Here is a 72,089-nt window from a genome sequence, read left to right as displayed (position 1 = left end):
CTTCTAAATTCTGTAAGTTGCAGTGGCCTGTGGGTACACATCCCATCATTCCCAGCACAAGTCTGAGAAATGGTGGGTTCTGGGAGATTTTGAAAGGCTACTGTTGTACAGTTGTAATTATTGGTAGGGCTCCTTGATCCATTTCAGGCAGTCCTGTCCACAGTCATTCTAAAATGATCCGGACTGAAATGGTTGGGACCACACAGTATTTACCTCTGTTGGAAGGAAGCCTATTACCAACAGTGTTTGACATAAATGAAAATCATTGGGATGACTTTAGTAAGTGGACATGAGGTGTGTATCTAGTGAGCTAGGAAAACCATAGTGTTCTTGGCATGGTATATTTCTCTAACGGGGACAAAGTGGAACTGACTGTGTCATCAAGAACAGGAGTACTTGTGGCACCTTAGAGACTAACAAATTTATTAGAGCATAAGCTTTCGTGGGCTACAGCCCACTTCATCGGACGCATATAGAATGGAACATATATTGAGGAGATATATATAGACACATACAGAGAGCATGAACAGGTGGGAGTTGTCTTACCAACTCTGAGAGGCCAATTAAGTAAGAGAAAAAAAAAACGTTTGAAGTGATAATCAAGATAGCCCAGTACAGACAGTTTGATAAGAAGTATGAGAATACTTATAAGGGGAGATAGATTCAATGTTTGAAATGGCTCAGCCATTCCCAGTCCTTATTCTATCCTAAATTGATTGTATCTAGTTTGCATATCAATTCCAGCTCAGCAGTCTCTCGTTGGAGTCTGTTTTTGAAGCTTTTCTGTTGTAAAATAGCGACCCGCAGGTCTGTCATTGAATGACCAGACAGGTTAAAGTGTTCTCCCACTGGTTTTTGGTATTATGATTCCTGATGTCAGATTTGTGTCCACTAATTCTTTTGCGTAGAGACTGTCCAGTTTGGCCAATGTACATGGCAGAGGGGCATTGCTGGCACATAGCAATGAATAAGGACTGGGAATGGCTGAGCCATTACAAACATTGAATCTATCTCCCCTTGTAAGTATTCTCACACTTCTTATCAAACTGTCTGTACTGGGCTATCTTGATTATCACTACAAATGTTTTTTTTCTCTTACTTAATTGGCCTCTCAGAGTTGGTAAGACAACTCCCACCTGTTCATGTTCTCTGTATGTGTGTATGTGTATCTCCTGAATATATGTTCCATTCTATATGCATCTGATGAAGTGGGCTGTAGCCCACGAAAGCTTATGCACTAATAAATTTGTTAGTCTCTAAGGTGCCACAAGTACTCCTGTTCTTTTTGCGGATACAGACTAACACGGCTGCTACTCTGAAACCTGACTGTGTCATGAGGCACAAGGATAGCTTGACCCCGAGTACAGTGTACTGGAGTTGAGGTGGTGAAGTGATGGAGAATCACTTTTGACCATGCCCAGTCCATGGAATATGATACAAAGGTGGGATCACATCTTCCAATTGTGCACTCTGTGTAACATCATCTTTAATTATCCAATGATGTCAATGAGAACTTCTACCCTGTGACTACAACAGCTCACAGCAGGGTTTCTCCGTTGCTCTCATCTTGTTCATGATGCACTTGTCGGTTTGCTTACTCATTTGAGAAGCTGAGGGGGCGAGTGGGTGGGACAGGTGGTTTTGCCTTTGCTGTTTTGGCCCCAAAGACATGGATATTGAATCCACACGATATCCATTTCAGTCCATTCCACATCCTTTTAAAAAACACCTTCAAACTATTTTCCCCAAAAGGAATATTTAGTCTGATCAACGTTATCCTCATATCTGAATTTATTCAGCATGGCTTTTATTCTGTGATTGAATTAAATGCAATAAAGTAAAAAGAAATCATAAAAGGTGGCAACTAAATCAGATTTTTTTTCAATTTTCAACCATTTATTGAAAAACAACTATTTTAATCAGATAATGGTTTAATTACCATTTTACAATAAATTATCACTGAACTGGAAAAAGGAAAAAGAGAGCAGCTTGGCCTGTTGGGAGGGCTCTGACAGGCTGTGGGTATCCAAAAAACATGTGGTTTATCAGATTTATTTTTGTTATGAGAGGCCAATCCCAGCTCCTTTTGACACAGACTCATGAACAACGTATGATCTCAGCAAAGCATATTATAACTTTACAATTTAAACACAGCCTTTGAAGAGGAAAAGATGACAGAGTTAGTATTTATTGGGGGATATTTGTCGCTGGGTTTGGGATGCCCAGATTTTATGATTTCCATGATCTATCTTCTCCAGATACATCAGACTGTGGCACAAGAACTGGCAGCTGACAAATGTAGCGCTTTGTATCTTTGCAGTCATCAGAGAAGAGTTCTCTGCCTCTGACGACTGCACAGTCACCATCAACATATCCTTTATTTACTGCAAACCTATGACAGAAAAAATGTTATTTCCAGCCGTTGTAGTTATATCTATGTCACTACCTTATTTTTTCAAGGGCAAAAATGTCTAATCTGAACACTGTGGTAGATAGCATCAACAAATAATTTTAATAATAATGAAACAATTGTGTAGAAGCAGATTATTAAATTTGGCATTTATGAATGCAATGAATAACTGCATTGAATAGAGTCAGGAGTAGTGCATCACATGCTGTGCAAATGTTTCACTTAACTGCCAGTGCACTTCAGTCATGACACACAACCTCTTTTCTACATCTTTTATTTTTATTTATTTATTTTTTTGAGTCCTACTCCACTCAGGTGTTCCAACGCACTTTATTCTTTACCTGCAGCTCCCCCTTCCCTTCAACTTTTGGTGCTTCATCACCTATGGAGTTTGGTCAATACATCTCAACTTCACTGGCAACATCTTCTGCTGACTTGGACCTTCAGTATTCTAAAAATATATTCCAGTGATGACATGTTGCTCCTTACTATTTCATTCTCGGTTTCTCTCCCTTATAGCACTGTAAATGCACTTCTTGGAAATTAGAAGTTTCTAGTTGTGTCTGGAACTTACTGGTCAGTGGAGAAAGCTGTGCCATTCCCCCACACCCAGAGTCTGTCAGTCTTGTCACGTAATAATCCTATCCAGTGAGAAGTTGCCAGGGGATTTATGAAATCCTGTAGAAGGACCAAGCCAATTCATGCAATTACATTCCTTTCCCTGCTCATTTCATGGTTTTATGCATATCAGATATCTGCTCATTTCATTAGTGTATGGATATCAGGTACAGTGATGTGGTTAACAGGTCCCTAGATGAAGAGGCAGCCTCATGGTTGAGCAACTGTACTCGCCAGACTGATCACATTCCTCATCATCTCCAAGAATGTAGGCTATAGATTTTCTAGAAATGGTGAAAGAATTCTCTGTGGATTAATCTATTGACTCTCTTGTGTGGAGGACAATACCTCCCCTAGATCGCCTGGAGCAATTTATGGTTGTTTTTTTTACCACAGGAATAGCTGTACTTTGAATAGGAGAAGTACAGGGGACATTGAGGTTTTGCCTTTCAACGGGGGCATTTTAAATTTAATTTAGGGTTCAGATATGGCTCTAATGCTGGGGAGAGAAGAGGAGGAGCAAGGTAATTAGCCGTCAAGAAAAAAAAATCTTAAAATGCCAAACGAAGCCTAATCTAATTTTCTGCAATCTTCTTTTCACGGACAAATCTTTATTGGGAGTTCTGCCTATGCCACTCTCCAAAAGAGGAAGATACTCTACCAGCTCTTGTTTGCTTTCTATCTGAAGGAGTGTGGAGCCATGAGAAGAGCAGGCCTTTAGACTCTCCAGCCATGGTTTGTATTCAGTAGAAAAGAGGTAGCATTTCTTTCCATGTTGAAACCAATGTTCTGGGCAAAGAGACTTCCATCCTTAAAAAGAAAATACAATTTATGTTTCCTCTATCGCTGTTACCCTTGTCTTCCCTCCCCAATTCCCTCTGCTTGACTGTTTAATCCACTTATTGTGTTTTGCCTGTATTAAGTTTGTCATCTCTCTCATGTAAGAACTGTCTCTTATGTTGTGCTTGTACAACATCTAATATAACGAAGGCCCATATCTGATTGAGGCCTCTAGATGTCCCTTTATTAGAAGTATTAAGTTAAAATTGTAATAATAGATTTTCTGTTGTAGTTTGATTTCGAGTCAAGTGCTTCACAAACCATCTGGAGACTCACAAGCACTGACACAGTTGCTGGCATTCTGAAGCTGGCATGAGGATTCTTGTGCCATAGCAAATAGACTAATTGTTATTGTACCTGTATCACTTTCCTTTTATACACAAATCATGTTTGTTTGTTTTTCCCCAGGGGAATGTTTTGGATTCTATACATCAAGTCCGTCTGCTATTGTAATTAATTGGCTGTTTCTTTGTCAGTAATGATTGAGCAGAATTCTTGCACAATGGATAAAATTCAGTGATGATGTGCAAGTGAGGCTTAGACTCCATTTATCAATCAGTTACTGATGTGCAAGTGTCAGGAAATCTAGGATGGTTTAACCTACATGCTGAGAAGTACCAGAGATGGAAAATGTTAAAGTGGGAGGTTGACTAGTTTATCTTACAGCTTCTTAACAGATGACTACAGTGGCAACAGAGGAGGAAGAAAAACCAGCTGGTCTGCAGAGAGAAGACTTGCTGTTGGCCACCTCAGGCAGTAGATAGTGCTCAGCCCCCCAGCCAGGTCCCCCATCCATCATGGTCAAGAACCGGTATGAGGTACTGCCAAGAGGAGGTGAGGAGCAGACCCCAATGGCTTAGGAAGAAAAAACACCTGCCCTCAAGGCTGAGAAACTCATGGCCAACACATGCAAGAGGAGGAGGCATTGGATGGTGGTGACCAGGGACTCTCGTCTCATGGGAACAGAGGCATGTATCTGCTGATCTGACATGATGTCCTGGGAAATGTTCTGCCTTCCTGGAGCTCATGTCCAAGATGTTACAGAAAGGTTGCCAAGGCTCATCGATCTTTCTGATCACTTCCCCATGCTGTTTCATCCACATGGGCACTAATGATACTGACAGGTATGGCCCTGAGCAGATCAGCAGTGACTACAGGGCTCTGGGAGAAAGGGTGAAGGAGTGAGGGGTGCAGGTTATGTTCTTGTCCATCCTCCCTGTTGAGGGTAAGGGGACAGGCAGGGATGCATGCATCCTGGAGATAAATGAATGGCTGTGAATGTCAATGGGAAGGCTTTGACTTCCTTGACCATGGGATGTTGTTCCACAGAAAATGTCTCCTGGGAAGAGATGGGGTCCACCTGACCAAGAAGGGGAAGAGCATCTTTGTACAGGGACTAGCCAACAAAGTCAGGAGGGCTTCAAACTAGGTTCAAAGGAGGCAGGTGACAAAAGCCCACAGGTAGGTATAAAAAAGGGTGACCTTAACATAAGGCTAAATATTTGGATGGGGAGGGCTGGAAAGTTACTATAGTATCATCATAGGAGCAATAAAATGTATAACAATGGGAGAATCGAATCAAAAGTTTAGATATCTGTATACAAATGTACAAGAATGGATGGGCGAGGTTCTGTGGCCTGCAATGTGCAGGAGGTCAGACTAGATGATCACGATGGTCCCTTCTGACCTTAAAGTCTGTGTGTCTATAAATGTAAGGAGTATGGGGAATAACCAATGAGAATGGGAAGTATTAGTATGTATTAGTTTTATACCTAAATTGGCATCACAGAGACTTAGTGGGATAAATCTCATGACTAGAATATTGGTATAGAGGGTAACAGGTTGTTCAGGAAAGACAGGCAGGGAGAAAAAAGGAAAGAGTTGTCTCATTATAAATCAAGAGTATATACACTTGTTCTGAGATCCAGAAGAAGGTGAGAGGTAGATAAGTTGAAAGTCTCCGGGTGAACATAAAAGAGGAAAAAAACACAAGAATCTCACAGGAGGGGGTCTACTATAGACCACCAACTAAGGAAGAGGAATTTAATAATGGAGATATCCTATCTCCTAGAACTGGAAGGGACCTTGAAAGGTCATTGAGTCCAGCCCCCTGCCTTCACTACCAGGACCAAGTACTGATTTCACCCCAGATCCCTAGAGTGGCCCCCTCAAGGATTGAACTCACAACCCTGGGTTCAACAGGTTAATGCTCAAACCACTGAGCTATCCCTCCCCCGAGAAGGCATTTCTAGAACAAGTAACAGAAATATCCAAAACAAGTAACCTGGTGGTAATGGGGAACTTTAACTACCCAAACATCCACTGGAAAAGTAATATGGCAAAACACAGACTATGCTTGGAATGTATTAGAGATAACTTTTTATTTCAGAAGGTGGAGGCAGCAACTGGGTGGCAGCCATTTTATATTTGATTCTGACTAACAGGGAGGAACAGGTTGCGAAAAAGGGTAATATTCTTGGGTGTATTAACAGGAGTGTTGTATATAAGTCACAGGAAGTAACTGTGCTGCTTTCCTTAGCACTGGTCAGCCCTCAACTGGAGTCCTGAGTCCATTTCTGGCTGCCACACTTTAAAAAGGATGTGGACATATTTAAGAGAGTCCAGAGGAGAGCAAGAAAAATGATCAAAGGTTTAGAAAAGATTGAAAAGACTGGGCATGTTTAACATAGAGATAGGAAGACTGAGTGGGGACCTGATAACAGTCTTCAGATATGCTAAGGGCTGTTATAAAAAGGGTGGTGATCAACTGATTTTCATGTTCACTGAAGATAGGGCAAGAACTCATCAATTTAGTCTGCACTAAGGGAAATTTAGGTTGGATATTAGGAAATACTTGCCAACTCTAAGGATAACTCTGGAATATGCTTCCAAGGGAGGTTGTGGAATCCCTGTCTTTGGAGGTTCTTAAGAGCAGGTTGGACAAACGCTTGTCAGGGGGATGGGCTACATTTATTTGATCCTGCCTCAGTGCAGGTGGCTGGACTAAATGACTTCTCAAAAGTCCCTTCCAGCTCTACATTTCTGATTCTATTATTATTATTATTGTTCCCTCATGTTAACTATTTTTTCTTGCTATACTCCTTTCCGGTTGCCTTTAAGCATGTGAGTTAAACCAACTGAGCTTCCTTTACATTTCCTCAAGACTCACTTCTGACTTTTGCAGTGAGTGCAAATTTTTGGTAAATAAGAATAAAAAGAATTGGAATCTAGTTAACCCAAAATGTCATAATCTGCTATTCATCAGTGAAGCAACAATGTTGGGGATTTAATTTGAAATGATTTTAGTCTAAAGTTACAGCACATACAAGAAAAAATGTTGCCCTTTTGAAGGCAATCCTTCCTGTTCAAAACCTTTGGCAGGTTTCCATTCTTACCTGGGATAATTTCCTGAAACTGGTTCAGGTTTTCCTGCTGTTTACATGGTATTTGGGAGATCTGAAAAACTTAAAGCCAAAATAATATAAACAATATGATGTACCACTTAAAAGTAAATTGCAGCCCAGTTTTACAGATCAATATATTATGCCTTATAGGGACAAAAAGGGCCAAGTTCTACCTGCAGTTATGCCATCAGGCATAATGTCTATGATATTTGTGGCAAAGTACCTTCTTCTCCTCAGCAGGCTCAGTCCTTTTTAGCCTTGGAGACACAGGCTTGGGCAAGGCAAATCCTTGCAGGTAGCACAGGGTTTGGCTATTCCTTTTCTCAGTCAGCCCCTTGTGCTTGTTTATCTTCCCTTCTGGGGACAGAGTGCAGCCTTCCTTGCAGGAAAGGTTCAGAGCCTTGCTGCTCCTAACTTCCTGGCAGCTTCCCTGGTTTTCTCTCTCTCACTCACTCACTCTCACACACACACTCTCTCTCTCCCCCCTCCCACGCCGGGGAGGGTTTAAAAAGGTCCCAAGCAGTTGGAGCCAGCTGAACCTAATTAGTTCCCTAGTAACCCCTTGCCCAGCTGAACCTTATTTCCCCATGGTTCTCTCTCTTCAGTGGCTTGGGAGAGGCCTTTTTAACCCCCTGGGACTGATTACTACCCCCTTTGTAGCTGTTTGCCCTGGGTTTGCCACATATTGTAATAACAGCAAATTATAATGTTACATGTAACATGACAGGTATTTTTTCCTTGTTAAAAGTAATCTTAAAAATAAAGATTTTGAACTTAGTAGCACCCTCAAAAACTGTGTGGCTAAAAATCTTGACTTTGTAAGGATTCACAGAAAAGAGCAATTGAAAACATCCCGATTTCCAACATCTATGTTGAACACAGGTTTGAAGTGACCTCTAAGCAGAAAAATGCCGCTATGCCCCTTCTGGCTTTTGGGTCATGTGGCTAATAGGAGCTGTTTTTTCTAGGCGGTCGTCAGTTGCAGTTGTCCCTGGAAACCCTGCAAAGAGAGTGGTTCCAGAGCACAGAGGACAAGCCAGTGGAAGTGCTGCTATCACCATGGATTTGGGAGTGTGGGGGAGAAAATATGAAATAACCCAGCTGGTGCCCCTGCCCTGCCCCCTAAAGCCATAATTAGGCATCTAAATAAGTGGCCTGATTTTCAGAAGAGCTAATCATTTGCAGCTCTTCACTGACTTACACCCCAGGAGATTTACTCTCCAGCAGTTACACAAGGAGTACACCAGTACAGAGCCTGTCTCTCAATATCTATTTTGCATGTGCTTACCATTGGCAGCCAAGACACCCACTGCTATCAGCAAAGCCAAGCAGAAAATCCCCAAAATCCCTGCTATGACCACCCATGCAGAAGCTGGAGCAGAAGAATCTGAGAGAGAGAAAAGGGAGAAGTACAGAATTATGTGGGGAGGAGGGAGAGGAACGTTTTTAAGCCCTAAACCAGGCATAAGCCCTAGAGATATTTTTTATTACTATTGCAACAATGCTTTTTTTCTGTCTCTGCTCTTATTCTAACGTGCTATGGAATTTAAGAATGAAGATAATAATTAAGTTGTATAGAATCTGAGAAGGGTTTATAAAAACAATACTTTATACGTCTATAGAATTTAACAGAGAATGAGATCTTCACTAAAAGATTTTAGCCATCTTATAGCAACAATACAATTCTCTACCAATTACATTCTGTAGAATGGTTTAAAAAAACCCGAACAGCATAAATGTTCTAATTTTCTCTTAAATTGTTTCAGATTTATCCACAAGAGTGGCCTGTTTTGCTTTCCAGTCCTATTCTCTGTGTTAATGAAATGCAGCTTGACCACACACATGTATCCATTCACCTCCCCCTACCCTCACCCCTATTCAGCTGAGTCAGAACAGGTCATCAGAACTCTCAAACTATGGAATGAAAACTCTTTCCATGCTCAAGGTTATACGGGTCAGGATGCCTGGATAGCAGGATCTAGCTCTAGAGAGGCCATAGTAAGGAGGCAGACTGTATTACATGGGACCTGATGACAACAGAACAGTCCTGGACTCCTGGCAGAACACCATTAAAGTATATTTCTTCCACCTTAGCACTTATATGGAGCTTTTCAACCGTAGTACTTAAAAAAGGTGGGAAAGTTTTATCCTCCTTTTACAGATGGAGAAATTGAAACAGAGAGGTGAAATGTTTTTCCCAGATTTACCAAGGGAGTGAATACAACCCAATGATCCTGGCTGTCAGTTTGAAGCCCTGTGCAGTGTACCAAACTGCATCTATCAGCAATTTGTGAAAGAGGGGAAGCATTATATTGAACTCACAATCCTGGATTTAGCAGGCCAACGCCTGGGGGAAGGGATAGCTCAGTGGTTTGAGCATTGGCCTGCTAAACCTAGGGTTGTAAATTCAATCCTTGAGGGGGGAACTGGGATAAAAATCTGTCTGGGGATTGCTCCTGCTTTGAGCAGGGGGTTGGATTAGATGACCTCCTGAGGTCCCTTCCAACCCTGATATTCTATGATGATATTCATTCACTGCTAGTATCATGTACATTCATGAAGGTGGGGTAAGGAAAAGGAGGCTCAGAACAAAGAGTTCTAGGAAGAACAAAAAGGGCTCCCCCTTCCCTCTTGGAAGTTCCACCATCAAGGGCACCTTAAAACAGCATTAAGGGCTCAGCTGTGCCTTTTAGGAACTGCCTTGTGTTGGGCCAGTATGGAAACTCCTGCTGGGTGGGGATTGTGTCTCCTGGGGAACAGTCCCTCCCCAAACTCTCAAGTGTGCAAGGGGAGAGCACACACTACAGCATCTTATAGGATAGTGTAGCTGCTCTCCTGAATTACATAGTACAGGAGGAGGCTAGATAAGGCCACAGCTGTATCTCCCTCACCATGGGGTGGCCGAAGCCTCAGTGCATTCTACGAGGGAGCAATCCCTGCACCTGGGAAGAAAATGCCTGGCCACTGTGGTTGGGGGTAGAAGGCACTCCTGGCACCCACCGCTCTCCTCCCCTCAAACATTCATATAGTGGCTGAGAACCATCTGGCCCCAATTCTCCCATATTACATACATTCAGAATTACCTTTATATCTTAATATGAAGAATGTGCAAGGAGGCCAGGTGGATAATGCCTGTGGGCATCTCAGCCATTGAATGTCTTGATGTTGGATATTTAAGTCTTGAATCATTATGCAGAGTTTTGCTTTTAATGTTCTCATACAGTTTAAGGTAACGTTAGACAGATAAACAGCAGTAAATATGGAGTCAGCAGCAAGTAGCATATAGTACCTTTGCTCTGGGAGTTCATAGTCCTTTCTCTCCTCTCCTGCGCAGAAGCATTGTGGCATTTCAGCCCCGTATAGGTCACAACCTCTTCGTTTCCTTCTAGTGAATTATGGCATAGAAATAGTGAATTCCATTCAATGCACTGACAAGGTAGATGGATCTTATTAAAATCCAATGGAGCTATGAGACTACCACTGCAGTACATAAGGCATGGCAGGACTTTTGTATGAAAAGGTTTTGTCCCACAGTACAATGGTCTGCAGTAGCCTGTCAATGTACTGGGATCAACCAACATCTGTGAATTCAGCACATGCATCTTATCACCTTTTTTCCAATATCAGACTCCTCTTTATAGTCCTACCCAAACTGTTAACTTACACTGAAAGTTGTTCAAGTGACTAATATAACGCTTTGTACATACAATAAATAAATCGCAAAAATTAGAGTTAAAAAAGCTAAGCATTAAAAGTTATGGAAATCTCCAGCTAAGATAACATATCTACTCGATTACCCTTGTGACTCATGCATTCTGCTAATGAAAAACTTGAAATGTAAAATTTCACTTTAAATACTTCAAAACAAATTGAACTGTGATCTACAAAACATATTTATAAACTCATTCAACATATCCAGGTCTATTTCCTTGATTTAAAGCCTGCTCCTGCTCCCATTGAAGTCAATAGCTGTACTCCAATTAACTTCAGTGGAAATAGGCCACTAGGTATTACGCTCTTTTAAATGGAGATCATGTTTTATTTCTGTTTTTTTTAAAAGCATTTTAAATGTCATCTTCTCTAAAACTAATTGCTTAACTTCTTGAATGCTCAGGAAATCCTCCGCTGGACAGAAATGATTTTAAGGCTCTGGGATGGTAAATAAGGATCAGCAATGACTTCATGATGTTGACTATTACAATCAGGCAAAGCAGAAAGAAAATGGTATTTTATTTGGGTATGAGTAGGTCTCAGAAGGGAGAGTAGAATTCAGCGGTCACCTCCTTTAATTCTCCCACAACAAGGCATGACAAAGAGACAACGTCTCCTTGAATATGGGGCAAATCAACAACATCCATTGACAAGGAATGGTTTGCGATAACACAACTGCTAGGCAGCAGTTCTGCAGAAAAGGACCTAGGGGTTACAGTGGATGAGAAGCTGGATATGAGTCAACAGTGTGCCCTTGTTGCCAAGAAGGCTAATGGCATTTTGGGCTGTATAAGTAGGAGCATTGCCAGCAGATTGAGGGACGTGATCATTCCCCTCTATTCAGCATTGGTGAGGCCTCATCTGGAGTACTGTGTCCAGTTTTGGGCCCCACACTACAAGAAGGATGTGGAAAAATTGGAAAGAGTCCAGCAGAGGGCAACAAAAATGATTAGGGGGCTGGAGCACATGACTTATGAGGAGAGGCTGAAGGGAACTGCTATTACTTAGTGTGCAGAAGAGAAGAATGAGGGGGGATTTGATAGCTGCTTTCAACTACCTGAAAGGGGGTTCCAAAGAAGAGGGATCTAGACTGTTCTCAGTGGTAGCAGATGACAGAAGAAGGAGTAATGGTCTCAAGTTGCAGTGGGGGAGGTTTAGGTTGGATATTAGGAAAAACTTTTTCACTAGGAGGGTGATGAAGCACTGGAATGAGTTACTTAGGGAGGTGATAGAATCTCCTTCCTTAGCGGTTTTTAAGGTCAGGCTTGACAAAACCCTGGCTGGGATGATTTAGTTGGGGATTAGGTCCTGCTTTGAGCAGGGGGTTGGACTAGATGACCTCCTGAGGTCCCTTCCAACCCTGGTATTCTATGATTCTATGAATCACAGAACTGTGTTCCAGGGCTCCAGAGATACAATAACTTTTGCTTCCCATGCCTAGAATACTGTGTACCATTGTAGGGGCATTTCAATGCTTGATAGATATTAACAAATTACTAAAATATCTGTGCCTGGCACTGAAGAAAAAGTTAAAAATATAAGTAGATACAATCAGATACATTGTGTACAGCTCAAGGAAGAGATTTAACATGGAAAATAAAATATCAGTAATAGCAGATATGTTTTCAGATGCTTACAAACATACCACACCTTTGTCCCTGGTGTTCTTAGGTGTCTTTTTCTTCTTCTGCTTGGAAGGAGTTTGAAATTTCAGGTCTACATAGGTCACTGCCTGCTCACTCATTTCTGGTGCATTCTGGGATAGAAAGGTTGGATTGAGTAAACTGAGATGTACAATGGGATCTGATGGAAACTGATACTTAGGTTAAGGAACTACAGCAATTGTAATGCTCTCACAGCAGAATAAACTGGGGGATGTGGGTTGGAAGAGCCAAGCCTCCCTCTCACTGCACCTGGAATGTGGCACATAGTTCTGGGTGCGGGATACCTTAATACACAATGGCAAACTAGACGGATTCAGAAAAGAAAAACAAACAAACAAATAAAATCCTGGCGGGACAGATTCAGGAGAAAGAGTATAAAAGACAAAGCTACGATTTCATGTGCTCTGGCAGTGGAGGGAGGCTGGACACAATCTGGCTCCTAATACTGGAGAACTCGATAGTATCAGGAAGAGTTAGCTCTGCCAGTAGCAAAAGAACCCCCGGTGAGTCAATTTGAGGGTAATGAGAGGACTGGATGGTGACCCTCTCCTCCTACTGACAGGGATGGCTGTGCTGGGGGAAATGCTTACAGCACATGTCAAATGTGCAACATTACAAGGGGTGTCCCTCTCTGCTCTCCCCTTTAGGTTTCTAGAGACTCTGGGTCTGATTCGCCACTTGTTTTATACCATTGTAATGCCATTGACTTTAATGGGGCTTTTGCTCCTAAATCATTCAGGGACTTTAGAAAACACCACCCCTAGGTGCCTATATATGGATTTTGGAGAACTTTAGGCTCCAGTGCTCCAAGTACTGCCACTTGAGTGATGCACCTCCTCCACTTGCTCCTCCCTTTGAGTAATATCCTTTAGCATAACATACATTGAGTTTCAGTATAGACAGAATCATGGGGTGATATTCTGCTCAGAGACAGTCTTGTATACATCTGGAATAATTCCATGGAAGTCAGTGGGAGTTACTTTAAATTTACATGGTCCAAATGTGGCCATGGTGCAGAAAATCATAGAAGTCAAGGTGTCTTTCCTAACTTTATGTTATTTAATTGATCCTGTGGGAGTCTGTGACAAGGGTAAAACAACATTGTGGAGTGGTCAAAGGGATCCACGACTATCACATGACAGGTCAGAAAGAGGAAGCTGAGTCCAGAGGAGTCACAGGGCCAGGGGGTCCCTCTTCCTGACTGGCTGAGGCAGGGAAACCTCTGGGGATTATGACCAATGTTTTCAGCTGAGGGTGTTTTATTTTGTTTTTGTTCCCATTTTGTTTGTTTGCATTGTTGTAAATAATAAAGAAGGGCATGAAAAGGGACTTGGGCCTGGAGATTGCTTCCCTTCCCTGGCTGGTGAAACAGAGGCCTCCCCCACACCACACACATGGTCAATGTAGGAGTGTTATATCAATCACAGAGTGAGGTTTATACTTTCATACCATTAATATAGGATTCTGTCTAATGCTTTATCCAGTCTAATATTAAATGTTTCTTGCAGAGGGATTTCCACCCCCTACCTGGGGAAAATTTTGTTTGTCTTAACTCCCTCCCTGTACACCTACATCTACAACCTCACACCACCCCAATCACCCATTTCCCTCCTTAATGTTGAAACACTTTCAATATTTCTAGACGGTTATCATGCATCCCCTTTTAGTCATGGTTTGAACAATGTTTCTTACGCACTTTTAGATCTTAAGTCTTTCTTTATAAGTCAATCCCTTCAGCCTCATTAATAAAGTGCATGTCTTGACTCTGAATTCCTTCCAAACTGCTCACCACTTTCTGCTTTTTTATTTTGTTATAAGTCATGTTATAAATCCTTGGGACAGGGTCCATGGTCAAAATATTCAAAAACGGGTGGTAAAAATTAGGTTTCTCAGTCTAAGCAGCCTGATTTTAAAAAGCACTGAACAGCCAGTAGGTCTTATAGATTTCAGAGGGGGCTGAGAGATGCTCAATATTTTTGAATATAAATCAGTTTTTCAGGTGACTAGATATGGATATAAGAGGCTAAGTTGAGGCACCCATTTTTGAAAATCTTGGCCCACCTTCCCTATGTTCGATACAGCAAGGTACATAGTAGGTGTTCAACAAATAAGTAATAAAATACTAATAATAGTGACAGGTTTCAGAGTGGTAGCCATGTTACTCTGTATCAGCAAAAAGAACAGGAGTACTTGTGGCACCTTAGAGACTTACAAATTTATTTGAGCATAACCTTCCATGGGCTAAAACCCACTTCATTGGATGCATGCAGTGGAAAATACAGTAGGAAGATATATATACACAGAGGACATGAAAAAATGCTCTGTGTATATATATCTTCCTACTGTATTTTCCACTGAATGCATCCGATGAAGTGGGTTTTAGCCCACAAAAGCTTATGCTCAAATACATTTGTTAGTCTCTAAGGTGCCACTAATAATAGTGTATAAAAATGGAAGTGAACAGAAGAGAGTGCAGAATTCTAGGTATGCTCTCATCAGTGCCATAGAGAAAGAGACTGTCCTATAACTCAGTGCATCTACCTATCCACAAAATGTTATTACCATTTTTGCTAAACTACTGCATTGCAAGCACATATTTAATCTGTTTTCCATTTCTCACTATCACTGAGTAGCAAAGTTTTGGATTATTACACCAGACGTAATAGTTTTAATTTTATTTTCTGCTCATTTTGCTAAACTTTCCAAATTGCTTCAGGTTATCTATCTGATCTTATTTGTGTTTGCAACACCCGTCCATTTAGTACCATCTGAGAATACATTACATTAATTTATTTTACATTATCAGGTTATTTAGACCAGCTTCCAGAATATTTATAAAGATAAAGATCCTGCCACTCAGTCCACTTCTAATTATCATTACCCTTGGTTCACAGTACTTCAACTTCCTGTCTTCTCCAGCTTATGTTGATCTTGTAGATTTGGTGAATACAGTTATAAAGTCTACATACTAGACCAGAGTTGAATAAAATACAAATATATCAAATTCTAACACTGGGTTTGCCTGAGAGAATAAATCCTTTCCGAGTCTCTTACTAAAAATAATGATAAAATGGTATTCTATTCCATTCTGTCTCTACAATATTTTTCTTCTGACTAAAATTTAACAAAGTTTTCAGATATACGTCCATTTCAGGAGAACTAATCACTCATTTTTTGAATTATACAAAAGCAATAAATTATATACCTCTTATAACAGCTATATACTTTACCAATGAAAGCCCATGAAGGATGTGGAGATTATACTGTGGTAGCTCTTTCACAGGAGGCTGGAGTGCACGAACTAGACTTTGAAGTGCCACCAATGTGCTTCATGAAAATCCTTTGAGGATGGAGAGAGACAGTCTGGGGTCACCCTGTCACTGCCTTGTAGGAGATGGACAACAGGAGCTGAGAGGGGAAGAATTATTCACTCTGCAATGCTCCATCTGAAACTGCACAGGAAGTTCTCACTCTGCTAGTTTGAAGTGCGCTGCGCCCGCACAAAGCGCTCACGGGATCTTCTCTCTTTGTAGTTTTACGCAAGGCCTAAGGTGTTACATTTAACCTGCTTGAGGTCAGTTAAATATTGAATTTATTAAACAAGGTTGCCTAAGCAACAATTGATCAGCTAGTCTCTAAGCACTTCTTAAACCACATGCAAGATTTGTCTGTCAGTAAACTCAGAGTAACTCCCTATTTATACTGATTTAAATAAGATCAGAGTCTAGCCCATGGTCTCTGTTCACGTTCCCTACTTGCCTTACGAGGGAGGCAAATTTATTCCATTGGAGACTTGAGTGCTCTTCCTGGTTCTCCCATGGATTTCCTGACCACAGTCAAGCCACTTCCCCTTTCTGGAACATGGGGTGGGATGAAGTGGTTTAGGTACAAGAAGAACAATCCCCAGTCTTTGCCTGAATCATAATAAAACATTTGTCTATTATCTCTTTTCTGTATCCTGTTCCCAATTTTTCTCTCTCATTTTTCCATGAGTGAAGTTTACACCAAGACTTAATTTGGGCTACAGTTTCTTACATTTCAGTATTTACACCTGTGTTACCGTTGCCTCAGTGGGTCACAGCTAAGGATGCCAAATTCAGGACAAATTGCTGAGAAATAGGGCAGACTCATCCAAAACTGGTGATTATTCTACAACCTGATAGTCATGCCTGACCAACCTGATTGCCTTCTATGATGATATCCACTGGCTTTGTGGATATGGGGAAAGTGGTGGATGTGATATATCTTGACTTTAGCAAAGCTTTTGATACGGTCTCCCACAGTATTATTGCCAGAAAGTTAAAGAAGTATGGATTGGATGAATGGACTATAAGGTGGATAGAAAACTGGCTAGATTATCGGGCTCAATGGGTAGTGATCAAAGGCTCAATGTCTAGTTGGCAGCCAGTATCAAGCAGAGTACCCAAGTGGTCGGTCCTGGGGCTGGTTTTGTTCAACATCTTTATTAATGATCTGGATGATGGGATGAATTGCACCCTCAGCAAGTTCGCAGATGACACTAAGCTGGAGGGAGAGGTAGATATGCTGGAGGGTAGAGATAGGGTCCAGAGTGACCTAGACAAATTGGAGGATTGGGCCAAAAGAAATCTGATGAGGTTCAACAAGGACAAGTGCAGAGTCCTGCACTTAGGAAGGAAGAATCCCATGCACTGCTACAGGCTGGGGACCGATTGGCTAAGCAGCAGTTCTGCAGAAAAGGACCTGGGGGTTACAGTGGACGAGAAGCTGCATATGAGTCAGCAGTGTGCCCTTGTTGCCAAGAAGGCTAATGGCATATCGGGCTGTATTAGAAGGAGCATTGCCAGCAGATCGAGGGAAGTAATTATTCCCCTCTATTCGGCACTGGTGAGGCCACATCTGGAGTACTGCATCCAGTTTTGGTCCCCCCACTGCAGAAAGGATATGGACAAATTGGAGAGAATCCAGAGGAGGGCAACGAAAATTATCAGGGGCCTGGGCACATGATTTACGAGGAGAGGCTGAGGGAACTGGGCTTGTTTAGTCTTCAGAAGAGAAATGTGAGGTGGGATTTGATAGCAGCCTTCAAGTATCTGTGGGGGTGTTCCAAAGAGGATGGAGCTTGGCTGTTCTCAGTGGTGGCAGATGGCAGAACAAGGAGCAATGTTCTCAAGTTGCAGTAGGGGAGGTCTAGGTTGGATATTAGGAAACACAATTTCATTAGGAGGGCGGTCAAGCACTGTAATGGGTTGCCTAGGGAGGTGATGGAATCTCCATTCTTAGAGGTTTTTAAGGCCCGGCTTGACAAAGTCCTATCTGGGATGATTTAGTTGGGGTTGGTCCTGATTTGAGCAGGGGATTGGACTAGATGACCTCCTGAGGTCTTTTCCAACCCTAATCTTCTATGATACTATTATACGAAGCCGGTAACAAAAGTAAACTTTTGTCTCACCACACTGGTTAACCAGAAGTTAAAAATGCAATCTCCTTAGGCACCCCAGCCCTTGCTTCATCACACAGATACTGGACTTTATGATGAGTAGTTGTAAAAAACCAATTGCATCATATACTGTGTCCTTTCGATCCCAAGAGATCGGCCACTTAGCCAGGTCAATATATCACTTAGATCTTACGCAATAATCATGCTGATGCCAATCCTTTAGCAACTAAAAACTAAAGGTTTAATAATAAAAAAAGAAGAGAGTTACAAATGGTTAATAGATCATATACATACAAATGATATTTTTAGTCTTTATAGATCAGGATCATAGCAGTGATGGAATAAACTGCGATCTTGCAAAAGTCTCTCTGGAATTACCCAAACAGATTAGGGGTCATCAGTCCATGTTCAAAGCTTCCTTGTCAGAAATCCAGTCCGGAGAAATGAAGCACAAAATGAAGATGAAATTACATCTAAGTAGGTTTTCCATGTGTCTGTTTAATAATTAAGGTTATGATTTTCAAAGGAGAATAAGGGAGTTAGGTGCCTAAACACTGCTGAAGTTCAGTGGGATTTGGACATGTAACTCCCATAAATTCCTTTGAAAAAAACCATCCTAAGAAATCTGCTTTTTTTTTTTAATTTCAGTTTATATTACAACAGACTCGACCTCACCCCATCCCACACCCCAGACCTTTTTGCTGCCTCTGGCACTGAGTGGGAGGCAAGGAGATGATTAAATGAAGGTCCTGACCCACATCGTCACACACATTACTGAGCTCAGGCCAGTGGAATCTCCTCCCACTATTGGTTTCATGTCAGCTTTATATAAATGTACAGGGAACTGAACAGGTTCACACTGTGGCTTACACATCAATGGAGAGAGCTGTGCTGTCCTCCCATAATCAGGGCCCACCTGCTCCATTATGGGATAATCCAATCCAGTAAGAGGAATAATCCAGTGTTTTAGAGGCAATCCTGTAAGAAACAAACACAAAAGAAATAAAAGGAAAAGATAAAAAAATCCATCTTTCATCCTCCTTCTCTGTCCTTTCCATGGCTGTACGGCTGTGAGGGAAGGGAATGTGAAGCTTGTGCTGAGGCATTTACGGAGACTAGTTGTCTCATTATTATTACTATTTATTTGCATTATGGGCTCACCTAAAGGACCCATTCAGGACTGGGGCTCTGTTGTGCACTGGACAAGAACAAAATCAGGATGAAAACAAATACTGAAATATCAAAATTTCCCAAGAGATGGAAATCCTGTTTTCCAACCAGCTCTGTTAGGCACATTCTAGTGAGTTAATAGTGCAGCTCTAAAGCCAGGAGGGGTAAGGTGTTGATAATTCCCTTGTTTTACTGTCACACAACATTAAACAGCTAATAATTGTGGGTTAGGATCTGTGTGGCATTATGGCAGGCCTACATTCAATATAAAGGACCATCATAAATACTTTTAAACTTTTTGTTAAAACACATTAATGAAAAAGCCAAAACAAAATGAGTGAAAACATTTGAAACTTAGAAGATATATAAAATTTATTTTATTTTATTTTTTAAATTTCGCTCAGAGATTTTTTCAAGGTAAAATGTTTTGCTTGCTTGTTCTTTATATGTTGTTAAAAGCCCTAGTTGGGAAAGAGAGGGGTAGTTACGGGTGGCAGCTTTTATTTTGCTGTAGCTGAAGTCTGATCCTACTTCTTCCCAAGAGGAAATAAGAAAAACTCACAGACAGGGAATAAGGAAAGAACAGTGAAGATAAGGGGATGCATCATCCGTCTCTCTGTCATCATCACTTGCAGTTTAGTTCCTGGAAAAAAAATATCAGGAATGTCACACAATTCGCACAACTGTATTAGCCACATTAAGATCTGGCAAAATGTTTCAAGGATCAGGCTAACTGGTTGTTTATTGACTATCATCTTTTGTTTGTTTGTTACAGCAGTTATGCAAGGGTAAGTCTGTCCTGGCAAGCTCACCCAGACGCTTATTAGGTAGAAGGCAAAAAGAGAAAGGTAGACAAGAGGTAGAAGAAAGTACAGATGGAGGAGGAAATTAACACACTAGGGATGGGGTAACAGCGGAAACATTAGGGTCACATTCCAGGCCTTCCTGAGCATTTAGCCAAACTCCATGAAGGTGGTGATGTAATGCTTTTGCATTTTCTCCCCAGTTTGGCTAGGGCGTATTGTAGGTTATGATATTAATGCAGTGTTAAAATTAGGAAGGTACATTAATATTCCTGAGGACCTGGAAGAATAAGAATAATAGTTAATAACTCTTATTCTTCTTTCTCTTCACTTCCCCTATTTGGGGTCATTTACTTTTATAGCATTCTTCCAAATTCATGATTGTACACTTTACTGTTGTGCCAGTTGGTTTCCCTAAGGTCCACTGATATCTGGTCTATGTTCTGAAACTTTGTTTGCCCTCTTGGTTGTGTTCCATCCACTATCATTGCAAATATGACTCTCAGATCTCTGTTGGATATGTCCATATCAACAAAGTGTAGCCTCTCTCAACTTGTCTTCAGTTGTGGCAACCCACATAAGGCCCTCACAATCTCATTTTGTTTCCTATCATGGAAAGTCCAACCATTTGACCATCTCAACAGTTTTATTTCTGGAGAACATACTGATTTCCTTTCTTGTGGCTGGCCATGTCTGTGTTCTGCACATGAGAATGAGTCTAATTACACTTTTATACACTCCATCTTTTAACTTTATTGGAATCCTTTAGTCACAGAGAACTGGGGTCAGAGCTCAGTATTTGCATCATGCAGCTTTGGTAAGATGTTGGACATCACTCAGGAGGGCACCATTGTCAGCAATCATCGATCTCGGGTATTTAAATTCTTTCACTCTATGTTTTTTGCCTGTGATATCCTTTATGATGCTCCTCTCCCTCAGTGATCAAATCCCCAGTCTTAACAATGTTTACTCCAAGTTCTGCCTGCTCAAAACTGTGCTGCCCCTTGTCACCGGGTGGGCCGCCCCTGCTGCCTCGGCTGGCTGCTGGTCAGTCTCAGTCAAGGATTTTTTATTTTTTATAACAAAGGTTAATCAAACAAACAGAACACAATCTTAAGTAAATACCTCACCACCACCACCCCCCAGACTTCACCCCCCCTGTCCGCTCACCCCTCCTAGGGGTTTATGGCACTCCAGCTCCTGGTAGCTTCCTAGCCTCAGCCAGCTCTGCTCAGGACTGGCTCCAGGCACCAGCCAAACAAGCACATGCTTGGGGCGGCACCTGGTAAGGGGCGGCCAATCTTGGGGTGGCGGGGGGCAGCGCGGGGCGGCGCTCGGTGGGGGGGGGGGGCTGGCGGCGCGGCGCTCGGCGGGGGGGGGGGGGGGGGGGGGGGGGGCGGGGGGGGGGGGGTGTTGGGGGGGGGGGGGCGGCGCTGTGGGGGGGTGTTACGGCAGGGCGGTGGGTTTTTTTGCTACTTGGGGCAGCAAAAAAGTTCGAGCCGGCCCTGGCTCTCTTCCCCACCTTGCAGCAGCTGCAAGGTTGCTTCCCAGAGCCCCTCCCAATTTGCTCCAGAGACTCACCACAGGAGTTAGCTCCATTCCAGTGTGGCCTGTGCTGCTCAGGCTTCAGACTGCCTCAATCCTTCCTCCTCAGCTGCCTACTTGCAACTCTTTATCGGCCCAGGTGTGGCCCAGCCCTCTTTAATTAGCTGCATTATGCTCACCTGCTCCAGGCCAGGGAAGCTGGGCTCAGTCTGCCCTGTGACATCATTGTTCAAAGTTGGTTTGCGGGGTCTCACAATCTTCTGCCTGTATCACTAAGCCAAAAGTGAACAACACATTCCAAGGCAGCTCCCTTAGTAGATTCTCATTAATCACACCCAAGACAATGGCAAACAAAAAAGGTCTCAGCACTGACCCCTGGTACAGTCCAAATTTTACTGGAAATTCTCTGCTGTAGCCCCATTTGGTTTTGATTATGGTAGTCACATACATATCCTAGATAAGACAGACATAGTCTTCTGGCACACGTCTCTATCACAAACTCCACAAACTAATTCTCTTGGCACTTGATCGTATGCCTTCTCCAAGTCCACAAAGACCATGCCTAGTTGCTGTCTCGTTTCTCTGAATTACTCCATGAGGTTTCATAGAGGAAATACGGCATCAATTATACTCCTTTCTGGCATAAATCCATAGTGACCCATTCAAATTTCAGCTGTTCCACACACCTTTTCAATAATCTCCCATACTTTTATAGCATGTGAAGTCATCTTAAATGGGTGATAATTAGCACATACAGTAATAACTTCTTTATGTTTAAAAATGGGCCACACAAAGTTTTTACACCATTCATTTGGCATTTTCTTTTTCTTAAGACTATCACTGAACAGATTTGTAAAATACTTGACACCTTCCTTTCCCAATGACTTCAACACATCCGCCAGTACTTCAACTGCCCAGGTTCTTCCTCTCCTTTTTCACTTGCCTAAGTAACTCTACAACCTCTTCCTCCTGTATGCAATCTATCACACTCCATTTGGCTTACATTTTCTTAATTCCTCCCTTGGGTTCTCCTCATTCATCACTCTTTCAAAATAATCACTCCAAAGTTTATTGATTGCTTCACCTTTTTTTTGTAATATAAGCAAATTCGTCCTTCGTCATTTTCTTCGTTGCCATAGTGAATTTGTAGGTGATCTTTTCTCCCTCATATTCTCCTCATCAGTTATATAGCCTGTCACAGGCCAAATTTTTGACTATCACAACACTTCTTTTAGCCTCTTTATTTTTGCCTCCCTACACACTGCTCAAGCCCCTGACCTGCCATTTCTTAAAGGTTATCTTTTTCCTCTCAACTGATTCTTTAACTTGAGGATTCTACCATCACGATTCCCTTCTTATCCTTTTGGCACTGGTTTCATCACTCCTAGGACTTTGTGTACCATTTTCAGTAATATTAACTTTAATTTGTAACAGTTATCCTCCACCCATTCCTCTGTGTAATCAGGAAGACTACATATTACTGCTTGTTTAAAGATTTTTTTCATTCCCATCTTTAAGTTTCCACCACTTGGGCCTTTCCAGCACCCAGGAATTCAGATGTTTCCAAGGTCTCTGCATTCTGAAGTCCATAAGAAAAAGTCTGTGCTGGTTCACAAATCTCTCACTGGGTATTATCTTATTCTTCATTATTGGTTATCTATCACATTGTTGAAAATAAATCAGTTTCGGACTTGTCCTCCACTGGCATTAGTTATGAGGTGGCATTCCGTCTTCTGAAAGTGCATGTTTGCAGTCACTACATCCAGTGCCAGACAAGTCTGTAGGACCATTGCTCCCTTGGAGTTTATGGTTCCAATGCCTTGCCCCCCATGGACTGTTTCATATACAGTCTTTGCAGTTCCAATATCTACATTTAGATCTGCTCTGATAATTCTCATTGGGTGGTTTGTTTCCAGTAAGGCATAACAGCTAATCATAAAACTCCTCCTTTACCTTTTGATGCTCTCCCAACTGTGGTTCATATCCACTTACTATATGGACAGTTACCTTTTCCCAACACAGTTTAAAAATCATCAGTTGGTCCAACCTTCTGGTAACCTTTATCACATACCTCTGAATGGTTTAATCCAGAATAACTTCAACAACATTTATATGAGTTTGATTAGTATTCTGGTATTTTTTCCCCATAAACATTTATGTACTATACCCAAATAAATAATAAATAGCATCCTGACAAACCTGCTATGTATAATTTGGGATATTCAAAAGTTCATATAAAAAGAAAAATAAGTAGACTCTACCGGCTCTTCCTTGTTTTCTATTTTCATCAGTCTAGAGGCCAGGGAAGAGCAATACACTTTACACTCAAACCAACTCTATATTTTAATAGAAAAGTAGTAACAGTCCTCACCATTTTGCATCAATTTGTCCTTTGAACAGATTATGCAGTTGTTTCCATTGAAAGAAAGTACATACATGAATTGGTCAGATTTCTGTGTTCCTGCATGTGATGAAATTTAAGATTGGAGTCTTCTGAATAACAAATCATTCTGAAACCTACAGAGAACTTGCTTGCTGCTGATACACCACTGTCTATACAATTCTGTTCAATCTCACCCTGTATGTCTGTTGGCATTGAAGTTTTCCAAATATCTTAGGGCTGAATGTTGAAAAGGAATTATATGTTGTGGTGTTCAGTGTCACAACACCTAACTTTTAGGTGTCTGAAAACATCACTGTGATCCAGCAGGCCTGAGTTAGGTACCTTGGCTCTCCATAGAATGAATGGGGAGAGAGAGGGTACCTGAGACTGTGGCCTGGTCCACACTAACCCCCCACTTCGAACTAAGATACGCAACTTCAGCTACGTGAATAACGTAGCTGAAGTCGAAGTACCTTAGTTCGAACTTACCGCGGGTCCAGACGCGGCAGGCAGGCTCCCCTGTCGACTCCGCGTACTCCTCTCGTGGAGCAGGAGTACTGGCGTCGACGGCGAGCACTTCCGGGATCGATCCCAGAAGATGGATTGCTTACCGACGGACCCGGAGGTAAGTATAGACGTACCCTGTGATGCACAAAAGCCACCATGCTAGTCAGGGAAGTGCCTAAGTTAGCAAATGGGAAATAGCAAACAACCCTCTTGTCAATATGTCCCACCCCCTCAGAGTTTGGTTCCTTATGCCACTTTAGCATGAAGACACAGGGGATTGGGACTTCCCTCATAACCATTTCAAGTCCCCTGTCCACCTGAGGGAGAGAAAGGATTTCAACAGGGATCTGTCACTCAGAGGACTACTCTAACCACTGGGCCATGGGATCTTCTGATGTGAAGCTTCCTCAGTGTCTCGAGTTGAAGCTGTTGTACGCTGGATAAATAACTAAAGAGTCATTAGAGTAGAGGAACTGGATCCTGGCCTCCCACATCTCTGAGTGCTCTAACCAACTCTAGAGCCATTCTCATGACTGTGTTCTCTCTCTTTTTCTCTTAAAGAGTAATTTGGGTCAGAGAGAGCGAGAATACAAACTTGAGAATGACTGTATAGCCTGGTGATTAGATTTTAATTATTTATTCAGAGTGCAACAGCTTAGTGTCCCATAGCCTGATGGTTAAGGCATGCTCCTGAGAGGTGGCAGATCCCAGTTTAAATCTCTTCACCACCACAGGTGGAGGGGGGACTTGAACTTCAGTTATTCCACATCCCATGTGTGTATGCTAACCACAGGGTTAAAATTCAAGAGAGAAGTAATTTTCCTCCTCCTTCCTTCCCAAACTCCCCAGCTATTTTGTGTGGTATTAGGCAGCCCCTGAGAACATTCTGTAACATTCTGATAAAAACCTAGCACTATAGAGTACCAATAGAGCATATGCTAAATGAATTAAGACCTAGCTAACTGACATTTCTCAAAAAAGTAGTTGTCAGGGGGAATCATCCTTGAACATGGGTGGTTCTAATGGGGTTCTGCAGGTTTTGGTTCTAGTTAGTTTGACTTTCTACAGCATATGCACCCCGAGCATCTTCTGCTTCCTTTATTAATTTAATGCTCTCCTGGGTGCTCCACCTAGTCTCTAACCAAGATCACCCCCACTCCTTCTGAGATGCAGCCGTCTTATTCATGCAGTCTCCTCTCACACTGGAATGTGACCCAGTGTTCCACAAAACTGAATTCAGCTTCACACCAGTTGAGCAGCCAACAGTTTGCCTCCAGTGTTTTCTGTCTCCTGCTTTCTCTCATTCACTGGACCAGTAGTACCTCTGAAATCACGTGGACATTCCTCTTCTTTAACTCCCTTCCAAAATCCCTAAAATATTTTATAATCTGGGTAGTTCCACATGATGTCATATTGTTGTTTCCAATGTCCATCATCAGCAGTGGAGATTTGCCAGATGAATTCAGAATCCTGTCCAATCTTGTAAATGAATCTCTTGTCTTTGCTCCAGGGAGACAGCACACCATCCTGCTGTCTCTGAGTCCCTTTGCTGAATTATCTGTCAACTCTTAATATGGAGTCGCTAGCAATTGTTGCCTTTCATCTTAATACAGTTGAAGAATCTGAAGCAGGATCAAGTACACCTGGATCATCCCTAACACTTGTTTGTCTAAGCTGATCTTAAAAATTTCCAATGACAGGGATTCCACAATCTCCTTTAGAAGCCTATTCCAGCACATAACTATCCTTGTACTCAGAAAGTTTCCCCCAAAATCTAACCTAAATCTTCCTTACTGCAGATTAGGCCCATTATTTCTTGTCCTATCTGCAAAGGACATGGAGAAAAATTGATCAAAGTCCAACAGGCCTTAACATATTTGAAGAATCTTATGAGGTCCCCCCTCAGTCTTCTTTTCTCAAGAGTAAAGATACCCAGCTCAGGTTTTCTAAACTATTTATCATTTTTGTCACTTTCCTCTGAACTCTCTCCAATTTGTCCACATGTTCTTAAAGTGTGGCACCCAAAACTCAACACATTACTCCAGCTGAGGCATCCTGAGTGCCAAGTATAGTGGGATGATTACTTCCCATGCCTTACATATAGCACCCCTGTTAATACACCCAGAATGATAGTAGGCTTTTTCTCAACTGCATCACATTGCTGACTCATATTCAATTTGTGACTGATTACAACCCCAAGATCATTTTTTGCAGTACTAACACCTAGCCAGTTATTCCCATTCAATAATTGTACATCTGATTTTTTTTCTTCCTAAGTGCAGTATTTTGTACCTGTCTTCACTGAATTTCATCTTGTTGATTCATACTAATTCTCCAATTTGTAAAGTTAATTTGAATTCTAAGCCTGTCCTCTAAAATGCTTGCAACCCCTTGGTGTCATCCACAAACTAATAAGCATACTCTCTACTTCATCATCCAATTCATTAATGAAAATGCTGTTTCTGTGTCCTGTCTGGTGTTCAAGAACTTTGAGACTAGGAATCATGCTCAGCACAAATGAAAGATCAGTGGAATCCCAGGAACATGTTGAATCATAAAATCATAGAATATCAGGGTTGGAAGGGACCTCAGGAGGTCATCTAGTCCAACCCCCTGCGCAAAGCAGGACCAATTCCCAACTAAGAGTTGAGAGTAGATGAAGGTCTTATTGTCTCCCCACACAAAGGGGAGGTTTAAGGCAAACTGGTACTCAGTCAAGTTGTTCACATGAAGAGAAGATTATATTAAGACAAACCTTCCCACACATAATGATGGTGGGGTCTTTCCCTCTCAGATTGGGGCATTGAGAGCTTTCCTCAGTATTAGAACTGTGAACTCCCACTATCTTTCACTATCCAGGAGTGATGTGGATCCACTCCACAGATAATGGGCCTGAGACCAATATGCATTTCCTGAATCTTAACAAAAGAAAAAGCCTGAAGTTTTAAACAGAGAACGAATGTTTGCCTCATCATGTTGCAATGTTGTTACATTTGAGCTAATTTTTCTTGAGAAAATTGAAAAAGGAAAGATGTCAAAGTGAACATATGTTGTCTCTCTCTCAAGTGGCAAACAATTCTGGTTCTGCTCCACCACTTCTTCCTTGTATTTAAATACTCAGGGGAGAGAAACCACCTGTGACATTCCCCTCTGGTGTTATCTGGACCGGTGATCTGCTAGGTCACTCCAGTCCTTCACTCTGGGAGCCAGTCTTATCCTGCTCTGCTCCTGGGCTGTTCACGCACAGCCTCTGGCATGTTAGCTGTCCCTTGGATTGTGCAACCGATTGACACTAGCCAATATCTCCGGTCCCAGACACAACCCTAGGAACCTCTGTCTTGCAGTGTCCAGTTATGCCCGCTGGATGCTGCAAGCTTATATGAGTTCATCAATTGAACAAAGAAATTCATCCCAAGGGGAGTCTCTGACACGTTTCAAACCAAACGGACAGCTTCAGGTAGAATAAACAAATTTATTAACTATAAAGATAGATTTTAAGTGATTATAAATCAAAGCATAACAAGTCAGATTTGGGCAAATGAAATAAAAGCAAAATGCATTCTAAGCTGATCTTTACACTTTCAATGCCCTTACAAACTTAGATGCTTCGCACCACAGCCAGGCTCTCCCCTTTGATCAGCGCTTCAGTCGCTTGGTGTGGTGTCTGTAGATGTAGCTGGAAGAGAGATCAAGAGCATGGCAAATGTCTCTCCCTTTTATCATGTTCTTTCTTCCCTCTTGGCTTTGCCCACCCCCCTTCAGAGTCAGGTGAGCATTACCTCATCGCAGTTCCAAACTGACCAAAGGAAGGGGAGTGACTCCCTCGAGAGTCTAACAGATTATTTTGTTGGTGCCTAGACCAGTGACCTTTGTTCCTGTGAGGCTGGGCTGGGTTTGTACCATACCTGCCCTGATGACATGTAAACTGCCTCTCTGTTCTTGGAGAGTTTTTGTCTGGGCTTATTTTGAGCCATGAGGATACATTTTCAGCCTCATAACTACATACATGAAATTATAACTGTGATATTATTGACATGAACTGTGACCATATAGATCATTGTTGCAACCAAGGTCCTATAGTTGCACCGAATTTTGTACAAATGAAAGCAGGGGAATGGTCCCGCTATTGTGGGGAACTTTCCTGGCTTCTGCACTACCCTGGTGAGGTGGGCTAGTGAAAGGATCTGAGTCCTCACTCCCACTTCCTTTACCCATAGGCCTCCCTGTCCTTGAGGACTCCCCTTCCACTCTCCTGTCTGGCAGAGTCCTCGTAAACCCTGACAAGGCTGGGCCCAGGATTCCTGGGGGGCTCGACCCCCACCCCTGCTGTGGTCACCTAGGACAGGGGCTAGGGTGTCCCCACTCCTTGGTACTCTCTCTGCACTGGGCACTTCCCTGACCCACTGATCATTACGTACAATTTAAAGCAAATGCAAGTTATTTAATCAACTATTAATTAAAAAATGAATAAGGAGAAATGGGAAAGGTTAAAGGAAAACATGTCACCTCGCTCTGTGGCAGGGAACATTACAAACAGTGTCTCTGGACTGTCAGGGCAGTTCACAGTCTGTTCCTTGTAGGTCCCAAGCCTCCTTCTCAGGCCCTGGCTGTGCTGCAGGGTCCCCCCTTGGCTGGCCCCAGTTGCTCACCACACCTGGCTCCAGCCCCAGCTCCACTCTGCCTCAGCACTGATGCTGCTGCTCTGCCTCTAGCCCTCTGGGCTGCTTCTCTGGCCCCTCTGGCTCTGTGGTTGCAGCTCTGATCCCAACAGAGGATCTGCTCTCCCTGGGCTGTCTCTCTGGCTCTGTGGCTGCAGCTCTGTTCCCAGCACAGGGTCTGCTCTCCCTGGGCTGTGTCCCTGGCTTTGGGGCTGCAGCTCTGCTCCCTAGCTCAGCTTGGGCCCCTGATCTCTCCTTAGCTTGGCCCCACTCTGTCTGACCCAGGCAATTCCAGCTCACACGGAGGACGGGACCCACCCTGGCCTCCTGACTCCCTCATTAGCCTGCCCGCCCTGTCAATAAGGCTGACCTGGAGCACTGGCCTCTCCCCATTGTTCCTGGGGACTATCAGTCTCAGGGTCCTGATTTCCCATCGAATCTTCCCCTTTCTTTTTGTACTGGGAGCTAGCCAACCAAAACACCCCAACTGAGTCTTAGTAAGGGGACAACAGACCACTTACACAAAGGAGGTCAAGTAAGGTGTTTATAGACAGGTTGAAATTTGCTGGTTATAATTCTGCCGTCTGTATGTGTGTATCATTTTTGTATTTGAAGTTATGAATATTGGCTATGTACTTGTATCTCAATGTATTTGATTCTAAGTAGCCCCAGTAAAGCATTTGTTCAGCTTCTTGAGAAAGGACTATTCTCAGTAAGTGCCTAATCAAGAAAAACTTAACTGACAATGGACTTTGGGAGATGCCAATCCACATCTGAGCTTTCCTGGGAATGTTCAAACTAACATGTAAACAATGGTGTTGGCCTGCAAAAAGCTGAATCATTCATGGACATGTGACTTGCCCAGGTGGCTACAAACTCCATCTTGTTGCTGTGACTTTACACAGAAGAACAAAGGGGTTTCCGCCCTTGAGAGAAAAAATATAAAAGGCCCTGGAAGCCTCTCCATTTTGTCTTCAGCTGGTTCAAGAGATGGCCTCTCCACCCCAAAGAGATACCTGAAATAAACTAGAACAAAGGACTGTAACTACAGGGTGTGAGTGATTGCTGGACCCAGGCCATAAGCCACAACGTTTGTCTGAAAAGGATTGGGCCCAGACTAGGAAGGAGTCCAGTCTGTGAAAGAAGCTTATTGGGACGTCTCTGAGGGTGAAATTTATCTGTATTCAATTTCCTACTGTGTTAGGCTTAGACTTGCATGTTTTCTTTTATTTTGCTTGGTAACTTACTTTGTTCTGTCTGTTATTACTTGGAACCACTTAAATCCTACTTTTTACACTTAATAAAATCACTTTTTGATTATTAATTAACCTAGAGGAAGTAATTAATGCCTGGGGGAGCAAACAGCTGTGCATATCTATATCAGTGTTATAGAGGGCGGACAATTTATGAGTTTACCCTGTATAAGCTCGATACAGAGTAAAACCGATTTATTTGGGGTTTGTATCCCATTAGGAGCTGGGTGTCTGGGTGCTAGAGACAGGAGCACTTGCTAAGCCATTTTCAGTTAAGTCTGCAGCTTTGGGGCCATGGGTCAGACCCTGGGTCTGTGTTGCAGCAGATTAGCATGTCTGGCTCAACAAAACAGGGTTCTGAAGTCCCAAGCTGGCAGGGAAGATGGGCTCAGAGGTAGTTTCAACATGTCAGGTAACAGTGCCAAGGTGGTCTCTGTGACCAAAACCATCACAATAACCTATAACATTACTGTAACAACAATGCTCAGTGCATCATGAGCCTTCCGAAGACACCCAACATGACAAATTTTGCATTGGATACCACATAATCATTTTATAAAGATGAACATAAGGGTGTAGGGTTCCCCCCCCCAGGTACAGAGTGTCACACCATCTGACCTCTTTTTGTAGTGCCACCAGCACCAACAGTGGAAACAAGAATGCCTTTCGAAGGCATCGGGTTATGCCACATAGGAAGTGTCCAGAAGTCCTGACCAGCACACTCAGAACAAGTTACAAATAAGAAGGTGAAGAGAAGTAAAATTCTAAACTTTTACCTCCACATTAACTCATATTTGTTTACAAAACCAATTCAACATTTTAATGTGTACGTGTTTGTGTGCAACGGTAAACATTAGAAAGTGGAAGGTGCAAAAAAATCAGTTTGGAGGGCCCTTCTGCAGTGTTTTCTGCATTCCTCAGACTCTGATTCTTCATATACTCTAACCAAAATCAGACAAAAACAACCAACCAAGGTTTCCAACACAGTCATTTATAGCTATTTCCACAGTGCAGAGCTTCACACTGTAACTGACGCTGCTAATCTGGTCACCACACTTCACACCAGGTAGAGCTTACTGGGCTTGAGGTGGTGAAGTTAAGGAACGTCCCTTTTGACCATGCCCAGTCCATGGAATATGGTACAGAAGTGGGATCCTCTCATGAATTGTGTACTTTGTGTAACAGCATCTTTAATTATCCAATGATGTCAATGAGAACTCTTCCCTGGTGACTACAGCAGCTCACAGCAGGGCTTTTCCAGTGCTCTCATCTTGTTGATGACGTAGCTGTAGGTTTGCTTAGTGATTTGAGAAGTGGGGTGGGGGAAAGGTGGGGAGTGGGTGGGGCAGGTGAATTTTCCTTTGCTGTGTTGACCTCATGGGCAGGGATAATGATTGTCCCTCACATCCATCTCAGTCCATCCCACCACGCTTTTAAAGAACACCTTCAAACTATTTTCCCCAAAAGGTACTTGTAGTTTGATCAGTGTTGTCCTTTTATTTGTATTGCTTCATGATGCAATTCTTCTGTTACTGAATGAAATGCAACTAAGTTATATATATATAAAAGGTGGCAACTAAATCAGATTTTTTTTTACTAATTTATTGAAGGAAAACTATTTTAACCAAGATAGTTTATTTTAAAACAGTAATTAGTTCACTCTAACTGAACTGGAAAAGGAAAAAGAAACCAGATTCACATAGTAGAAGGGATCTGATTGCCTGTGAGTATCCAAAAGACATGTGGTTTATCAGATTTAACTGTCTGCTTTTTCTCTGAGTGGCCATTCCCAGCGTCTTTTGACACAGACTCGTGAACAATATGTGGTCATAGCAAAGTGTGTTACAATTTTACAACATAAAAGCAACCTCTGAAGAGGAAAAGATGAAAGTGGTAGTATTTATTGGGGGATATTTGTCACTGTGTTTGGGATACCCCAGATTTTATGGTTTCCATGATCCATCTCATGCCGATATCTCAGGCTTTGGCAAAAGAACCAGCTGCTCACAAATATAGCGCTTTTCATCTTTGCATGGACCAGAGGAGAGTTCTCCACCTGTGACACGTGCACAGTTCCCATCAATGTATCCTTTCTTTACTGCAAACCTATGACAAAATAAAATGTAGAATAAAACTAGAATAAAGTAAGTCATTCTAGTTATATCTCTATTACTACCTTATTTTTTCAAGTTAAAAATATCTGTAACTTAATCATATGACAAAAACAAATAATTTTAATAATAACAAAAACAATTTGGGGAAGCAGAGGGGCCATTATTAAAAAAATCATCAGTAAATTTGGTATTTATGAATGTGAGGGAATAATTGCATCGGCTGGAGTCAGGAGTAGCGCATCACATGTGGTACAAACTTTTCACTTAACTGCCAGTGCACCTCAGCCATGACACAACCTCCTCTCTACTCATTTTTTTCTTGAATTCCTACTGCCCTCAGTTTTGCCGATGCACTTCATTCTTTACCTACAGCACCCGCTTTCCCTCCACTTTTGGTGTTTCATCAGCTATAGCTTTTGATCAATACATCTCAACCTTGACTTGCACCATCAGCTCCTGATTTGAGCCCCGATAGAATTTTTAAAAATATATTTCAGTGATGACATATTGCACTCCTTTTTATTGAAGCTTGAGTTTCTCTCTGTCATAGCACTGTCAATTCACTTCATTGAAATGAGAAGTTTCTAGTTGTGTCTGGAACTTACCAGTCAGTAGAGGAAGCTTTCGCATTCACCCGCATCCACGACCTGTTGGTCTTGTCACTTGATAATCCTGTCCTGTTAGAAGTTGCCAGGGGGCTCATGAAATCCTATCCAAAGACAAAGCCAGTTTATTCCTTTCCCTGCTCATTTCATGGGTGTACCTATATCAGGTAGTTGCTCGTTTCACAACTGTATGGATATCAGGTGCAGTGATGTGGTTAACAGATCCCTATGTCCTGAGGTAGCCTCATGGTTAGGGCCCTACCAAATTCACAGCCATGAAAATCACCTCACAGACCATGAAATCTGGTCTTTTGTGTGTTTTTACCCTATACTATACAGATTTCATGGGGGATACCAGCGTTTCTCAAACTGGGAGTCCTGACCTAAAAGGGAGTTGCAGGAGGATCACAAGGTTATTTTAGGGGGGTTGCAGTATTGCCACCCTTACTTCTGTGCTGCCTTCAGAGCTGGGCGGCCGGAGAGTGGCAGCTGTTGCCCGGGCGCCCAGCTCTGAAGGCAGCACTCTGCCAGCAGCAGTGCACAAGTAATGGTGGCAATACCATACCATGCCACCCTTACTTCTGTGCCGCTGCCTTCACAACTGGGCTGCTGGAGAGTGGCAGCTGCTGAGTGAGGGTCCAGCTCTGCAGACAGCGGCACAGAAGTAAGAGTGGCAATACCACACCATGCCATCCTCACGTCTGCGCTGCTGCTGGCAGTGGCTCTGCCTTCAGAGCTGGGATCCCGGCCACCAGCCACCGCTCTCCACCTGACCAGATCTGAAGGCAGTACCACAGCCAGCAGCAGTGCAGAAGTAAAGGTAGCAGTACTGCAACCCCCCCCTACAATAACCTTGTGACCCCCCCACACCCCTCCTTTTTGGGTCAGGACCCCTACAATTACACCACCATGTAATTTCAGACATAAATAGCTGAAATCATGAAATTTATGATTTTTAAAATCCTATGACTGTGAAATTGACCAAAATGGACTGTGAATTTGGTAGTTCCCTCCTCATGATTGATCAGCTCCATTAACCAACCTGATCACATTCTTCATTTCCTTCACAAGTGTTTGCTGTAGAAATTGTGACAGCATTCTTTGTTGGTTAATCTCTAGTCACTCTCGTGTCTAGAGGACAATACCTCCCCTAGATCACTTCTGAGACAGAGAAAAATGTCTGGAATGATTTACAGGGTTTTTTTATACTACAGTAATAGATGTAGCTTGAATATGAAAAGTACTGGTGACATTGGGGTTTTGCCTTGCATCAGGTGCCTTTTAATTTCATTTAGGATTCAGTTATGGTGCTAATGCTGGGGATAGACGAGGAGGTGTAAGATAATTAGCCTCTAGAAAAAAATCATGAAGCTAGACAACAAATGAAGCCAAATCTCTTTTTCCACAATCCTCTTTTCACTAAAAAATCTTCTATTGGCTGTTTTGAATATGCAGCTTTCCAAAGACAAAGATACTCTACTAGCTCTTCTTTGTTTTCTATCAGGAGGAGTCTGGAGTCAGGAGAAGAGCAGGCCTTTCGACTCTCCAGCCAAGGTTTGGATTCAGTAGAAAAGTGGTAACATTTCTTTCCGAGGGGAAACCAATTTTCTGGGCTAAAACAATGAGGAATCCGGTGGCACCTTAAAGACTAACAGATTTATTTGGGCATAAGCTTTCATGGGTAAAACCCCCACTTCTTCAGCTGCATGGAGTCATCCCCCCCAGCCAGGTCCCCCCATCCATCATGGTTAAGATTGAATATGAAGTACTGGCAACAGGAGGTGAGCAGCAGACTCCAATGGCTGAGGAAGAGAAACCACCTGCCCCCAAGGCTGAGAAACTCATGGCCACCACATCCAAGAGGAGGAGGCATTGAGTGGTGGTAACTGGGGACTCTTCTGATGTGAACAGAGGCATCCATCTGCTGATCTGACATGATGTCCTGGGACATGTTCTGCCTTCCTGGACCTTTAGCCTCCAAGCTTTATGGAAAGGTTGCCAAGGCTCATCCGTCTTTCTGACCACTACCCCATGCTGCTCATCCACATGGACACTAATGATACTGAGAGTGACTAAAGGGCTCTTGTAGCAAGGATGAAGGAGTCGGGGCACAGGTGGTGTTTTCCTCCAATCTCCCGATTGAGGGTAAGGAGCTAGGCAGGGACATGCACATCCTGGAGATGAATCCATGGCTGTGACAGTAAATGGAAAAACTTCGGGTTCCTTGGCCATGGGATGCTGTTACACAATGAAGGTTTGCTAGAAAGAGATGGGGTCTACCTAACCAAGAAGGGGGAAAGTGTCTTTGTACACTGATTTACCCACATAGTGAGGAGGTCTTTAAACTAGATTTGGAAGGGCCGGGTGACAAACAGCAAATTATCATGTTAAGTATTCTCACACCTCTTGTCAAACTATCTGTAATGGGCTATCTTGATTATCACTACAAAAGTTTTTTCTCTTAATTAATTAGCCTCTTAGAGTTGGTAGGACAACTCCCACCTTTTCATGTCCTCTGTATGTGTATATATATCTCCTTACTATATGTTCCATTCTATGCATCCGATGAAGTGGGCTGTAGCCCACGAAAGCTTATGCTCAAATAAATTTTTAGTCTCTAAGGTGCCACAAGTAGTCCTGTTCTTTTCATGATGTGAAGGTGTCACCAGTCCTTGCTGTGGTCTTTCATGGTGTCACCGCCTGAGGGGCTCGAGGCGGACTTCAAATGGTCCGTTGGCCCGGTGTGCTTAGCACCAATAAAGACACCGAGGGGAGAAAGCAAGCCAAGTTTATTTCAGAGCTCTGAAATGACACTAGGAGACCAGCATGTCTCAAATCCAGTGCAACAAATACAAATAACTTTTACCTTTTTATACTTCAAGCAGTTTCTATGTAAGCCTCTGTCTGTTAACTCCCTAGTATTCCTCCCACCCCTCCCTTCTCTAGCCGTTACAATTAGAAAAGTTCCCATACGCCTGTGAGAAAACTTTCCCAGTCTCTGCGGCCTTGAGTTAGACATCTGCAAAACTAACTATTCCTCTTTCTTATCTCTATTATTTCTGCTAGTGTGAGTGAAACTGAAGCCATCTGCTAAAAACGCTGACCAATACATTTTTGCTGTAGCCTGTAAGCATTACACACAGAAGTAAGTGAGAGTTCACAAGATGGAGTCTGGGGGTTCCGCTAGGCCCAGAGCAAAAGAGCTTCATCGACATTTTGGTCTTCCACTCTCCCGAGTTACCTGGTAGCTATGCCTAGGGGGGGTCCCCAACAATGGGATCTCTATTGTCCCCTGACTGACTTTCTTTGGTTAGCCCCTAGTCAGGAAAATTCTTGGCCCCGGCCCCTAATTCGGCTGAATGGTCTGCTTCAGTCCCTTTGGGCTGCATTTCTGCAGGCAGCCTGCTGCAGGGGTGTTACACCTTTGCTGTCCCAGGCCTTTCTGCCTCCCTTCCTTCTCTGAGCTCTCTCCTTTTATAGGAGGCCCTGTTTTCCCTATTGTTTGCAGCTGTGGGTCTCTGCCTCCATGACTGGCAGTTGTGGCAGCTGCATGGGTGTGTGATCAGGCTGTTTGCCCATAGGAAGGAGAGGCTCCCCTCCCCCTTCTGCCTGTTCTCAGTATGGGTTTTGTAGACCCCATTACAGAAGGAAAGATAGGAAGAAGCAAATATGGCCCCTCAAGAGCTCTTTACAAACTGAATATCAAAAAGGAATCCTACGAAAAATGGAACATGGACAAACTGTGAAGGATGAGTACAAAAGAATGGCACAAGCCTGCAGGAACAAAACCAGAAAGGTCAAGGCACAAAATGAGTTATACTTAGCAAAGAACATAAAAGGTAATAAGTGTTTCTATAAATACATTAGGTGCAAGAGAAAGATGAAGGAAAGTGTAGGTCCTCAACTTAGCACCAAGGACAGCTAATAGCAGATGATATCAAGAAGGCTGAATTGTTTAATGCCTATCTTGCTTCCGTCTTTACTAAATAGGTAATTATACCAAATATTTAAGCAAAATTAATATTAACAGCAAGGGGGAAGAAACACAAGCCAAAACAGGGAAAGAACAGGATAAATAATAGTTAGATAAGTTACATGTGTTCAAGTGAGCAGGGCCTGAGGAAATTCACCCTAGAGTACTTAAGGAACTAACTAAAGCAATCTCTGAACCATTAGGAAATATCTTTGAGAACTCTGTGGAAGTCCAGAGGACTGGAGAAGAGCAAACATAGTACTGATCTTAAAAAAAGGGAACAAAAAGGATCTGGGGAAGGGATAGCTCAGTGGTCTGAGCATTGGCCTCTGAAAAACAAGGTTCTGAATTCAATCCTTGAGAGGGCCATCTAGGGCAAAAATCTCTTTGGGGATTAGTCCTGTCCTGAGCAGGGGGTTGGACTAGATGACCTCCTGAGGTCCCTTCCAACCCTGAGGGAGGGGAAAGAACAATCTGCTTAACTTTGATACCTGGAAAGATACTGAAACAATCAATTTGCAAACACCTAGAGGATAATAGGGTGGTACATAATAGACAACATAGATTGTTAAAGAAAGAATCATGCTAAACCAACTTAATTTCCTTCTTTGACATGTCTACTGATCTAAGGGAAGCTGTAGACATTATATAACTTGATTTTAGTAAGTCTTTAGACACAGTCTCACATGACATTATCATAAGCAAGCTAAGGTAATATGGTGTATATGAAATTAATATAAGGTGGGTACAAAACTGGTTGAAAGACCTTGCTTAAAGCGTAGTAGCCCTGGGTCCAGTATATTCAATATTTGCATTAGAGACGTAGCTAATGGAGTAAAAAGAATGCTTATAAAATCTGTGGATAACACCAAGCTGGGAAGGGTTGCTAGCACATTGGAGGACAGGTTTAGTATTCAAAATGATCTTGACAAATTAGAGAATTGGTCTGAAATCAACAAGATGAAAATCATTAAAAACAAGTGCAAAGTACTGCACTTAGGAAAGAAAAATTAAATGCACAACTACAGAATGGAGAATAGCTGGCTAGGCCGTGATACTGCTGAAAAGGATCTGGAGTTTATAGTGGATCACAAACTGAATATGAGCCCCCAATGTAATGGAGTTACAAAAAAGTCTAACACAATTTTTGGGTGTATTAACAGGAGTGTCATATGTAAGACATCAGAGGTAACTGTCCCTCTGTATTCAGCACTGGTGAGGCCTCAGCTTGAGTCCTGTGTCCATTTCTGAGTGCCATATATAGGAAAGATGTGGACGTATTGGAGGGAGTCCAGAGGAAAGTACCAAGGTTGAAAGGACTAGGCGTGCTTAGTAAAGAGAAGAGAAGACTGAGGGGTGACCTGATAACAGTCTTCAGATATGTTAAGGGCTGTTATAAAGAGGCTGGTGATCGACTGTTCTCAATGTAGGTAGGGCAAGAAGTAATCAATTTAATCTTCAGCAGGAGAAATTATGTTTAGATATTAGAGAGGTTGTGGAATCCTCATCTTTGGAGGTTTTTATGAACGGGGTAGACAAACACCTGTCAGGGATGGTCTAGGTATATTTGCAGGTGGCTGGACTAGAAAACCTCTTGAGCTCCTTCGAGATCTACATTTCTCTGATTACTATATTGTTATTCCCTCCTGTTAATTGTTTTTTTCTTGCTACACTCCTCTCTGGTGGTCTTTCAACACGTGACTTAAAACAGGTTATCCTCCTTTACATTTCCTTAAGACTCACTTCTGAGTTATACAGTGAGTGTACATTTTTGGTAAATAAGGATAAAAAGAATTGTAATCCAATTAACACAAAATCTCATAATCTGATATTCATCAGTGTAGCAACAGTGTTGAGGATTTAATATGAAATTATTTCAGTCTAAAGTTACAGCACATAGATGAAAACTTTTTTGCCCCTTTCCTAAAATCTTAGAATCATAGAAGATTAGGTTTGGAAGAGACCTCAGGAGATCATCTAGTCCAACCCCCTGCCCAAAGCAGGACCAACACCAACTAAATCATCCCAGCCAGGGCTTTGTCAAGCCGGGCCTTAAAAACCTCTAAGGACGGAGATTCCACCACCTCCCTAGTAACCCATTCCAGTGTTTTACCACCTTTCTAGAGAAATAGTGTTTCCTAATATCCAACTTAGACCTCCCCCACTGCAACTTGAGACCACTGAGAACAGCCAAGCTCCATCCTCTTTGGAACCCCCTTGAGGTAGTTGAAGGCTGCTATCAAATCCCCCTTCACTCTTCTCTTCTGCAGACTAAACAATCCCAGTTCCCTCAGCCTCTCCTCATAAATCATGTGCCCCAGCCCCCTGATCATTTTTGTTGCCCTCTGCTGGACTCTCCAATTGAAATATTTTGTCATCCAACAATTAATTTTGGAAATAGAATGTCAATTAGATATAAAATGTTATGTTTAGAGCTGACATTTCATATTAAAATGATATGTAATTCAAAATGACAAATGTAAAATATTGCTTCAGAAAACAGAAAAAATCTTGAAATCAACATTTTCTCATGGATAAAACTACATTTTTGACTGAACATATATGACCAGATCTAGTTACCAGATTGATAGATATAAATGAGATTATAATTTTCCTCTCAAAGAACCATCCTTTCCCAAAATGACATCCACATGTATCTTCAGAGTCCACCAAATAATCTCTCATTCTAATCCTCTCCCCATTTTTAGAGTTGTTTGGGGATATATCTGGGTTCCTGCTTTGATTTCAATGTCACACACAGTCAGCATTTCCCAGAATCTTCCAATTGGCCCAAATTTAGCTTGTCTTTTTCTTGGTACTGTTTCCACTCTTGTCTCGAGTATTTCAGTGTCTAGTCAAAAATATATAAAGGGGCTTCTAGCACTGTGGTAGCAGAAACTGATAGATTCAATGTTTCTCATGATGTTCATGATGATGATGCAGTTGCAGTCTCATGCATGCAAACTCTGTTCATGCCAATACTACTTGCACCCAGTGGTTTTGTAGCCTCTTTCTGGTGATGATAATGGTTGCACTGATGGTGATGTAAACTGAGTAAAAGAAAGTGCAAAGAAGTAGAGAGATCCTCCAGTATCCCTCTGGTCCAGGCCATGGGACAGGAACTCCCTCTTTGGAAAACTGGTTGGCAAAGAGTTCATCCCGGAGGTAATACAGGGAAGGTAAGACCAGGCTTTTAAAAGTGCTTGGACACAAGCTGAGCATTTGTTTCTTAGTCACAGTTGCTTCATGCAGTAATTCAGGTATGTAAGTGTCCAAACCAATCTCTATAGTTAATGCCTGAGGCCTAGTCACCTATAAAGATGAAAAATCCTTTCCTCTGAACGCATTGTGTAGGTGCAACATCCATCGAACTAGCAGAGTGAGAACTTCCTGTGCAGTTTCAGTCAGAACAGAGCAAACAATTTTCCTCTCTCATTCATGCTGACCCTCTGATAGCAGGACAGACAGTTTCTGCCTCTTGCTGACTCCTCGGAGGATTTTGAGACAGGACTGGACAGGTACACCTCCTCAAGTTCTATTCCTGGACTCCTTCTAACTGACCAGAGGACACCTCCACAGGTATCATCTCCAAGTGCTCATGGGGTCTTTCATTATTAGGGACTGTAATTGCTGTAAGATTTTCCTTTTCTGTCTAAATCAGGAAGTGAGTACTGATGGGTGAAATTTTCAAAAGTACCTAAGAACCAGATTGAAATCAATGGGATTAAGGAGCCAAAACACCTTTAAAAATATGTCCCTAAGTGACTTAGGAGCATAATTAATGTTGAAAGTCAATGGGACTTTAGCAGGAGTGGTCTGTCCCCTTTAAGGTAGGGACTAGGGGTCAGTCAACCCCTATTCTTTGGTATGTCTCATCAAGGTTTTGGGAGTTTGGATATACACAAGGGCCTAGGATGAGACAGAGGCAGATAATGGGAGGGAGGAAGCAGTCTCGGAGGAATAGTTAGTGTTTGGGGGCAGTGACCCCCCCTTTCATGAGACAAGCAAGCTGCCAAATTGCCTCCCAGGCGAAGGATTCAGTGCAACCCCATGCCCTCCAAGATTTACCAGAACAATCTTTTGGTTTTATTCATGGACAGGATACCTCACTGCTGTGTGTCTTCCTGTAGATTTTCTCTTGTAGATTTCACAGTCTCTCAATAAGCAAATAGGCATCCATTGTGAGGCATGCAATACACAAATGCCCAGACAGGGAGATAGATGTCTATTACTTCCTTCCTGAAAGGAACATTTCTAAGGTATGTCACCTCCTGGTGACCTGCCTTAACTCTTAATTTTCAGTATAGCTACATAATTTCTTAACTATTACTTATATTTTGCAAAAAGCAGCAGAGGGTCCTGTGGCACCTTTAAGACTAACAGAAGTATAGGGAGCATAAGCATCTGAAGAAGTGAGGTTCTTACCCACGAAAGCTTATGCTCCCTATACTTCTGTTAGTCTTAAAGGTGCCACAGGACCCTCTGTTGCTTTTTACAGACTCAGACTAACACGGCTACCCCTCTGATACTTATATTTTGCAATGATCGTGATGACCATTGGGCTACTGCTCTTGGTAGAGACCTCAGATGTCATCCTTTGGTTAATAGATATGAAGATGTCTAACCCAGGGAATCCCTGTAAAAGTATATTCAACCCTGCACCCTCTTCTGGTTGGCACCAAGTGGTCCCTGGGCCATAGCTTCACAGCTGTCTTGTACCAGCCCTGGCTCTAAGGAACATTTAAAGGAATTTTTAAAATCGTGCCTCTATATTGTAAACCATAGCTTAGTTTTGAAGGGCACTTTTTGGTGTGGTAATATTGTGAATTAATTTTGTTTTCATTTCCCATTAAGCAAACAGATGGCAGAAAAAGTTCACCCAGCAGCAGGAAATTCTGGAAAATCTCACTCACCAGCAAGAAATTGAACCTCACCCAGAAGCTGCAAGAAATTCAGGAGAAAACCTCTGAGGAAAAGGAAGATCTCCAGGCCAACAATGCAGAGCTTTCAAAGTCTTTGCAGTCCTTACAGTCAAAACGTACCAATCTATGGCCTTCTAATGACAACTACTGTGTGTTTCTTGTATTTGACTTCAGACTGAAATAAATAGTGAGCAGAACCCCCTACATTGATTAAACACCTGGAGCCAGACCCTGAGTTGTAAGAAGGGGGGAGGGATAGCTCAGTGGTTTGAGCATTGGCCTGCTAAACCCAGGATTGTAAATTCAATCCTTGAGGGCGCCATTTAGGGATTTGGGGCAAAAATCTGTCTGGGGATTGGTCCTGCTTTAAGCAGGGGGTTGGACTACATGACCTCCTGAGGTCCCTTCCAACCCTGATATTCTATGATTCAAAGATAAGAATGGCCATAGTGGATCAGATCAATAGTCCATCTAGCCCAGTAATCTGTCTTCTGACAGTCACAAATGCCAGGTGCTTCTGAGGCAATGAATAGAACAGACAATTACTGAGTGATCCATCCCTTGTTGTCCACTCCCAGCTTCTGGCAATCAGAGGGTAAGGATACCCAGAACATGGGGTTGCATCCCTGACCATCTTGGCTAATAGCAATTGATGGACCTATCCTCCAGGAATGCATCTAATTCTTTTCTGAACCCAGTTATCTTTTTGGCCTTCATAACATCCCCTGGCAAGGAGTTCCAGAGTTCTGTGAAGAAGTCCTTCCTTTTATTTGTTTGAAACTTGCTACCTATTAATTTCATTGGGTGACCCCTGGTTCTTGTGTTATGTGACCTTGGTCTTGTCCCATGCATAACAGATCCCTAATCCTGAATACGTCCTCTAGGGATGCCCATATTGCACGTAAATAGTAATAAAGCTGGAATGAAACAAATGCGAGGAAGAGATTCCAATGGCCTGAACTCAGTAATGTGTGTGACTATGGGTTAGGATCTTTGCTGCCTATGGCGCTGACTTGGAGGCAAGGACATTATTAAGCAAAGTGGAGTAGGGTGGGGTGGAGTTGAGTCTGTTGTAATATAACCTGAAATCCAGAAAAAAAGCTGATTTCTTAGGCTGTATTTTTCAAAGGAGTCTATAAGAGCTCTTCCTCCCCCCACATACATGATTCTCACCAGATGTAGTACTCCCCACTTTCATAGCCATCAATTAACATAATTTTAAAACAATTATCCTGCCCACCAGAATGACCTGGTATGAATAGCTACTTATGATTTTGCCATGTCGTTGGTATGGCTGACAGTAATGTGTGTCTTTCCTTCCCAGTTCTTTAGTACAGAAAAATTACAGTAAAGAATGTGCATTCTTTGTTTCTGAAACCACTCCAGTGTTTGTACAATCACCCATAGGTGTGCCTGTAAGAAGGAGGCAGTTGAGCTAAAGTCCCTTGCACTGTTATGAGGAAAAACATAGAAACTCTGAGATTCATATCTGGAAACATCCCAGACCAAAAGAGAAACTTGGAAAGAATTGCTGCTTCTTGGCTTTGCTGAACTGTGTGTTGCTATTTTTATATCATACTGCAGTTATCAAATTCTTTGCTGTATAACTATATATAATGTCAAATGTTTGTAATAGTCTTTTCCTTACTTATGATTGTAAAAATGGAGATGCTGAATTTTCTACCCTTTTCCACATGTCTGCTGTCAACCACATTTTGGGCCAAATTTTGCCATTGGGTATATGTGTGTTTGGATATATGGAGGTTAGCTGGAAGGGACATGAAAAAGGGTAGGAGTTTCAAATCTCTGCCAGCCAATTAGATCATTTGTCTACTCTCTGTTTTCTCATTACTCAAAGTCAGTTATTATTGCACTCTAGTTCTAAGACCCAACTATGTGTTACTAATTTGAGAAGGGCTGCCTAGGGAGACTCCGAGTTCAGTGTTGACTATTTTTTTTTGTTTTTCCTGTAAAATTTTCTAAGCTATGTATGGGGAGAGATTGTGTTTTGAAAATACAAGCTATGCAGACCACCTGAGTCTAGCGTAAGATCACTGGTTGATGTCTGCATCTACTCTGGAAAAGGGAGATTAAGTATAAATAGGGAATTTTTGTCAAAAGTATGTGTTTCAAGTTCTGACAATTCTAGCTGGTGGCAGCCCTTCTCAAATTAGCAACTTGAGTATGAGAACTTCCTGTGTGATTTCAGCCAGAACACTGTTAAGTGAATATTTCTTTCCCTCTCCAAACTCACAGTACCTATGTATATGTTTGACTATGATTCAGGCAAAGATTGGGGATTGTTCTTCTTGTACCCAAAACACTTCATTGCACCCCAGTTCCATAGAGGTGATGTGACTTGGCTGTAGTGAGCAGATCCAGGGTAGAGCCAGGAAGTGCACTCAGGTCTCCATTAGGCTAAATTTGCCTCCCTAGTAAGGCAAGTCAGGAACACAGAGACCATGGGCTAGACTCTGATCTTGTTTATATCATTATATATAGGGAGTGAATGTATTAACTTCAATGGAGTTTCATTGGGTTTACACCAATGTACACCAGTTTACATCAATGTAACTGACAGAAGAATCTCGCCCCGTGATTTAAGAAGTGCAGAGACACTAGCTGATCAATGGTTTCTTAAGCAACCTTGTTTAATAAATTCAATATTTAACTGACCTCAAGTAGGTTAAATTTAACACCTTAGGCCTTGCGTAAACCTACAAAGAGAGAAGATCCTGTGAGCGCTTTGTGCGGGTGCAGCGCACTTCAAACCAGCAGAGTGAGAACTTCCTGTGCGGTTTCAGATGGAGCATTGCAGAGTGAATAATTCTTCTCCTCTCAGCTCCTGTTGTCCATCTCCTTACAAGACAGTGACAGGGTGATACCAGACTCTCTCTCTCTCTCCATCCCCAAGGGATTTTCATGAAGGACAAAAAAATCTGCAGCACTTCAAGCTCTACTTTCTGCCCTTCAGCCTCCTATCAAAAAGTTACAAAGGTATGAGTTCCACATTCTTCCGGGGCTTTAATTGGTAGGGTACATATTTGTTATAAGAGGTATAGGTGATTGCTTCTGTATAATTCAAAAATTGAGTGAAGTTAGTTATTCTGAAATGGACTTATTTCTGCATCCTGTACAAAATTTTTCTTCTGATTAAAATTTGAGAGACACTATGAAATATAGTATTATTTTATCATTATTAATTTTAAGGGACTAAGAAAGGACTTATTATCTCAGACAAACCAGCATTAGAAGTTTACATTTCTATACTTTTTTCATCTCTTGTGCAGTATGTACACTTGATAACTGTAGACACCAAATCTACAAGCTTAACATAAACTGGAAAAGATAGGAAATATAATATCCTGATTTTAGTGAGGAATTTGACAGAGTTTCTCAAGAAAGCTTACTTGGGTAATTAATTCAAAAAGTCTTGGATAAGAACATTATCACTGAACAAAAAACTGGTTGAAGTACTGTGAACTAAGGTTAATGATAAATAGAAATGGGCTGAGTTTAGTGGCAGGATCTTTGTTATTTATCATCTTCATAAACAGACTGGAAACTGCAGTGAATAGACTGTTAATATATTGTATGTTTACATAATTCCATTCTCAGATTATGCTCAATGGAGGGGCATTACAAACACAAACAAGACCCGATAGATAACCCAAAGCAGTTTGGAAAGTTTAGCAAAATGATCCGAAAATAAAATTAAAACTATTACATCTGTTGTAATAATCCAACACACAGCTATTCAGTGGTAGGGAGAAATGGAAAGCAATAATGAAATAGGAAACTGAGGGCAGGTCTACACTACAGCTTAAGTCAATCTAACTTATGTCGCTCAGGGATGTGAAAAAGCCCCCTCCCACCCTTGCCCGAGCAATGCATGTTTCGTGCTGTCTACACCAGCGCTATGTTGGTGGGAGACGTTCTCCCACTGACATAGCTTACGTTTCTCGCTGAGGTGGAGTAATCGCACCTACGGGAGAACACTCTCCTGTCAGCATAGTGCGTCTTCACCAGACATGGTACAGCGTCTCAGCTGCATCAGTGAACCTGTGCCAATGTAGCGCTGTAGTGTAGACTTGCCATGAGAGTGGATAGCAGATTAGATATATTCCTGCAATTCATTATGTTAACGAAAAAGCTAATAACATTTTGTGCATAAATAAGTGCATCTTACTACTGGACCATCTCTCTTTCTATGGCTCCAATGAGAGCATGGCTAGAATTCAGTTCTGTGCATTTCCATTTTGATTAATTATTAGTAGTATTTTATTATTTATTTGTTGAACATCTACTGTGTAGCTAACTGCATAGCACAGAGAGGAGATGGGCCAAGATTTTCAAAAATGGGTGTCTAAAGTTGGCCACCTAAAAACTGATTTATGTTCAAAAACATTGAGCACTCATCAGCCCCTCTGAAGTCTATAGTTGCTACTGGGTGCTCACATAGACTTAGAAGCCTAATTTTTATCACCCATTTTTGAACATTTTGATCATGGTCTGACCCAAAGATTTAGATAAACACATCTTTAAAAAAAAAAAAAAGAAGAAGAAGCAGGAAGTGGTGGGCATTTTGGAAGGAATTCAGAAAATAAGACATTTGCTTTATTAAAGGGGCTGGAGGGACTGATTTATAAAGAAAGCCTGAAGAACTAAACATATGTAATGAATTTGCAAACCAATGTTAAAAGGGGATGAATGATGACTGTCTAGAAATATTGAAAGTGTATCATCATCAAAGAGGAAAATTGGTTGTTTAGAGTGGTGTGAAATTGTAGAACTTGGTGTAAAGGGACAGCATTAAAACAGAAAGTTTCCCAAGACAAGTGGTGGAAATCCCTCTGCAAGAAACATTTAAAATTACACTAGATAAAGCACTCGAAAGAATCATGGCATAAATATATGAATGGGAACAAACAAAAATGAAAAAAAACCTCAAATGAAAACAGTGATCATAATCCTCCCTCCCTCAACCAGCTAGTGAGAAAGAGGACCCCCTGCCCCTTGTGACATTTCTGAACTCAGAACTATGTGCCATATTCCAAGTGCAATGGGAGAGAGGCTTTGTTCTTCCAAAACACCCAGTTATTCTACTATGATAATTACTGTTGTGGTTTCTTAATACAAGTATTAGTTTCCATCAGATCCCATTGTTTATCTCAGTCTACTAAATCCAACCTTTTTATCCCAGAATGTACCAGAAATGAGTGAACAGGCAGTGACATATGTAGACTTGAAATTTAACTCTCCTTCTGAGCAGCAGAAGAAACAAAGACCAAAGAACACCAGGGCCAAAGGTGTGGTATGTTTATAAACATCTGAGATCATATCTGCTATTACTGATATTTTATTGTCCATGTTCAATCTCTTCTGTGAGCTGTACACATTTTACTTGACTTTATCTAAATAAAAAGCGACAAAGAGTCCCGTGGCACCTTATAGACTAACAGACGTATTGGAGCATAAACTATTGTGGGTGAATATCCACTTCGTCAGACGCATGCTTATGCTCCAATACGTCTGTTAGTCTATAAGGTGCCACAGGACTCTTTGTCACTTTTTACAGATCCAGACTAACATGGCTACCCTTCTGATACTTTATCTAATTAGATTATTAGCTTTTTCTTCATTATTAGGCACAGTCATTTTAGTAACTTATTACTAAAGGGGGGTTCCAAAGAGGTTGGAGCTAGGCTGTTCTCAGTGGTGGCAGATGACAGAACAAGGAGCAATGGTCTCAAGTTGCAATGGGGGAGGTCTAGGTTGGATATTAGGAAACACTATTTCACTAGGAGGGTGGTGAGACACTGGAATGCGTTACCTAGGGAGGTGGTGGAATCTCCTTCCTTGGAGGTTTTTAAGGCCTGGCTTGACAAAGCCCTGGCTGTGATGATTTAGTTGGGAATTGGTCCTGTTTTGAACAGGGGGTTGGACTAGAAGACCTCCTGAGGTCCCTTCCAACCCTGATATTCTATGATTCTATGAGCTACTGAAATGCCCCAAGAATGATACACAGTATCTTGGGAGTGGGGAGTAGAAACCATCAAATCTCCAGAACCCTGGAACACAGTTCTGTGATTATGTTTTCGCAAACCATTCCTGGTCAAATAATGTTGTTTGAATTGCTCCTTTTATAAGGAGACATAGCCTCTTTAAGTCATGCCTTATTGTGGGAGGATTAAAGGACGTGATGTCTGAATTCTGCTTTCCCTTCTGAAGCATAGTCATACTCAAATAAAGTACCAGTTTCTCTCTGCTTTGCCTGATTATCATAGTCAACATCATGAAGTCATGACTCATCCTTAACTGGCCATATTTATTTACTATCTCAGAGACATTAAACTCATTCCTGTCCAGCAGAAGATTCCTTGAACTGTGCAAGAATTCCAGTGAGCATTAAAGACATTGATCAGATGGTTTTTGAGAAGATGACATTTAAAAATGCTCCTTTTTAAAAAGATGAAGAAGAAGGAAAACATTGACTCCATCAAGAAGAGCATAATGCCAAGTGCCATGTTTCTCTGAAATCAGTTGTAAAACAGCCATTGACTTCAATGACAGCAGGCGCAAGCTTTAAATTAAGGAAATAGCACTAAATGTGTTGAATTAGTTTATAAATGTGTATTGTAGATCAGAGTTAAATTTGTGTTAGAATCATAGAAATGTAGGGCTGGAAGGGATTTGAGAAGTCATCAAGATCAGCCCTCTGTGCTATGGCAGGACCAAGTAAACCTAGCCCATCCTTGACAGGCGTTTGTCCAACTTTTTTTTAAATGCTTCCAATGCTGGGGTCCCCATCACCTCCCTTGGAAGCCTCTCTCAGAGTGTAACTACCATTAAAGTAAGAAAGTTTTTCCTAATATCTAACCTAAATCTCCCTTGCTGCAGACTAAGTCCATTACTTCTTGTCCCATCTTCAGTGGACATGGAGAACAATTGATCACCCTTGTCTTTATAACAACCCTTAAGATATTGGAAGTCTGTTATGAGGTTCCCCCCTCGGTCTTCTTTTCTCAAGACTAAACATGCCCAGTTTTGTCAGTCTTTCCCCATTGGTCAGGTTTTCTAAACCTTTTATCATTTTTGTTGCTGTCCTCTGGACTCTTTCCAATTTGTCCACATGCTTCCTAAATTGTGATGTCCAGAACTGAATACAGTACTTCAGCTGGGGCCTCACCAATGCTGAATAGAGGCGGTCCATTACCTCCTGTGTCTTACATCCAACACTCCTGTTGATTCCCTCACAATCAGATTAGCCTTTTTTTCAGCTGCAGCATATTGACGACTCATATTCAGTTTGTGGTCCACTGTAGCCCCCAGATCCTTTTCATCAGTACTGCTACCTAGACAGTTATTCCCCATTTGCAGTTGTGTATTTGATTTTTCCTTCCTAAGTGAAGTACTTTGCACTTGTCTTCATTGAATTTAATCTTGTTCACTTCAGAACAATTCTCCAATTGGTCAAGGTCATTTTGAATTATAAACGTGTCCTCCAAACTGCTTTCAACCCATACCAGCTTGGTGCCATCTGCAAATTCTATAAGCATACTCTCTACGCCATTATCCAAGCCATTAATGAAAATATTAAATAGAACCAGATCAGGCATTGACCCCTGAAAGATGCCACTAGATACAACCTCCCAATTTGACAGCAAACCATTGATAACTACTCTTTGAGTATTGTCTTTTAGCCAGTTGTGCACTCAATTTATTGTAATTCCATCTAGACCACTTTTCCCTAGTTTACTTATGAGAATGTTGTGTAGAAGTATTTTAAAAGCCTTACTAAAATCAAGGTATAACATGTCTACTTCTGCCCCTCATCCAGTAGGTCTGTAACCCTATCAAAGAAGGAAATTAAGTTGGTTTGGCATGATTTATTCTTGACAAATCAATGCTGACTATTCCTTATAACCCTATTATCCTCCAGGTGCTTACATATTAATTGACAATTTGCTCCAGTATCTTTTCAGTTATTGCAATTAGGCTGACTGGACTATACTTCCCAGGTTCTTCCTTGTTCCCTTTTTAAAGCTGGGTACTATGTTTGCCTTTCTCCAGTCTTCTGAAACCCCTCCTGTCCTCCAGGAGTTCTCAAAGATAATTGCTAATGGCTCCAAGATTGCTTCAGCTACTTTCTTAAGTACCCTAGGATGAATTTCATCAGGCCCTGACAACTTGCATACATCTAGCTTATCTCAATATTTTTAGCCTGTTCTATCCCTATTTTGACTTGCATTCCTTCCCCCTGGCTATCAATATTAATTGTGTTGAGTATTTGGTCATCATGAACCCTTTTAGTGAAGACTTAAGCAAAATAGGCATTAAGCACAATAAATTTCTTGATGTCATCAGTTATTAGCTCTCTTTCCCTGCTAAGTAGAGGTCCTACACTTTCCTCTGTCTTTTTTTTTTTTGCTCCCAATGTATTTAAAGAACCACTTCTTATTGCCTTTTATGTCCCTTGCCAGCTTTAACTCATTTTGTGCCGTAGCCTTTTTGATTTTATCCCTACATACGTTTCCTGTTGTTTTATACTCCCCTTTATCAAGTTGACTGTTTCCACTTTTTGTAGGATTCCTTTTTCATTTTCAGGTCATTAAAGACCTCCTGATGGAGGCATATTGGTCTCCTACTATTTTTCCTATCTTTTCTTTGCATCAGAATAGTTTGTACCTGTGGCTTTAATATTGTCTCCTTGAAGAGCTGCCAGCTCATCTGAATTCCTTTTTCCCTTAGATTTTCTTCCCATGAGATGTCACTTATCAGTTCTCTGAGTTTGTTAGTCTGCTTTTTTGAAGTCCATTATCCTTATTCTGCTGCTCTCACTCCTTCCTTTCCTTAGAATAATGAAATCTGTCATTTCATGGTCAATGTCACTCAAATTGCCTTTTCCCTTCGCTACCAATTCTTCCCTGTTGGTCAGAATCAAGTCTAAATGGCAGTCCCCTGGTTACTTCCTCCACTTTCTGGAACAAAAAGTTGTCCCTGACACATTCCAAGAACTTATTGGATATTTTGTGTTTTGATGTATTACTTTCCCAACAGGTGAATGGGTAGTTAAAGTCTCCCTTTATTACCAGGTCCTGTGTTTTGATTATTTCTGTTATTTCTTTTAGAACGGTCTCATCCTGATTTGGTGGTCTATAGTAGATCCCCACCATGACATCACCTCCATTTTAACTCTTTTATCTTTACCCAGAGACTCTCAGTTGGTCCGCCTCCCACCTTCTTATGGACCTCCAAACAATTGTATATATCCTTTATGTATAATGCAACCCCTCCTCCCCTTTTTTCCTACCTGTCCTTTCTGAACAAGCTATGCCCCTCAATATTAATATTCCAGTCATGAGACTTATCCCATCAAGTCTCTGTGATGCCAATTAAATCACAATGTAGCTTATGTAACAATGCTTCCAGTTCTTCCTGTTTATTCCCCCTACTCCTTGCATTTGTTTATAGGTATCTAAAATGTTGATCCGATTGCCCCACTGATTTCTTTCTTGTTGCTTCTTTGACCCTATTGAAATTTTCCATGTCCCCCCTACCAACATCTAACTCTCTGCTAAGGTCACCTTTTTATACTTACCTTTGGGCTTTTGTCACCTGACCCCATGGAACCTAGTTTAAAGACCTCCCCACTAGGTGGGCAAGTCAGTGCGCAACTATGCTCTTCCCATTCTCGGTCAGGAGGACCCCATTTCTGTCCAGCAGATCTTCTTCCCAGAACTACATCCCCTGGTTAAAAGAAACCAAACCCCTACCATCGACACCATTTGCCTTGCCATGTTTTCATCTCCAGGATGCTTGTGTCCCTGCCAGGGCCTTTACTCTCAACAGGGAGGAGAACACCACCTGCACCCCTGATTCCTTCACCCTTGATCTCAGAGCCCTGTAGTAATGCTGATCTGCTCAGACTCAGACCTGGCAATACCATTAGTGCCCACAAGGATGAATAGCATAGGGTAGCTCTCAGAGGGACAGATGAGCATTGGCAAACTTTCCATTATGTTTCTGACAGAGGCACGAGGCAGACAGCATGCCCCCCAGGACATCATGTCAGGTCAGCAGATGGATGTTGTCATTCCAGAAGAGAGTCCCTGACCACCAGCACCCTATGTGTCCTCCTTCCATGCAGGGCCACCCAAGGATTCAGGGGGCCCGGGGTCTTCGGCGGCGGGGGCCCCCACCGCCGAATTGGCACTGAAGACCTGGCACTTCGGCGGCGGGTCCCGGGGTGGAAGGACCCCCCGCTGCGGGTCTTCGGAGCACTTCGGCGGCGGGTCCCAGAGCACAAGGACCCCCCGTCGCCGAATTGCCGCCGAAGATCCGGAGCAGAAGAAGCTCCGAGGGCCCGGGCCCCACGAAAGTTTTCCGGGGCCCCCGGAGCAAGTGAAGGACCCCGCTCCAGGGGCCCCGAAAAACTCTGGTGGGGGCCCCTGCGGGGCCCGTGGCCTGGGGCAAATTGCCCCACTTGCCCCCCCTCTGGGCGGCCCTGCTCCCATGTGTGGTGGCAGTGAGCCTTCCAGACTTGGGGCAAATGGCTCCTCCTCCTCAGCCACTGGGATCTGCTCCTCATCTCCTGTTGTCAGTATAGCATAACAGTTCTTCACATTGATTGACGGGGAACCAGGGTGGGGGGTGGAGCACTGTCTACTGACTGAGGTGGCCAACTAGTCTGTCAGCTCCTTGCAGGGCTGCCCGTTCTCCCATTTCCTCTGCTGCTGCTGCTGTCATCTGTAGTTGGATAGCATCTGTAGTAGGAAGAGGGTCACAGCGTCCTCCATCCCAGATGTCATCACTTGTGTCCAGTCGATGAAGTTCTCATGCTCCCAGATGCTAGGCAGACAAGCCACTTACAGATCGTTTACCTGCTTCCCAACGGACTCCCCCAGCAGACACCTCTTACACCTGGTTGTTCCCCCTACTTGGTTTCATTGGCAGGGAAATTCTGGACACGTTCCCAGCAAGTCAAGACCAGAACCTGCATGGAAACTTCTAGGGTCAGGGTGCTTGTTTGGTCAGGACCCCCACCAGTGTAGACAGACAAAGAGATAGCAGTGGTGATGGAAACATGCCCTGATGGGTTCTTCCTTGTACAGTACCTGCAAGTTTAAGGAAACAGAATGAAAAACAAACAAACAAACAGAAACACACACAAACCTATGTGCCTCCGCTGGCAAACTCAGGTGGCTAACTCCCTTGGTCTCCCAGCTTTTGGTCTACTACTCTTTTGAAGTATATAAAATGAAATTTTACATTTCAATATTTTAATAAGCCAAATGCATGAGTCTTAAGGGTAATTGTGTAGATACGTTATCTTAATTGGTGATTTCTATAGCTTTTAATGCTTATCTTTTTAACTGTGCTTTTCTGATTATATAGTATATGCAAAGGGTTATATTAATCACTTGAACAACTTTTAAGTGGAAGTTAACAACGTTTTTGGTTAAGACTCTAAATAGAAGTCAGATATCAGAAAAAAGCGATTAGCTGCATCTGCTGAATTCCCAGATATTTGTTTGATCCGAGTACACTGATAGGTTACTGAAGATGATTGTACTGTAGGACAAAACCTTTTAACACAAAAGTTCTGCCTCACATACTGCAATGATAGTTTTATACCTCTATAGATTCTAATCAGAGCTGCCCACTTTGTCAGTGCAATGACTGGAATTCACTATTTCTATGCTATAATCCACTAGAAATAAACGAGGAGGTGGTGACCTACACAGAACTGAAATGCCATAATGCTTCTGAGCAGCAGAGGAGACGAAGGACTACGAATCCCCAGGGCAAAGGTACTGTGTGCTACATGCTGCTGACTCTGCACATACTACTATTTAACTGTCCATAGTCTAACATTGTCCTTTAACTGTATGAGAACATTAAAAGCAAAACTCCTCATAAAGATTTAGGAGAAATCAGTTAGGGCTTATGCCTACTGTGAGGCTTAAAATTTTCTCCTTAATATTGCATTTCTCCCTTTTCTCTCTCACAGGTTCTTCTGTTCCATCTTCTGAATGGATGCTCATTATAGTGATTCTTGGGATCTTCTGCCTGGCTTTGCTCATAGCAGTGGGTTTCTTAAGTGCCAAAGGTAAAGTATGAGCAAAGAAGACACTAAAAGGCCAAATAATTCTGAGCTGACATATGTCTTTTCTAACCTCTTAAATCAATGGAGTGTGAATTGCATTGTGTGTGCTGCACTTCTTTAGTTATCTAATTATGGATTTAGGGAGCAGGACAGGGGAACCAGCTGGGCTCCTACACATTCTTCTTCACTCTGCAGGATTTTCTAGGGATAACTACAGCAAGAGAGTCCCTGGCATCACAACAACAATGTAGCTGTCTTGCCCAGGAACCAAAGATCCATACAGGTCTCCGGCCTTCAATGCAAAGCAGACGTCCTGGTGGAATCTGGGGACTGAATCCCCAGCATCTGCCACATGAAGCAATCTATAGTCAGCAATAAAAGACTTCCTAGGAAGCTTCGGGGCTTGAAACTTCTGGAATTTTCTCAGCCTAATTCAGTTATTCCTTGGCTTCCTTGGAAGATTCCAGTTACTTTGCTTCTTACATTTCTAATTTTCTCCTTGCGTGCCTAACTTCAAAAATGACATATTTGTGCTCTGTAATAATTTCAAACAATCACTGTTGTGACTAAAAGGTTAGAAACCAGGATATTTTCAATTGCATTTTTCTCAGCATCTTCATAGTCAGGATTTTTAGCCAGACACAATTTTTATTTTTAATCTCAAGATGTTTATTTTTAAATTAATATTTACTTAAAAATTATCATATGTGTTACTATTAACATAATAACATACTATTATAAATATATATTAGATATACAGTAACTGATGGCACAATTGGGCCCTTTGTGTACCTGAAAGGCACAGTGCATTGATCTGTAACACTATGATTAAATTTAGTTTTAAGTGGTCCATCATATTGTTATGCTATTTTGGCTTTCAGTTTTTCAGGTCTCTGATCCACCATGTGGACAGCTGGAAAACCTCATGAAAGAAATGGAAATTATCCAAGGTGAGAATGCAAACCTACCATAGGTTTTGAACAGGAATGATACAGGTCAATTTCCTTCAAAAAAACAAGTGTTTCTTATATTTGCTTTACCTGGGGAATCAATTTGAAATTATTTCAGTCAACAACACCTGTAGCAGCACTGATCAATAATACACAGATCATGACATTTGGGGTTAATTAGAACACTGGTCTTTTTATCCCTATTTACTAAAGTATCTCCCCATATCCTCACTAGGCAAAATTCAGAGGTGAGCCTTAGGGAAGATCAGGGAAGTTAAACTGATCTGAGTGACATGCTGAAAGCCCATAGAGGTACAGCAAGAAAAGCAGTCAGCTGGAGAGAATAAGAAAGTATAAAATAAACCCATCAACCTCCCACTTTACCTTACACCTTGTTCTGGCTTCTCAGCATATTAGTTAAGCCATCTTACACTCCGTGACACTCACATGTCTGTACAAGTGTAACAGTGATAGGAAACCTAAACTGTATTTTCTTTTTAAGGATGGAATTCTCTTTGCCAAGAACATTGGTTTCAACGTGGAAAGAAATGCTACCTCTTTTCTACTGAATACAAATCTTGGCTGGAGAGTCGAAAGGCCTGCTCTTCTCATGGCTCCAGACTCCTTCTGATAGAAGGCAAAGAAGAGCTGGTAGAGTATCTTCCTCTTTTGGAGAGCTGCATATTCAAATCTGCCAGTAGAAGATTTTTCAATGAAAACAGGATTGAGGAGAATGAGATTTGGCTTCATTTGGTATTTTGATTTATTATATATTTTTTCTTGAAGGCTAATTACCTTGAGCTTTCTCCACTCCTGCCAGTATTAGAATAATCACTGAATTCTAAATTCAAATCAAATACATCTCCTGCAAGGTAGTAACCCAATATCACCTGTACTTTTCATATTCATATTCAAGGTACAGATGCCCCCTGACTTACGCAATCGTTCCGGTCTGGAAAGCCTTGCGTAACTCAAATTTAGCATAAGTCGGAAACGTATACCAGTACGTTATGCAAAAATTTTCACAACTCGAAAATCCTATTTCTGGCTTATGGAACTTTTTCCATAAGTGCGAATTTGCGTAAGTCGGGTCTTGCGTAACCTGGGGAGCAGCTGTACAGCTATTACTGTAGTATAAGATGGAGCTGGACATTGCACTGGACATTTTTCTCTGTCTCGGCTAATGTCCTCCAGATAAGAGAGTGAAGAGAGATTAATCAACACTGAAGAAATTAAGTAGTTGAAAGATCTGACAGAGTTTAAGGAAAAGCAATAGCATCAGGGTAATTTTTCTAGGAATTACTGCTCTGTACTTCTCTGGTAGAGATCAAAGTTGGAATCCCCCATACAGCCTTTCACTGCCTGGGGCCAGCAAGTACAGGGAATTGCTTCGGGGGTGTACTCATCCTCTGTGATGAGGCAGTGCATCGATGGAGCAGGATTGGCAGTTTCCAGTGGAAACTTCTTCAGCCTCCTGAGGGTTTTGATGAAGACAAAGGTGTTAAAATATGGTTGGGAAGGGAAGAGAGAATATTAACACAGTTTCTACAAGACTGAAACTTACATTGTTGGAGAAAATGAAGAACATGATCAGTTTGGCCAATAGAGTTGCTCCAACCTGAGGTTACCTGAGCATATCAGGATTTGTTAATCACATTACCGTACTCCTGGTATCTATTTGCCCATGAAAGAAGCAGGGAAACTAATGCAATCGTATGAATTTGTTTTGTTCTTGATCAGGATTTCATAAACCCACTGGCAGCTTTTCACTGGATAGGATTATCACGTGACAAGACCTACAGACCCTGGATGTGGGGAAATGGCACAGCTCTCTCCACTGATTGGTGAGTCACAGACATTTCTACAAACTTCTCATTTCTATGAGGATTATTTTGCAGCATTTCGATGGTGCCAAACATGAAGCCAAAAGACAAAGGAGATCCCAAATCCTGAGCTCAAAAATATTTGCAATAATGTGAGTCAGAGCTCTAGTATGAACCAAATTACCCCTTTTTCCAACCAGTGTCTGGTGGCACTAATGAATGAAAACTACTGTTCAGTATATCATAGAATCATAGAAGATTAGGGTTGGAAGAGACCTCAGGAGGTCAGATAGTCCAACCCCCTTCTCAAAGCAGGACCAACACCAACTAAATCATCCCAGCCAGGGTTTTGTCAAGCTGGGCCTTAAAAACCTCTAAAGATGGATATTCCACCACCCTAGGTAACCCACCAATTTCCTAGTGAAATAGTGTTTCCTAATAGCCAACCTAGACCTCCCTCACTGCAACTTGAGACCATTGCTCCTTGTTCTGTCATCTGCCACCACTGAGAACAGCCGAGTTCCATCCTCATTGGAACCCCCCTTCAGGTAGTTGAAGGCTGCTATCAAATCCCCCCTCACTCTTCTCTTCTGCAAACTAAACAAGCCCAGTTCCCTCAGCCTCTCCTCGTAAGTCATGTTCCCCAGCCCCCTGATCATTTTTGTTGCCCTCTGCTGGATTCTCTCCAATTTGTCCACATCGTTTCTGTAGTGGGGGGCCCAAAACTGTATGTAGTACTCCAGATGTGGCCTCACTAGTGCCGTATAGAGTGGAATAATCACTTCCCTCGATCTGCTGGCAATGTTCCTACTAATGCAGCCCAATATGCCGTTAGCCTTCTTGACAACAAGGTCACACTGCTGACTCATATCCAGCTTCTCATCCACTGTAATCCCCATGTCCTTTTCTGCAGAACTGCTGCTTAGCCAGTCAGTCCCCAGCCTGTAGCGGTGCATGGAATTATTCTGTTCTAAGTGCAGGACTCTGCACTTGTCCTTGTTGAACCTCATGAGATTTCTTTTGGCCCAATCCTCCTATTTGTCTAGGTCACTCTGCACCCTATCCCTACCCTCCAGTGTATCTGTATCTCCCCCCAGCTTATATAGATAAATTGCACTGCTGTCTCATTTATGGATGTAATCTTGATTTCCCTTCCCTTCATTCATTTTTACAATTGGCCATTTACATGAAAACTGGATCTTTGATTCCTGAGGATTCATTTGCTATTGAAACAACAGTAACTCCTCACTTAATGTCATCCCAGTTAACGTTGTTTCATTGTTACATTGCTGATCAATTAGAGAACATGCTCCTTTAAAGTTGTGCAATGCTCCCTTATAACATTGTTTGGCAGCCGCCTGCTTTGTCCACTGCTTGCAGAAAGAGCAGCCCTAGGAGTTACCTGGTGGGGGCTTGAAACCAGAGTGGACCGGCCGCCCCCCTATCAGCTCCCCATTCCCCTAAGTGGGACTCAACCTCCTGTCTCCATTTTTCAGTCTTATGTGTCATGGCAGAGGTGTAATTCTAGAGTTATACAGAAAGTTTACACAGTATCTGGGTCACTACTCCTGCCTAGCCAATGTAGTTATTCCCTTATATTCACAACCACCAAATTTACTAATTAATCTTTTAATAATGTTCCCTCTGCTTCTCCACAATTGTTCTGTTATTAATAAAACTATTTGGCCATATACTCTGGCACTCAGATTCCAGAGTGATTTGGCACCTTAGAAAAAAACTAAAATTGTGATGTATCTATAACTAGAATGGCTGAAATAACTCCCCCCCATCTCCACCCATTTTAGGTTTCCAGTAAAGAAAGGATACGTGGATGGGGACTGTGCAGTTGTCAGAGGTGGAGCGCTCTCTTCTGATGACTGCAAAGATAAAAAGCGTTATATTTGTGAGCAGCCAGCTCTTTTGGTGAAACCTGACATATCATCACACAACGGAACTTGGAAACCATGAGAATTTTATCCTGGGCAATCACTTATCCTCTTATAAATGCATGGGAGAAATGTGTGCACCTCACTTTTTCTCTTCAGGGGCTGTGTTTATATTGTAAATAAGGCTGTCAGTTAATCACAATTAACTCAAGCAATTAAATCAAATTAACTTGATTTAAAAAATTAATAGCAATTAACCACAGTTTTAATTGCACTGTTAAACAATAATAGAATACCATTTATTTAAATATTTTTGGATGTTTTCTACATTTTCAAATATATTGATATCAATTACAACACAGAATACAAAGTGTGCAGTGCTCACTGTATATTATATTTTTTATTTCAAATATTTGTACTATAAAAAGATTAACAAAAAATAGTATTTTTCAATTCACCTCATACAAGAACTGAAGTGCAATCTCTTTATCATGAAAGTGCAACATAAAAATGCAGATTTTTTGTTATATAACTGGACTCAAAAATAAAACAACAAAAGCTTTGGAGCCTATAAGTCCACTCAGTCCTACTTCTTGTTCAGCCAATTGCTCAGACAAACAAGTTTGTTTACATTTGCAGGAGATAATGCTGCCCGCTTCTTATTTACAATGTCACCTGAAAGTGAGAACAGACGTTCACATGGCAGAAATTTGTTCAATGTCCAGTGCAAATAATTTACAAATAATTCCTACCTGTGCTACTGATAATAAGTCTCTAGAGATGAGAAGAACTCAAATATTTTTTTAAATGCCTAATTTAATTATTTCCTTTTTGCTTCCTTTGTTATACTTCATTCAAACACGGAAAAAGAGCACAGACAAATGCATTCAAATACAAAGATACCAGTAGTCTCACTAAAAACACATTTCTGGGGAAATCAGTTTAAAGTGTTGTTTAGAAGTTCAGTAGGATGAACTAAAATGGATATCAAAGGGAATTAAGTTCCATGCCACCGGGGCCATCAAAGCAAAATCATAATTATCTGTCGTATATACTTTCTCTGTCTCATTTGGTGTCTATTGCCATGTTATTTAACATCTAAGACATGATGGTGGTGGGATTCCTAAAGGTCTTGTTTCATTGGAGTACAAATACCCTTCAAGGTGGGCTGAAGGAGGAACTCTGAAAAAGAACCAGAGCTTCAAAACTCAGTAGGGTTAGTTTATGACAGCCTCTTACAAAATAGGCAGCCAGTGCAAAAAATATAATGCAAGATGTAATATGATCCCAGCCTCTCACACCAATAAGCAGAGAACTACAGATGCATCAAGAACAAGTTGAGAGCTATGAAGAAGTCCTGCTGTGAGCTCTTGTACTGATAAGGATGGAGATTGTTGCTGTCATGATAGGATAATTAAGGGTTCACTTGTAAAAATTGCAAATCTGTGTGTAAGGGGGAGGGAAACCAACTTTTGTACCATATTTAATGCAAGGATGCCCATGGTCAAAAGTGATGCCAAAATTCTTAACCTCATGTCTGAATGAACCCCTACAATACATAGTATGACAGAAGAAGAAAAACCATACGGAGTTCCAGTCCACCAGCAAGAATTCCATTTTTCCAGGGTTGAAGATAATGTATCTCAGACACACGCATCTGGGAAGGCCCCTAGCCCTAAGGCTGAGATTTCAGGATCCACTTTGAGGCGTTTGTCCAATACTCTAACTCCAGCACCCTGTCCTTGGTACAAAGATGTCCTTGCTACACAAGATGGTTCTTCTTCTCATGATCTACTCACCTCACTCTTGTCTCCACTGGAGAAATGTACCATGGAAAGAACCCTGTGGTCCCCCTAGTATGTTCATTGTTTTGTGTCCACTCAGAAAAGCACTTCAAATGCATGACAAATACCAGTTGAAGTAGACTTGCTTTCTGCAGTGTTTAATGCTGTGTTATTCTCTTGACCCATTTTAGTCTGAACCAAGTTTGTGTGAGCTAGAATGGTTCAACCAGTCCTCAGTGGCGACATTTCAAAAATCTCCAAAAATCCATATCTTTCAGGAGTTGTGTTGGGAACATGGCAAGGTACCAAGAAACCTTTGTATTTGAAAGGGTTTACCACATGCTATTGTGTATGGATGAATCAGTATGGCTAGAGTGGATGCACTTAAACCAATCCTAGCCTACCCATTCAATAGCAAACAGTTCAGTTCTCTAGTGTGGAAACAGCCTGGTGCAAGTTAGAGCAGCCTGAAGTCGTGAGATGTTGTGCGTGAATAACTGAGCTGTTACTCTGAGCTGTTGATATTTAACCACAGCCAGCTTACTGCAAGATGAGGTAAACAGGTTAGCAGCATCAGTAACACCTTGAAAGCTCTGCACCATGGAAGAAAATATAAATTACTCTAGCAGGGTGAGCGGTGGGGCACCCTAGACCACCCCAGGTCCCACTACCCATTGTTTACCCTGTCTTCTCCCCTGTATTCAGTTCTAAGGGCTTAGTCTCCCAAAATGCCTCTTCCAGGGGTTTACCATCTACTTCTCTTCCTGGAGCGTATTGCCTCACTATCAGTCAGGATGGCTACAGGAGCAGTGTGTCTTGCAACTGTCTCCTCCTCAGCTGGACTACCTCTGTTACCAGCAGCCCTGGGTGGAGCAGCCCTCTGCCTATTCATCACCCCTTCCTGTGGTAAATTCCCCCTTGAAAGCTCCTCCTCCTCCAGGCTGAACAAGCCTTGCAGGTATATGTTGTTTGCATGGAACAGGCCCCAAAGAGCTGGTTAGTTTCCTCCATACTACTGTAAGGGCATGTCCCTTCAGATGGGGCTTTCTAGTGTGCTTGTTTGCTGTGTATTTCTATATGAAATCTCAGAATCTAAGGAATTAGAGAAAACACTACAGAAAGGCCCTAGAAACTAAGAGATTTTGATAAGAACATAAGAATAAAAGATATTAACATAAGAACGGCCATACTAGGTCAGACCAATGGCCCATCTAGATCAATATCTTGTCTTCCAACTGTGGCCAATGCTAGGTGCTTCAAAGAGAATTAAAAGAACAGCCTCTGGCATGCAGAAGCTGGGGACAACCAGAGCATGGGGTTACATCTCTGACCACCGTGGCTAATAGCCGTTGATGGACCTATCCTCCAGGACCCGTTATATTTTCTTCAGCAACAAGTTCCACAGGTTGATTGTGTGTTTTCTGAAGAACTACTTCCTTTTGTTTGTTTTAAACCTGCTACCTATTAATTTCATTGGGTGACCCCGGTTCTTGTGTTATGTGAAGGAGTAAATAACACTTCCTTATTCACTTTCTCCACACCAGTCATGATTTTAGATATCTCTATTATATTCCCCATTAGTCATCTCTTTTCCAAGATGAAAACTCCCAGTCTTTTTAATCTCTCCTCGTATGGAAGCTGTTGGTTACGCTTAGCCATTTCTGTTGTCCTTCTTTTTACCTTTTCCAATTCTAATATTTCTTTTTTGAAAGGGAACAGCAAGGTATCTTGAAGGTGTCTTTTTTACTCTTGAAGATTTCTTCTGTCTACATGTAATCACACACAGACTCTCACATGCACATGCACACACAAGTTCAATAATTTAATTAACTTTGAAAACATAAGTTGATCTGAAAGAGAAACATTAGAATCTACTTTTCTTGGCCAACTTGTCATTAACTTCTAAAAGTTTCCATGCTCTGAGTTCTCTGGTCAGGTGCAGGGCTTTTCATTAGAAATGTGAGTCTGCTGGCTGCTATTGACCCCTTATTATGAGGATAGTCAGAGAGTCTCATGTAACAGGAAAGAGTAGCCACATGTAACCAAATTGTTTGCAGACTAAGATGGAGTCAGCATTTCCTGCCTTTGACATTTATCCCTGTTCAATCTTATCATCAAAGATCAGTTTGGAGACCATGGTTCTCACCTTCCTAAAAAAGTTGCCGTGTAGTGGGGCGAACACCCAGCATCTCTTGGCTGAATTTAACACTGTTTCTCAAGAAAGCCTGAGAAGTATTTGTTGCTCTCAGACCCGACAGCAGTACCTATGCAGAATACAGATAAGTGAAAACAATGCATGTTACATCGTATGAGTTTCATGAAGTTTAAACACCCAATACATTCTTATACATTTAACAATTACTTTCATCAATTCTAATGCACAAGTGAATTGGCTTGGGGCTTTGGCGTGAGCTGCCACCTTGTCTACCAGAATCACAAATTGCAACAAAAATGTCACTGACTTTTCTATAAAATCTGTGGGTCAATTAACTTGCAGAAAAAATAATTCTAACTCTTCAAGGACAATTGAGGGCAGGGCAAGAAGCTCAGCACATTGGCTCAGGCCAGGACTCCCCAGACACATCCCCTTCCCAGATAGCCAGACACTGATAAAATGGCCCAATAGGGTGGGTTGGGGTTGAATGATCTGGTTTTGTTCCCAAATCCCTGACATTTACTTACCACTGGATCGGACTATCCCGTAAGACAGCCAATGAGCCCTGAGTATGGGATGATGGCACAGCTCTCACCAGTGACCTGTAAGTGCCTCTCAGTGGCAGAAGCTGTTTCCTTCTGTTTGAGCTAGTTGAATGTGTTGTGCACGCACAGGGTTGTCACATGGCTGTTATGCCACAGCCCTGCATAGGGGATGTATGCAACTGCATGGCCCCTGAGAAGAATGGGAGAAATGGTTCTTCAGGTGGGCACAATTTTTTATCTGGGGCTTCCCCCCCCCACACACACACACACTACTCCACACCACCCCACACTACCCCAATTTGTTTCATTCCTTAGGTTGGAGCATGTCGCTCCCCCTGGCATGCCTTACCCTCTTCACTGCATATCTTTTAGTATTTTTCCTCATCTTATTATTCCTACGGGACAACTGGATGAAAATGAGATCTCTGTTATGCAAGAGAGGGGGATGAGGTGCATTCGTAAAGTAGTTGGCCGGGGGAGCCCTGGTCTGGAATAGCAAGGCGTGCTACAGCTCCGGAGTCAGAGATATTGGCAGAGCTGTGATAGGAAGCTGTCTATGCCCAGCCCAATTTTTTCCAACACTTTTTCCTCTTGATTTTCATGAACATTAGATTCATTCACAAATTGTTTTAGAAACTGTGCCCATCTCTCCCACCTGCTGCCCTACTAACTGCACAATGAGTACCACTGCTGGGGATTCGTACATGTCACTGGCAGGCAGTAAGTTGTGCCTTTCCTTCCTAGGTTTACAATCACCCAACATGGTACTCTACAGCACTGTGTACTTTTCTTTCAGTAGAGGAGCCAAGTCCAATTCTTGTGCCGAGCCAAACCCCTGTATTTGTGAGAAGAAAGCTGTTCACTCAGAGCCCACTGCACTGGCAGAGGAAGGATGAAAAACCATGAAAATCATTTCCTGGTGTATCCCGATTCCTAAACACAAAGATAACTCTTGGATTAATCCCTGGCCCTGGCCTAATATATCACATTTATTATTGCCATTTATAGTAATTTTCAAATATTTTGTTGCAATCACAGAAAATGTCGATTAGTGGCAAGAAGGTCTGAGGTACTCAGAATGAGCACAGCAACTTCATTTGATAAACCACTCACCTTTGGACTGGTGAACAGCTAATCAGAGCACCCTCACTGTGCTCTCACTAGCCCAAACTGTGGTATATTTAGCCATGAACCTGTGATGCCATTTTTTCCTGTGTATTGAACCTTAAAATTGCTAAGAACTCTGCCTTTCTTCAGCAAGAGCAGGCATTTTGTTCTCAGAGTTACCTCACCCTGTTATGGAAGAGGCACACACACTGTTGTGGTGGGGGCATCCCAGGTTCACTAAGTGGGTCCCAAGTCACATGCCTAAGAGAACCCTACTTGCCTCACACAAGGCCCAACTCCAGTTTCCTTCCTCAGCCATTGAGGAGGCAGGAATTAATCCCAGAAACAAATGCTGCATTCAGATAAAAAACAACACTTGTATCTGGGCAGAGACAAAACCTGGATTACAACAAAGAGGCCATTCAGGAGCCCTCATGGGCGGGGGAGGGAGGCACACATACCTCCATCCACAGCAATGGTCCAGCATACTGAATCCCCAATGCCCAGGTGTAGAGAGGGATGCTCTGTAACCCAATTAAGACTGAAGCTGGGCCAGAAACCTTTTCCTGTCTTGTGAGAATTTGCAACATTTCCCACCCCACTCAGGATGAAAAGTCAAAATATTGCAAACCAAAAACCTAAAAAAAAAAAAAAAAAGATCAGGTCAATGGAAATCTTTCATTATTTAGACATTTTAAGATGTTTATTTTGTATTTTTACTACAATTAACTTAAATGTCAAAACAAAAAGTCATTTTGACCCCAAAAGAGAAAGTATTACTGAAAGGGACCTTGATGGGTCATCTAGTCCAGTCCCCTGCACTGAGTCAGGACTAAGTATTATCTAGAACATTACCTGGCAGGTGTTTGTCTGACCTGTTCTTAAACATTTTCAAAGACAAAGATTCCACAACCTCCCTAGGTAATTTGTTCCAGTGCTTAACTACCCTTACAGTTAAGAAGATTTTCCTAATGTCTAAGCTAAATCTTCCTTGTTGCAATTTAAGTCCATTGTTTCCTGCGCTATCCTCAGTGGTTAAGGAGAACAATTTATCACCCTTCTCTTTATAAAATCTTTTATCTACTTCTGCAGACTAAACAAAACCATTTTTTTTCAATCTTTCCTCATAGGTCATATTTTCTAGATCTATAATCATTTTTGTTGCCCTCCTCTGGACTTTCTCCAATTTGTTCACATCTTTCCAGAAGTGTGGTGCCCAGAACTGGACACCGTATTCCAGTTGAGGCCTTATCAATGCTGAGTAGAGTGAAGAATTACTTCCTCTGTCTTGCTTTCAACGCTCCAGCTAATACATCCCAGATTGACGTTGGCTTTTTTGCAACAGTAATACATTGATTCATATTTACTTTGTGATCCACTATAACCCCTAGATCCTTTTCTTCAATACTTCTTCCTAGGCAGTCATTTTCCATTTTTGCATTTGTGCAACTGATTATTTCTTCCTATGTGGAGTACTTTCCAATTGTCCTTATTGAATTTCATCCTATTTATTTCAGACCATTTCTCCAGTCAACATCATTTTGAATTCTAATCCTGTCCTCCAAAGCACTTGCAACCCCTCCCAACTTGGTAGTGTCCACAAACTTTATAACTGTACTCTCTATGATATTATCCAAATAATTTATGAAGATATTGAATAGAACTGGACCTGGGACAGCTCCCTGTGGGACCCCACTTGATATGCCCTTCCAATTTGATTGTGAACCATTGATAACTACTGTCTGAGTACAGTTTTGCATCCAGTTGTGCACCAACCTTATAGTAGGTTTGTGTAGTCTATATTTCCCTAGTTTGCTTATGAGAAGGTCATGTGAGACAGTATCAAACACGCTACTGAAGTCAAGATATCTCACATTTACTGCTTCCCCCCATCCACAAGGTTTGTTACCTTGTCAAAACAGGATATCAGGTTGGTTTGACATGACTTTTTAATGACAAACCCATGTTGAATGTTACTTATCACCTTATTATCTTCTAGGTGCTTACAAATTGATTGTTTGATTATTTGCTTCATTATCTTTCTGGGTACGGAAGTTAAGCTGACTGGTCTATAATTCCCTGGGTTGTCCTTATTCCCCTTTTTATAGATAGGGACTATATTTGCTCTTTTCCAGTCTTCTGGGATCTCTCCCATCCTCCACTAGTTCTCAAAGATCACTAATGGCTCTGAGGTCTCTCAGGATTAGGATGAAAAGGGGCACAGAAGAGACTGGCAGTGGCAACCATGATGGTGTAGCTTGCTCCAGTAGCCTCTGTCTGTTCTTCCTCATTTTCCCCTAATATTTGACATCACCAGTTTTGGTTCATTAATTTCCAGGCCCACATTTTCTTATTTACCAGCCATGATCTTAACACAGTCTTTGAATTATATCAGGAGGCGTGTTTGTTTAGACTCATTCAGTCATTCTGTCACCTTTTCATACCTTTTCCCATCCACATTTGTTATTATAGATTATTGTGTCATTTTATGAACTGTCATACACTTTCTACAGTTGAGCTCCCAGTCAGAGTAAATTGGTAGGGCCAATTCTCACAAGAGTTCTCTATGTGCGAGTGTGAATCACGATTCATTCATTAGGTCACTAGAGACTAGAGTAGCAACAAGAGTTAGGTGTGATGATACTGAGCACACTGTGCCTAATTCTTAGGCGCCTGGAGAATCACTGGGTAGGTGCCCAGGCTCCCTAGACAGTGAATGGGGAGATATAGGATTCACAAATCAAGCGTACTAAGCAGCTCCTCACGAAAGCTAGCCAATGAGAGATAGCAAGCCAAGAGGTATGTGCTAAGCCCCGCCCCTCTCTGAGATAGGTGCCTAAATTGGGTCTGGAGGGAGGCAACTTCCTGTGCTTGGGATTCTCAGCTGCAAACCCTCTCTCAGGGTTAGACAACTGCACTTCCCTCATAACTATTAGCTTAGTGGTTAAAGTACTCACTGGGGGTGTGGGAGACCCACAGTTGAAGTCCCCTCTCTGCCTGATGGGGAGAAGTGATCTGAACAGGGGTCTTGCACCAGTCAGAGAAATCTAACCTCTGGGCTATTGTGAAGCTGGGCTCCCCCAGTGTCTCCAGTTGAAACTGTTCCACTCTAGATACATAATTTTAAAAAGTATTGGAGCAGGGAAATTGGATCCTGGGTGTCCCTCCCCCAGGTGAGGGCTCTAACCACCAGGCTACAGAATCATTCCCAGGCTCACTTCCTCTCTCTGGCCCAATGACTTTCTCATTGTTTATTCACAGTGAAACAGATTCAAGAGGAGAGATTGAGGAACCCCCACTTCAACCTGGGCTCTCCCACATCCAAGGTCAGGACCCTAATCACTGGGCTAAAAGTTGTGAGTGAGATCCTCCTCCTTGCCATTTTGTGTAAGTGTAACCCACATGCCTAACAGGGAGACACCCTTTAAGAGATTTAGAAAGAACCAGGAAGAGGAATGAGTTATGTTTGGGTCAAAGATTGTCAGAAATTAGTACATCCCTATACAGAACACAGAAAGTATAGATACATTACTCCCTTTATTTGATTATATGATAAAGAGCTGGCTCTATGTCTCTTCTTGACTGTAACTGGAGGGATGCATCAGATTCATTCCTGGACTGAGTTCCCACGCCAGTGTCACTATACATGTTTTTCAAACAAAGAAAACCCTTTTTCAAAAGAAACATATGTTCTGATGTTATTTCTGTACATTCTCAGTTCACCAGATTTGTATAAAAATATCATTATTTATAGCTGAGAGGACCAACAGTTCTTCAGTATAATATATTACAGTCGGTCCTTCTTCCCCCATAATCATTCCTCCCTATCTGCTGTGACAATTATCCCCGATCAGTTACCCAGGTTATATATATGCTTATATAAGCATTATATATTTAAGGAAAAGGTTTCCCAGACTATCTGGAGTTCTATGGACATAGAGGCAATCAGGAATATTAAATACACTCTAACACACAGAATTCCTAAATAGGGTTACTTATAGCTCAAGTGTTAGTGTTCTGGGCCTTAGAATTCAATATACTCATTGTTAATATATAAATAAATCAAATATACAGGAAGAAAAGGAATACAGGCATTAATATTTATTAACAGATACTAACAGGATGGTGGCTAAGCTGTGAAGTGGACCTCAAGGGAGAAAAGGGAGTTAAATTGCAATGAAAATTATTTAAATTTCTACTGATTTTATACGTAAATTTGCCCAGAGAAAAGAAGAAATGTAATTATCGGAGAACTCTGGCAAGTGCAGGCCAGAACTTCCCACACAATTTCTCTTCCCTTCTGTCCATACATTGATAAGATGGCAGAATTGGGTGCATGGCGGTTAAATGATTGAGTTTCCTTCCCATACAGGATTTCAGAAAATTACTGAAACATTTTATCACTGGATCAGACTATCCCACAAGGCAGACAATGAACCCTGGGTCTTGGCAGACGGCACAGCTGTCTACAGGAACCTGAAAGCACATTCCCAATACAGAGCAATCACTTAACCAGTTTCACATTTTTACTCTTCCCCTGTAAGGGAGAAAATCTCTGGATTTGTAACTAGTGTGGCCCGAGAATTGTTGTCAATTTTTTAACAAAGGACTTTCCACTCAAATTTCCCACTGAGCCTGTAATATGGTCCATGTGCCAGGGAGCATATCCTCTCATACAGGAAGGATGAGGAACAGGGGACTCCATTCATTTATCATCCCATTGAAAAAATTGGTCTTGTATCCACAGGTAAGGAAAGAAACAAACATAAAATCTTCATTTGCTGGGAATGTTTACAATTTATTCATGAAAACTGTCAGTACACACTGACAGCATATGCTATATACTATAACATAGTCTTTTGTTTCTGCAATCTGAAAGGAGAGTGAAGACTTTGTCCAGAAAACCATGCCAAGATGCATTCTGCAACCAAGGAAATTGTTGAAAAATACCTGCCATCTGGTATAATGTGGTCCATTCCAAAAACAGAAATATTTTCATTTCAAAGTATTTTTAGGTCTTATTGGATCAGGGAACTCAGTTTCTCTCCCCATTTTTACTGTTTTCTAATGGACAAAGGAAGAAAGAAGTAGAAAAAATGGGGGAAATAATTAAATAATCCCCCCCTTGCTTTCTCCCTGAGAAAAAGAAAGAGAGGGAGAGAAAGTGGAACTTTCCTCACAATTTCAGTATGGAAAATTTTGGCAATTTAAAAAACAACAACCCTGTCTTTTGACAATTTTTTTAATGATTTTGTAAAATGAAAAAAATTGACAAAATATTTTTCCTTAAAAATGTCAGTAATCAAAACCCCATTTTCTTGACAAACTTAAATATAATTTTTTTAAAAATTACTCCCTCTAATTTTTAAGATCTTTCAGGAATATGGTAAATTGTCTCTGTCAGGTATGAATTAACATCATACAAAGAGGAGATGAGGTCTACAAGACACAGGGAAAGCATCCCCATTTCCCTTTTAGTCTTGTGGCAGAATTTTAACAAGGGGGTCCAGGGAATATATCAGAGCCCCCAGCACATCACTGGCTCTAGATTAAAACATGTTGGCTTAGTAGATAGTCTGCTCTGAAGATAATACAAACACTAGAAAATGTGTGAGAGGCTGAGCTGCTGCTCCTTGGTGGGAGGCAATTTTCTGCAAGGTGGGATGAAATGGTAAACTATTACATTGTGAAAGTTGTGCACCACAGAAACTGCGACAAATTACTGATTATTAGAGATGGAAACAGAATCCATACAGCTGGTTGAAAACTGCTGAAAGACACTAAAATACAAGGACGTCATTATCCTTTCCCACCTATAATTGTTCAGTTCCAGTAATATTTTCAGCACACATAGAAAGTGCATGGAATGTGGAAGAAGATATATGGGCATAAAAAAGGCATGATAATTTTATCTCAGTCACCTTAACTCTTAGAATCAAAAGTCCCTTTGTTTTGAGTGCATCGTGTAAAGGCAGGGCATCTCAAAATAGCAGCAGAAGTCTGGCACTTCCTGTGTGGTTTTCACCAAAATCTTCAAACAAAATTAATATTTCCCCTATAGGCTGCTGCTGCATCTCTTGTAACAGACAGTCACGTACTGGGAAAGGGCACCCAAAGGGACTGACATGTACGATGAGGACAGAAACATCATTGTAATGCTGTCTGAGCGACAGCCTCTGCTTTCAGACATCTTCTTGAGATATTATACTGCCTCCCATCACCATAACATCTGAGCACCTTCCCCATAAAATCAATAGCAAGAGTAATAGCAAAGCCTTTAGTGGAAATTATGGAGTCTCTGGCACTTCTCATTTTTAGGGGACAAAATTCTGATTGGGGCAGGTTTTTGGTTTTGGGGAGGGTTTGTGGGAGGAGGGGAGCTGGTAGGGATTTGAGAATAAAAGGAGTGTTTGAATTGTGGTTTTCTCAAAGAAGAAGGCCTTGCAATGTTTCCTAAAGATGGTCAGGCTCTGGGTTTGCTTGATCTCCTCTGGAGGATTGTTCCAGAGACAGTTCCCTTCTACTGACAATGCCTTGTCCCCAGCTCTCACGAGTTTCATCCCGAGCTTTGTGATCTGCGTCATCCCAGGGGAATGAAGCCATCATGAGGGTTCACAGAATGAAATGTGGCCTTTGCTGTAGCTCGGGCTTGTTTCATTCATTGCTTTGAAGTTAGGATCAAGGCCTTAAACTAGCATTGGAAGCTGACTGAAAGGACTGATGTGGGCCTAAGCCATGAATAAGTCAGTCATCTGCATTCTGTACCGGACCTTATGTTACAATGAGTTACAGTAATCCATCCTGGAGGTGGCACATCCATGGATCACTGCAGTCAGGTCCTCATCCAAGAAAAAGGGACTGAGTTTCCTAGTAAGCTTGAGATAAAAGAATGAATTTTTGGAAATTGAGGCTTCCAGTTTTTCCAAGCTTAGTGAGGAGTTAAGCAGCATTCTAAAAATGCTCACAAAATTCTGGTAAAAGGGGGCTGTATGCAGGGCTGGCTCTGACTTTTTTGCCGATCTAAGCAAAAACAAAAACAACAAACAAACAAACAAACAAACAAACAAACAAACAAACAAACAAACAAACAAACAACAGGGCACAGGGCGTCCGGACCCGGAGGCAAAGCAAAAAAAACCAAAATGCAACCCTGCCAGGGCGCAGGTCGGCCGGATCCGGAGGCAAAGCAAAAAACCCCCCAAACCTCCCAGGGCGCAGAGCAGCTGGACCTGGAGGCAAAGCAAAAAAAAACCCCAAACCTCCCAGGGCGCAGGGCAGCCAGACGCGGAAGCAAAGCAAAACAAAAAAAACAAAAAAACCAACCCCTCCCAGGGTGCAGGGCGGCCGGACCCGGAGGCAAAGCAAAAAAAAAAAAGACCCCAAACCTCCCAGGGCGCAGGGCGGCTGGACCCGGAGGTAAAGCAAAAAAACCACAAAACCCTGGGTGCAGGGCAGCCGAAGCGGCAAAGCAAAAAAAAAGAAAAAAAATTAGGCAGCCAATAAGATTGGAGGGAATGCCACCCCTTAGAATCTGCCGCCCCAAGCATGAGCTTGCTCGGCTGGTGCCTGGAGCCAGCCCTGGCTGTATGTCTTCAAAGGAAGATGGAGATAACATCTTGGTCAGTGTTTCAAAGTGTTTCTCCTTTCCAGCAAGCATGACTTTGGTCTTGCCTAGGCTGAGCTGGAGCCAGCTGTTCTTCATTCATGAGCTAATTTCCTGCTGGCATTCAG

The 72,089-nt window shown here is 42.0% G+C and overlaps 2 protein-coding genes across 2 annotated transcripts; one reads left to right on the top strand and one right to left on the bottom strand.

Moving 5' to 3' along the window:
• Nucleotides 1-2,229: 2,229 nt before the first annotated feature.
• LOC112124013 (natural killer cells antigen CD94-like) lies at nucleotides 2,230-15,980 on the bottom strand. Its single transcript, XM_024222561.1, has 7 exons — nucleotides 15,912-15,980; nucleotides 12,634-12,739; nucleotides 8,561-8,659; nucleotides 7,210-7,332; nucleotides 3,690-3,838; nucleotides 2,985-3,088; nucleotides 2,230-2,392 (listed from the first exon to the last, which is right to left on the bottom strand). The coding sequence occupies exons 1-7, from the start codon at nucleotides 15,978-15,980 to the stop codon at nucleotides 2,230-2,232; spliced, it is 813 nt and encodes a 270-aa protein (XP_024078329.1).
• Nucleotides 15,981-44,921: 28,941 nt separating this feature from the next.
• LOC112101681 (natural killer cells antigen CD94-like) lies at nucleotides 44,922-58,849 on the top strand. Its single transcript, XM_026658218.1, is given in 7 exon segments — nucleotides 44,922-44,996; nucleotides 47,203-47,308; nucleotides 54,013-54,111; nucleotides 54,990-55,103; nucleotides 55,561-55,709; nucleotides 56,799-56,902; nucleotides 58,687-58,849. Coding segments are annotated over 7 exon segments (810 nt in total).
• The last annotated feature ends 13,240 nt before the right edge of the window (nucleotides 58,850-72,089 follow it).

Source organism: Terrapene carolina, unplaced genomic scaffold (assembly GCF_002925995.2).
Source record: "Terrapene carolina triunguis isolate 2854851 unplaced genomic scaffold, T_m_triunguis-2.0 Scaffold414, whole genome shotgun sequence".
NCBI lineage: Eukaryota > Metazoa > Chordata > Testudines > Emydidae > Terrapene > Terrapene triunguis.
The sequence above is the reverse complement of the archived record's forward strand: the minus strand, read 5'-3'. Positions and strand labels throughout refer to the sequence as shown.

Excerpts from the sequence above, each read along its gene's own strand:
- LOC112124013 (XM_024222561.1), bottom strand. The coding sequence starts at position 15,980 with ATGAAGCACATTGGTGGCACTTCAAAGTCTAGTTCGTGCACTCCAGCC. Across the intron at positions 7,333-8,560 it reads GGGTGTCTTGGCTGCCAATG|TTTTTCAGATCTCCCAAATA; the intron begins GTAAGCACATGC and ends TTTGGCTTTAAG. Across the intron at positions 3,839-7,209 it reads GAAGGATTGCCTTCAAAAGG|GATGGAAGTCTCTTTGCCCA; the intron begins GCAACATTTTTT and ends TTTCTTTTTAAG.